Here is a 69,062-nt window from a genome sequence, read left to right as displayed (position 1 = left end):
GAGCTAGGACGGGGACAGGAAGAGGCCGTTGCAGAGAATCCCCGTGGATGCCCACTGCCCCTCCGGTCTGCCCTTGTGAACACTGAGATGGGGAGGGAGCCAGTTTATTCGCTCCCTGCTTTAGTTTTTTATAGGAAAGGTGACCAGGGAGTCCGTGAATGATCCAGACACGGACTCCAACGTGAAGGGGAAGGTTTGGGGCGTTGGTTGGGGGAAGTGACACATGCATCACGGGAATGACAATTTACATTTAAGAGAAAAGGATTTCAAATAAGCGTCTGCGTCTCTCTCTATATTCACGGCTCTTCCAGGAACAATTTCCTCGTGTTTCAGGAAACAGTTTCTCTGTTAAGTCACAGAAATCACTGGCGAAGGTGGCGGGTGACAGCATCACTGCAGGAGGCTTGCGGAGGGAAAGTGCCACTTTACCCCACACCTGTCCTTCCCCTGGGCTCCGTCAGAACTCGGCAAAACCGAAACGATCTTCTGAACCTGGAAAACGGTTCTGGATTACAGCCAAAGCCTCATCATACTGTTGGTTCCTTTTTTTTTTTTTTTTTTTTAAGTTTATTTATTTTGAGAGAGAGTGAGAGTGCGTGGGAGGGGCAGAGAGAGAGGGAGAGAGCCTGACACGGGGCTTGAACTCACGGACCGTGAGATCATAACCCGAGCCGAAATCAAGAGTTGGACGACTCAGCCACCCAGGTGCCCTGTTGATTCCTAGTTTATTCTGTTTTTTTTTTTTTTAATGTTTTTTTAATGTTTATTTATTTTTGAGACAGAGAGAGACAGAGCATGAACAGGGGAGGGGCAGAGAGAGGGAGACACAGAATCTGAAACAGGCTCCAGGCTCTGAGCTGTCAGCACAGAGCCCGACGCAGGGCTCGAACTCACGGACCGCGAGATCATGACCTGAGCCGAAGTCGGCCGCTTTACCGACTGAGCCACCCAGGTGCCCCTCCTAGTTTCTTCTTAAAAGCAAAATCCGTCACAGGAAGACAATGGGAAAGGAAGAGTTGTCGACAGAACTAGGTCCAAAATGCTTTTTTTTTTTTGGTTTCCTTTTTTTTTTTTTTTTAAAGAAAAAGTTTTCTTTATGAAAATCAGCAAGAGGCAGTCGTCCCCTTAGAGACTAGAAGCCCCGGGCTGCCCTACAGAAAGCTGCTTGTCAGGGGCGCGGTCTCCTTACAGAAGCGGCCAGCCTAAGAGGAATCCGGGGTTAAGGACGATACAGGAGGTCCTGGGCACATGGCTCGTAAAGACCTTCACATCAGCTTCTAGAATGGAGCAGACATTTAGGAAGCTGCTTCCTGCAAAAAAGAAAACGGTTCCCTGCTGAGTTAGCGTGTGGGGCACGGTGGATGATGGGAGACTAAAACCTCGGAAGGGGGCCCAGAGTCCCGGGCTTAGACGGCAGGGCTGGCTGTCCGCCGCCCGGTGTGACTTCCACGGCACTGGCGAGACCTGGGTGTCCCCAGGCAGGCCGCGGTCAGGAGAGGCCCGCAGAGGCAGTAGGGGCGCAGGAGAATCTCGGGGTGCCTGGGGCTGCCTCAAGTTCTCATTCCGCTTGTCTGATGCCGCTGCCGTGCTGTCTGCTTTTGCAAAGCCCACCCACGGGTTGCCCCTGGCTATTTCCACTTCAGCTTCCTCCACTGCCCGCCCCGTCTCTGCAGCAGGTGGATGTGTTACTGTAAGTGATGGAGACCGCGTGGGCAGGGGACAGGCTTGTCCCAGGGGCCAGGTCAGGGGGTGACGGGATTCGGAACCGGACGGTGGTGGCGATGAGGTCGAGTCTTAGGACTGTGGGAGGGGCTCCTGCTTCCGATCGAGCAAGAGAGGCTTCATTCGTCTTCCGCTTCGCTCAGGCCCCAGTGGGTTTCTTTCTCTCCCATCAGCCCTGCTCGTGTCCATCCGCCTACAACCCCCCCGTCACCGATGCGTCGCAGCCTGGACAGGTGCTGCGGCCCCCTCGGCGGCTCCTGGGCTGGAGCCCTCTCTTCTCAGGCACTTTCTGAACCTTGGTCTTTGAATCGGGTTCGCCAGGCACTGTTTTGTCATTTAATAAAGAGTAGGATTTGGTCCTGGGCTGAGGGTGCGAACAGCTCTCGCTGTGTGCCCGACAGGAAGAAACGTTTTATACAGACGTCCTGTCCTGGCACAATGAGCGTGCGGTCTTTTGGTGGGTGCGAAACTGTGATGAAACCCTGGGCATCTTGGGTCGAAGCCAAAGTCTTGCTGTTTTTAATGAAATAAAGCAGCTATTTTTCTTTTGCGTGTTTGGTGAACTGACTGGCGGCGATGGGGGTTGGAGGGGTGGGCACAGACTGGCCTGTGCCGTGGGGCGGCTCCAGAACCTTCTACGCGGCTGGGACCTGGAAACAACATCTGGGCCCTTCTCTGTGGGCAAATATAGTCAAGTGGCGGGGGGGGGGGGGACACCGTTGGCACAGCCAGCTTCTGAGTGTGCGTGCTAGGGTCTCGGGTGTATGGGGGGTGGGGGAATGGGGACTGTAGAATAGAGATTTCTGGCCCTGCCCCATAGGAGACCAACAGGCCCAGGTTCCAAGGACTCACGCCTGGAGCTAAACTCTGATTAGTGAGAAGCTCCCGCACCGGGTCACTGACCCTGTCCCCTTTCCTGCACACCGCCACACTGCTGCATCCTGGGAACTCCGCTCCCCGAAGCGCTGCCTGTGCCTTGGTTCTAGTCTCTGGGTTTTGTGAAGTTAAAAGCACATGACCCCTCGAGAGAATGGGAAGAGAAGCCACGGACTGGGAGGAAACATTTGCAAAAGACACGTCGGGGTGTCTCCGCGAGGCGCACGGTAGCGAAACTCGTCAGCGTGGTCGTTTCACAGCATCGCAAACCAAACTGCCGTGCCGTATGCCCTAAACATACCGCCACGTAGGTCGGTTATTTATCACCAAGACTGAAAAAAGCAGACACGTCGGATAAAGAACTCATCCAATATACACAATGAGCTCTTTTTTTTTTTAATTTTTTTTTTTTAACGTTTATTTATTTTTGAGACAGAGAGAGACAGAGCATGAACGGAGGAGGGGCAGAGAGAGAGAGAGACACGGAATCTGAAACAGGCTCCAGGCTCAGAGCTGTCAGCACAGAGCCCGACGCGGGGCTCGAACTCACGGACCGCGAGATCATGACCTGAGCCGAAGTCGGCCGCTTAACCGACTGAGCCACCCAGGCGCCCCTTTTTTTTAATGTTTAAGTTTATTTATTTTGAGAGGAGAGAGAGAGGGAGAAAGTGCACATGCAAGCGGGGGGAGGGGCAGAGGGAGGAGAAAGAGAATCCCAAGCAGGTTCCGCACTGTCCGCGCAAAGCCGGATGTGGGGCTCAAACCCACGAACTGCGAGATCATGACCTGAGCTGAAATCGAGAGTCAGACGCTTAACCGACTGAGCCACCCAGGCGCCCCTACAATGAACTCTTAACACATAACACTAAGAATTAAGAAATGGGCCAAAGGGGCACCCGGGCGGCTCTGTCCGTTGAACATCCAACTCTTGATTTGGGCCCAGGTCATGATCCCAGGGGCCCCACATCGGGCTCTGTGCTGAGTGTGGGACCTGCTGGGGATTCTCTGTCTCCCTCTGCCCCTCCCCTGCCTCTCTTTCCAAAATAAAATTTAAAAAGAAAAAAAGAAATGGGCCAAAGGCTTTGACAGACACCTCCCCAAAGAAGATGTACACATGGCAAGTTAAGCATGGGCAAAGAGACGCCGCATCGTGTATCCTCAGGGAAATGCAAATTGAAACGATGAGATACCACCGCGCACCCGTCAGAATAGCCAGACTCCTGCCAACGCCAAATGCCGGCGAGGGTGTGGAGCCACAGAAACTCTCACTCATTGCGGGTGGAACGCATCATGGGAGAGCCAGTTTGGAACGCAGTCGGGCAGTTTCTTATAAGACGGAACACACTTTTCCCATCTGGTCCAGCGATGGCGCTCGATATTCACCCGCAAGTTGAAAACCTTCACATCCACACAAAAACCGTCCCATGGATGTTGGTAGCACTTTCGCGCGGACTTGCCCAAACTCGGAAGCGACCGAGATGCTCATCGGTAGGCCACCGAGACCATGGGATATCATTCACCACTGAGAAATGAGCTGTCGAGCCATGAAAAGCCACGGATGATATGCATTGAAGTGAAAAGCCAGTCCGAAAGGCTACGTACAGTACGATTCCGACTCTCAGACATTCTGAAAAGGGCAAAACCGTGGAGGGGTTTGCCAGGGGTTGAGGGAGAGGGAGGGATGAATGGGCAGAGCACAGGATTTTTAGGCCGGTGAGACCACCCCGCATGGCACCATGATGAGGGATACTTGTTCATACACGTTTGTGCAAACTCACACGATGTCCAACACCAAGAGGGGACCCTAACGTTCACCTTCAGACTTTGGATGGTGATGGGCCCAAGTGGGTTCATCCAAGGTCACAGACACAGCACTGTGAGGGAGAGGGTCGGTGGGGAGGCTGTGTGTGTGGAAGAAGGGGGATATGGAAGCCTCTGCACCTTCCCCCTCACTTTTACTGTGAACCTAAAACCATCCTAAGAATCAGTCTTAGTAACATTAACGAACTGAAAATACATCGACTGGCCCCTAGGAATGGTTTGCATCTTTTCTTTACATTAAATTTGCTATTAAGATGTCACACATAGGGGCGCCGGGGTGGCTCAGTCGGTTGAGCGTCCGACTTCAGCTCAGGCTCTGATCTTGCAGTTCATGAGTTCGAGCCCCGCGTCGGGCTCTGTGCTGATGCCTCGGAGCCTGGAGCCTGCTTCCGATTCTGTGTGTCCCTCTCTTTCTGCCCCTCCCCCCACTCTCTCTCTCTCTCTCAAAAATAAGTAAACATTAAAAAAAAATTTTTTAAAAGATAGGGCACACACAAATTTATTTTTATTTATTTTTTAAATGTTTTTATTTATTTTTGAAGGAGAGAGAGAGACAGAGCATGAGCAGGGGAGGGGCAGAGAGAGAGGGAGACACAGAATCCGAGGCAGGCTCCAGGCTCTAGGCTGTCAGCACAGAGCCCGACGCGGGGCCCGAACCCACGAACTGTGAGATTATGACCTGAGCTGAAGTCGGACGCTTAACTGGCTGAGTCACCCAGGCTCCTTACAACACACACAAATTGAAATAGTATTGAAAAATCAGCGCCTTAGTCTCACCTCTAGGCGACGACCACTGTGACGGCAGCTGCGGGTTTTGTTTTTGTTTTTAGCTATTCTCTCCTTTGCATTTGCCGCCGTGTCTCTAAACTGGATGCTGTGTGCTTACCTGTGACAAAACGGAAGAAGCCTGTCCCGCTTATGCTGAGAAATATTCCTGCCACCCTACCTTCCTCCTAGGGCTCCACGTGTCTGTCCCCACCCGTCCTGTCTCCCTTCATCACCCTTCCCTGACTTTCCCACCGACCCCCTCCCCCTCGTCCTGCTTAGGGAGGTCCTGAGCGCCACCCAAAGCACAGTCTGGCCAGGCGACCCCCGGGCTGAACAGCAAAAACCGTAGGGAACGGCCCAACCCCCCGGTGTGCCCTCTGGCCTCCCCTCGCCTGGTCCCTGCCCCTGTCCGAGCTCTCACCACCCTCCTCACCCAGCAAGCAGCACGCCGGTCCATGCTGGTGACGTGCGGGTTTCTTCCCAACACCGACAAGCAATTCTCTGCGTCACCAGCTGCGTGTCCGACGGTTCAATTCAGTTTGACCCCCGTTGGCCTGGAGACAGCGTCAGGTCCTGCAGAAGGAGGGCTCAGTCCCGCAGGACCGCCCCCCACCCCTCAGATGCCAATCTCAAGTCACCTGTGCGTCTGACCGCCCTGCTGTGATCAGGTTCCAACGACCCCATCCTCAGGTCTGATGAATCTGCTAGAGGGGTTCACGGAACTCGGAAACATTTTGCTTGCTCGATTACCGGTTGATTACGAAAAGATATAACTCAGGAACAGCCAGGTGGAAATGACTCCTGGGACAAGGCGTGGGGGAAGGGCACCACTCTCCCCGAGCCTCTGCCTGTTCACCAACTCAGGAGCCCTCCAGACCCCTGTCCTTCTGGGCTTTCATGGAGGCTTAATGACAGGGACATGGCTGATTAAATTATTGGCCATGCGTGATTTAATTCACTCTCTAGCCCCTCTCCGCTCCCAGGAAGTCAACGGCGGGACTGAATCTCATCCCAGTCTCATCCCTAGCTTACCTAGGGGCTTTTCCAAAAGTCATCACAAGGACATCAATATGCCTTTTCCGCTCTCAGTACTTAGGAAGTTCTAAGGACTTTAGGATCTGTACGCCAGGGCTGAGACGAAGACCGAATATATATTCCTTATTCAATCACAACCTCTCAGTGCTGTTCCATGCTGTCCTATGCTGTTCCCTCTCCCTGGAAAATCCTTTGTCCGTCCGGCCTTTCACTTCTGCCCGGAGGGCACTTGTGTCTGCGTCAGGCCTTCCAAGCAGACCTCTGGCAAGCAATGTCTGCAGATACTCCTCTTCTGGCCTGTTCCCCCAGAGCCTGCCCTGTTCCTGGCACAGGGTGGGCCTCTATCAGGGCCAGCCCAGCACGCGCCTGGAGCTTAAGCCTTTCACATCTGGAAAGTGAGAAGCTTTGGGGGAAAGGCGGACTGCTTTTTGAATGAAGCCCGTGGGTCCAAAACAAACAACAAAACCGTCAGAATCGCTTCCTGGAGAAGAGTCTAGAATCCAGGCCCCATGAAGAAAGGCTTTGCCTACTGTTACTAGATCGGACGTTCTTAGTAGCTAATAACTAGCGTTCACTGAGCTCTTGCTTAGGTTTGGGGCCAAATGAGGTAGCCCTTCTCAACATAAAGCCCTGGCCAGCTGCACAGGTTGCAGACCAGGATAAAGAAGAGTACTTTTGTGACAGGGCCTTACCGTATCTCAGGGTGAGAGCGGCAACATTGGGACATTAGGTGGTGCTGTTGAAGTGTGGCTTAGGTGGGTCTCTCAATGTACTTCGATTGGGCAGGGATCAAGAAACTGATGAAATTTGACGTGAGGTCTGCGAGCAAACGGCTAAGGAATCTTGAGACGTCTTTGGTGCAAAAAAGGTTTTCATTAAAGCACGGGACAGGACCCGTGGGCAGGATAGAGCTGCCCCAGGACCCTGAGGAGAGACTGGTTATATACTCTGGAGTTGGGGGAGATAAGGTCAAGAGGAAGTTTCCTAAAGGGATTTTCACATGCTAAAGACTCACAGGTTACTGGAGGCCTAGTTATTGTCAAGCTAAGGTTGTTTTTCCCTCTTAGCAAAGCATTAACATTAAGACAGTAGGGGGTTCCCTGAAGAAATGTTAAATTCTGTATTGGCCTCGAGTATTTGTCAATGGGCTGCAGGTTATAAGGAAACTTAATTTTCCCCGCATTTCCTTCTCGCCTTTGATGTCCACCTCACTACGGAGGGGAAGGTGATGTTGGGGCTGTGGTTTCCGGACATTAGACTGTTGGTAAGAGTGCCTTTTTCTTGTAATTTACGAAGATTTGCAAACTGGTGGAGACTCAGGTCCTGTGATCTCTGTCAGTTCAACCACTTGTGTTCGGTCCTTTGTCCTTGGGCAGCTGAGGAATGTCACGCATGTCCCACCTGGGGCAGGGGAGGGGGTGGAGGGAGCTGCTCCCTCTTCAATCTCCGGGCCCACCATGGGGCTCCAACTCATGCCCCTGAGACCAAGAGTCGCATGCTCTACCAACGGAGCCAGCCAGGCATCAGGCTCTCGATGATCACAGCTTTGGATTAGCCGGCATCTGAGATGAAAATTCAGAGATAGGGTGTTGTTGTTGTTTTAAGTTTATTTATTTATTTTGAGAGCGAGAGAGTGTGAGCAGGGGAGGGGCAGAGAGAGAGGATCCCAAGCAGGCTCTGCGTTGTCAGCACAGAGCCTGATGGGGGTGAGGGGGGGTGCGGGGGGCTCGATCCCATGACCCCAGGATCAAGGCCTGAGCAAGATCAAGAGTCAACCGATGGGGGTGCCCTGGGGGGAAGGAATGGTGGGCGGCCCCTATTCAGCGAGCATTTGAGGAACTCCTCAAGACTATCAGGCCGGAGATCGGAGTTCGGAACAGACCCTCCCTTCCTCGAATCCCTTCCATAGCTTTCCTTCTTGTTCCTGGTGGACGGGACACTGCACTGGGGACGACCAAATACCAGCGAGCAGACCTCCCTGCAGCCTGTCACCAGCCCCAGAGGAAAAGCAAAAGGCAAGGACACAAGGGTGGGGAGTCACGGCGGGTGCCCAGTGCTGTCTGAAGTTGGCCGAGTGGCCTCACGAGGTAAGAGCCCCGGGGACGCGCGTGCAAGGCCAGAGGGTGACTCTGCCCTGGCCGGATGCGGGAAGCCTCCGGGCTGGTTATCGGAAGAGCACTGCTTCTCTGATGTTCTGGAGGGCAGAACCACCTGGGACTCTGGGGTGGGGCCTGAGAGCCCGCAGGTGTGGCTGTCCCCTGCCCATAAACTAGCAAAGCCTGGAGGAGACGGGTTCCGGGGGCTTCAAGAGCGGGGGCTGGGGGTCGCGCGGTTGGACTGCGAGGGGACCTCGAGTGGCCGGGCACCCCCTGTAGGGCTGCTGGCTTCCATAACGTGTGCCTCAGGATCCCAGGTGGGAGCTGCAAGATGCATTATCTGGCCCTGGGGGGTCACATGGCACTAGATCCCACGGAGGTGCTGTAAGTGTCCAAACGGAGGGGACTGGACGGGGTGGGGGTGGGGGGTGTTGATTTATAGCCTTTGCCGATGCCTGCGATGCTCCCACCAAGGCTGATCTCAAACTCTGGAGGGGGAAATAAACTGGGGGGTGGGTGGGCAGGGAAAGTGGTGATATCACAGCGCACTTCCTGATTCCACAGAGCTCTTCCCTTCCTACTGCCTTGGAGTTTACGATTCTACAAGTTGTTGATAACGATGCTGACACAAAATAATTGCCTTGCCCTACTGCCCCCAAACAAATGCTGGCAGGGGGGAGGTTCCCTGACTTCCTTCCCTCCCTAGAAGCCACTTTAGATCCATTTGCAAATTCCTTTCAACATCCTGGTCTATAAATGTGTCTGCTTTTCTGGATCCTCTTAAGAACCAGTTATAACCTCTGCCTGGGTCCCTGAATAACGAGTTCAAATATTGAACACGTGCTTATTTTTTTGTCTGTACAGGAGTCATAGGTTTTTACTTTTTCTTGAGAAAATTATCCTTTAACCTTATTAACATGAGGTCACTAGACGGTAGCTGTTAGATCATTAGAGGATATTTCAGTATTCCCTTTTATTAAAGTGAAATTCACATAACAAAATTAACCTTTTATTTATTTATCTTTTTAATATTTATTTTTGAGAGGGCCTGTGCATAAGCCGGGGAGGGGCAGAGAGAGGGACAGAGAGTCCCAAGTAGGCTCAGATATAAATTAACATTAAAAAAATTTTTTTTTTAAATGTTTATTTATTTTTGACAGAGAGAGACACAGAACACGAGCTGGGGAGGGGCAGAGAGAGAGGGAGACACAGAATCCGAAGCAGGCTCCGGGCTCCGAGCTGTCAGCACAGAGCCCGACGCGGGGCTCGAACTCAAAGACCGCGAGATCGTGACCTGAGCCGAAATCAAGAGTCAGATGTGTAACCTACGGAGCCACACAGGTGCCCCCCAGATGGACCTTTTTAAAGTGCACGATTCAGTGGCACTTAGTGCATTCACAGTGTTGTATCACCACGACTCCAGCTAGGTCTGAAACATTTTAATCCCCACCCCCAAAGGAGATCCCACCCCCATTAAGCCGTCCTTCTCCATTTCCCTCTCCCCCCAGCCCCTGGCAACCACCCACCTGCTTTCTGTCTCTAGGGACTTACCTAGTCGGGGCTTCTCCCATAAGCAGAATTGTTTAACGTGTACCTTTCTGTGCCTGGCTTCTCTCACGTCGCGCGATGGCTTGGAGGCTTGCGAAGGGTGTACTTTGGGAAATTCGGGGGGCGCCGAGTTGGCTCGGGCGGTTAAGTGTCCGATTCTCGGTTTCAGCTCAGGTCACGATCTCACGGTGTCGTGAGTTCGAGCCCCAGTCGGACTCTGTGCTTGACGGTATGGAGCCCGCATGGGAGTCTCTGTCTCCCTCTCTGCCCCTCGCCCACATGCGCTGTCTCTCTCTCTCTCTCTCAAAATAAATAAAGTATTTTTTTAAATGGGATATTTTATTTTTTTATGACCGTTAAAAACAAGCTAAAACAAAAAACAAAAACCAGAAAATAAAACCCAAAAGACAAAACACACAAAAACACCCCCAAAATCAAGAGTTGTCTACCTACGGTAACGTACACGCAAGAGAAGCCACTTGGGTCCGCGAGGAGTCTCGGGACCTGGCTTTCACGCTTTCTGCCCGTGATTCTTGGGGGACACACCCGCTTGTGCACGTGCGCTCTGATAAGCAAGGTCAAATTCTGTCCTTGGAAAGAACGCATAGGAACCTTGTAAAGTCTCAAGCTTATTCACCAGGCGTGTCAGAGTGTGATGGGCAGCCTCCCCGCCCCGGGGACACCTGATAGCATCTTGAGCCAGGTTCCACATCAGAACTCAGAATTGGCTTAAGGAGCGAGAAAGGTAACGTGGATCCGGGTAAGTTTTCTCCCTCCACCTCCCACCCACGGTGCAGCGTTGACGGGTGGCGGTGGTTGGCCCCCCTGGGCCCGGGGCTCGAAGTCTTGTGTGAACAGACTGGACCACCCTCCCCCCTCCCGTCACTGCACCGAGAATGCCCTGTGCGAAGCCAAGGAACACGTGGATAGCTGGATCCATGCTAGTTACCTGTTAGTTACTCCTTATCTAAAGCTGGCCTGGACCCGACCCGGTCCCTTCCCGCCCCTCCAGGAAGCAAGGCCCGTACGCGCTACGCCTTGTAGACCTTGTAGACGGCCTCTCTCGTACCCCCGGAGGCACAAGCAGACGTTTCTGCTGCGATGCTTACACCTGTTCCCAAAGAACCCCACATTCTATGTGGTACAGAAAAATAACAGGGCCGGGGTGCCTGGGTGGCTGAGTCGGTTGAGCGTCCGGCTTCGGCTCAGGTCGTGATCTCACCGTCCGTGAGTTCGAGCCCCGCGTCGGGCCCTGGGCTGCCGGCTCGGAGCCCGGAGCCTGCTTCGGATTCTGTGTCTCCCGCTCTCTCTGCCCCTCCCCTGCTCATGCTCTGTCTCTCTCTGTCTCAAAAATAAATAAAAACACTAAAAAAAATTGTGTGCTAACATTTACATTTTATGTGAGTAAGAATAATTTGGGAACTGAGATCTGAGGCCCGAATCCTTGACGAGTACTTTCTGCATCGCGAGAGGTCAGAGGAGACCTAATGATAATATATACACATTGTTTCTTGAGAAAGAGGCAAATTGGCTTTGGGTCCTTCTCTCCCTCAATGATAAAATCCTAATAAATTTCCCTGTGATGAACCAACCTTTAGGGACGATGGGGGAGAGAGTCAGAGGCCCCACCAGTACCCACTATGGCCCTGCAACTGTCCCCGTTCCCTTAAAATGTGAGTCCTTAGCTCTCCTTCGAGGTAGTTTCAAAACACGTATTTTCTGGGAAATATCTATACACAGTGGATTAATCAGTGTTGCTCATTACTGTCATTTTAAACCCATGGCGAAAATAAGCCTCAAGTGGCAGGTTCCTCTCCTGGTCCCAGACCGGGGCTGGGCAGGGGGAGTGAGGCTTCCCACCGCCACCCAGAGTTCAGAAAACCACAAAGACCACTTGCAGGGCGGGCAGTTCAGGCCACACACCCCAAGTCAGCCTGAGGCGGGGGGTCTGCCTCTGACCCCTGGGCCAGTCCCCTGTCTGAGTGCCCGGATCCTGGGAGCCCAGGGCCCCTCTATGGCGGGGTGGGGGGCGGAACGAGACGGCCACCAGAGGTCGCAGGCTGCTGGGCCCAGGGTGGGGAAGGACCACTCAGAGACACAGCACCTGCCTGGAGCCTTCGAGCCCAAGGGGGGTCTGGGTGGAGGGCGGCCTGACCACTCGCCCCTCCGTGGGCCGTGCTGGGGCGTTGGTGACACTCAGCTGTGCCCACAAGACCCGGGGACCCGCAGGAACCAGGCTCGACCTGGGCAGGTCAAGGAGCCGCGCAGGGACCTCCGTGCCACCGCTGCTCAGCGCGCAGGAGGGCAAGGGGCGTCTGGGCCTCACCGGGAGCCAGGATTGCGAACTGCGGCTGTTTCTTCCTTTGCACAACTTGAGTCCTTCCTCCTCTTTCCCCCCACCTAAAGTGCATTTTCTCCGGAGAATTTTCCAAAACTCTTTGAAACGACTGGAAGCCTCTGGTCTTGGCAAACCTTCTTTGGAAACCGCGGCTATGATCCGGAAAGGACAGGACGTGAAATTGTGGGGAAAAAATGGCCAATCCTCCCTCGTGAGGGGGGCTTAGGGACCCCCCCCAACCCACACACACGGAGGCCCCTCCAGTCACCCCCTCCCCCCCCCCCCCCAGTCTCCTGCAGGCAGGAGCCCTGGTCACAATTCCCAAGTTTGCTACTGATGCAGGAACAGTGCCCAACACACAGAGGCCTCCGGGTTGCCTTGATTTCTGCACCAGGGGAAGGAATGGCCGAATTCACTGCATTTGTCCCACAGCAGATAAAACGGGGAATATATCTTGCAAACATGAAAGCCTGCGGGCCACGTGGGACTCAGCTCCGGATCTTGGCCCCTTGTCCTGGTGCGCTCCACGGAAGCTGCACCCGGGCTGAGCACGGGGTCTGGCCGCGGCCTCGGTCACGCATCGAGGGCCCACAGCAGCAGCTGTGACTCACTTTCCGGACTATCTACTGCCTTTAGAGCGGTAATGATTACACACCCTTCGCATCATACACACTCGGTTCCTTACAAAGGAACCGAAACTCTCCGAGCCAGCGTGGCCTGGGTATTCGAGCGGGAGCTGACTCTCTCGGAGAGATTTGCGGCAGGCTTCCTTTCAGGGACCGCTTCTGAGAAACCTCCTGTGACCCGATCTCTTGCCCTCGCGGGACCGGGAGTGGCGTGGGGCCGGTGGCTTTCCGTGTGCTTGTGGCAGAAATAACCCTGCCGGCCTCGCATCACGAGCCTCCTGGTGGAGACTTGCGCAGTGAGGAAGTACCACCGTCGGGAAGGCTGTGCCTGCCGTCGGGGGTGGGGGGCACCCTCTTGCTGAGCTAAACCCCAGACGTTGAATTTAGAAAGAAGGGGAAAGAAGACGCACGTCGGGACTCCTGAAAGGGTTAGTCTGTGTCGGGCTGGCTGTAAAAAAAAAACAGGCTATTGGCTGTGACTTGGCGGCCAAAGTACAGCCAGAAAGTTTCTGTCTCCATTCAGAGCACTTGTTAGTCTGGCGGAAAGGAAGGAAACGGCAAGCCGCACTTTCAGGGCCATGGAGCAGGTTCCGGCCAAGAAGGAAGGGGTAAGCGGGCCTCCCGGGGAAGGAGCTTAGAACAGTCTGCTCAGCGTTGCTGGACGGGTAGGGGGGGTGGACCGTTGGAGGGAACCTGCCCCTCAGAGTTCACTTGCACAGGGACTAGCGGCCAGCTTTAGAGACATTTCAGTTTAGAGATTGTTTGGGGATCGTTCTACTGGAACAGCCTTGAAAAGCCCCGTCACCAAATGGAAGGGACGCAAAGAGTTAATTTGTCCCAACTGCCTTACCCTTAAAAGTTGGAGGTGAAGGGATTCTGAAACCAGCAGCAAAAGCCCTCGTACATGGTTTGTGGCTTTTTTTTTTTTAACGTTTATTTATTTTTGAGACAGCGCGCGAGCAGGGGAGGGGCAGAGAGAGAGGGAAACACTGAATCCGAAGCAGGCTCCAGGCTCTGAGCTGTCAGCACAGAGCCCCACGCGAGGCTCGAACCCGTGAACTGCGAGATCGTGACTTGAGCTGGTCAGAGGCTTGACCGACTGAACCACCCAGGCGCCCCTGTTTTTGGATTTCTCTTGATTTGGGCTGCAGAAGGTTTTCACTGGGCTTTTCAGCAAGTCGCACGGCTGGGCCAGCGTGGGAAGAAGGTGGGCTCGGAAAAGACCGTGCAAGACCCGAATCGAATTCAAATCTGCAGTGGAGATTCCCTTGTTTCAGAGACAGATTTTTCTGGACCTCGTCCCCCCCACCCCCACCCCCGCACCACCCCACTCCCTCGATTGACGAAAATGCATAACGACAGAAAGATAATAGGAATGTATTATGAATGCTTTGAAAGGATTTGTGTCTTATTCATCACAGCAGCATTTGCTTGTATTTATGGAGGCAGAGGCACATATTTGTGCAAGTTATTATTTAATCCGTCCTGGACGGAAGACCGTGTCCACAGGCAGGTCAGGAGCGCGCCCTGAAGCTTGTGGGTTCTGAACGTGTTTGGGAGATGGTTTCATTCCCGTCCCATCCTATTCTAGCTGTGGGAACTTGGGCAAGTTATTTCACTGTTCCGTGCCTCAGTGTTCTCATCTGCGAAATGGGGATATTAACCATACCACCTCATGGGGCTGCGGGAACAGTGAGATGGGGTAATGCATGTAAATTATCCGGCCCATGGATCTTAAAGTGAAGTCCAGGGGGGATTCAGGAGCCCGGGGAAGCCTGCAGAAAGCCGGCGCTGTGCGGGCTGGGCTGGGGGGTGGGGGGCGGGGTACAGCTTTCCGTACCCTCCCCCCCCCATTGGCTGCGTGACCATGACCTCAGCGGCCTTTGGGTTCCTCATATGTAAAGAGAAAAAAACCAGAATCTGACCAATGTGCATCAAGGACTTTCTGCGCAGAAAAAGTACTCTTGGCCTGGAGGGGGGACAAATAGATTAGGAAAAAAAATACGCCAAGTGTTTTAGAAACGAAAAACGCGTCCTTTTTTTTTTTTTTTAAGTTTATTTATTTAATTTATTTTAATAGTTTAAAAATATTTTTAATGTTATTTTTGATAGAGAGGGGCGCCTGGGTGGCTCAGTCGGTTAAGCGGCCGACTTCAGCTCAGGTCACGATCTCGCGGTCCGCGAGTTTGAGCCCCGCGTCGGGCTCTGGGCTGATGGCTCAGAGCCTGGAGCCTGTTTCCCATTCTGTGTCTCCCTCTCTCTCTGCCCCTCCCCCGTTCATGCTCTGCCTCTCTCTGTCCCAAAAATAAATAAACGTTGAAAAAAAAATTTTTTTTATTTTAACTTTTTTTTAATGTTTATCTTTGAGAGAGAAAGAGAGAGAGAGAGCGCATGCGTGTGCGCTAGTGGGGGAGGGGCAGAGAGAGAGGGAGACACAGAATCCACAGCAGGCTCCGGGCTCTGAGCCATCAGCACAGAGCCCTATGCAGGGCTCGACCTCAAGAACTATGAGATCATGACCTGAGCCGAAGTCGGACGCTTTACCAACTGAGTCACCCAGGCGCCCCAATTTTTTTATTTTAGAGAGCGAGAGCAGAGGAGAGGGGCAGAGGGAGAGAGAATCTTAAGCAGACTGCACGTCAGCACAGAGCCCGACGCGGGGCTCGATCCCACAACCGTGGGATCGTGGCCCGAGCCTAAATCGAGAGTCGGGCACTCAACCCACTGAGCCACCCGGGTGCCCCTATTATGTATTTTTTTAAACGTCTGCCTTCCGCATTGGACCCTGGTGTTGGAGGGCAGCTGATCTGCTCACCAGACTGGCGTGGCACCCGGACTACGGTCAGCTGTCAACCACTTTGTTTAATGAACGAAGGCATGCGGACCGGCAAGGTCGGTGAGAACCTCCCGGAATGGCTTTGCTGTTTCCGCAGAGGGGAGCCCCTGACCCGTACGGGTCTGTAGAATGTGGCCGCGTCTTGAACTCGAGGAGGAAGATGGACCTTAGATGTTAAACGGTAGGCTCTGTGCTTAGAGATTCTGTCTGCGACCCGCGTTCCTCCTGGTCACGTTCACTGGGACCCCACGGAGGCAGTCGGGCCGCGGACTGTCCACGGTGCCTGCCAGCATCCCCCATTCTGGGGCACCAGCCAGCCCCCCAGCAGCGCTTGGCCAAGGACTCCAGACCGTAGGACCCATCGAGGTGGGAAGTGGCCGAGAGTTGCACTTGGCAGAATGAGGGAAGCCTGTTGTGTTTCTAGTTAATCGTTTACCTGGAAGAGAATTAAAGAGGAAAACTGTTTATCAATTTTCCCCTTCCTTCTCTCCTCCTCCCTCCCTCCCTTCCTCCCTCCCTCCCTTCCTTCCTCCCTCCCTCCCTTCCTCCCTCCTTCCCCCCCTCCCTTTCTTTCCTTCTCTTCTTCCTTCCTTCCTCCCTTCCTCCCTCCCTCCCTTCCTTCCTCCCTCCCTCCCTTCCTCCCTTCCCCCCTCCCTCCCTCCCTCCCTCCCTTTCTTTCCTTCTCTTCTTCCTCCCTCCCTCCCTTTCTCCCTCCCTCCTTTCCTTCCTTCCTCCCTTCCTCCCTCCCTGCCACAAAATCAAACAATAGAACAGTCATAGGGGAGTGGTCTTTGTTTTGTTCTCCACTGTATCCCCAGCACTTAGAACCCTGTCTGGAGCTCCACATGTTGAAGTGAGTGCGTCTCCGGTGGGGGGGTGTGCGCGTGGATGTGCCTACTTGTGCACCCCCTGCCTTTAGAAGTCACAGGACGGCGCGGCAGAAGCCCTGGAACCCGCTTTCTCTCCTGGGTGCCATCGCCCCCACTTTTGTCACCTGCGCCCTATGCCGGCTCCGGGGGATGGTGGGGACTAAGGGAGACTGGAAACCAGAGCCCAAGGCTCATACCTGGCTTACCAGAAACTTTCTGCTGAATTAACCGTCTTTTAAAATGTTTATAAGAGAGCGCGAGTGAGCAGGGGAGGGGGCAGAGAGAGAGGGAGAGAGAGAGAATCCCACACAGGCTCCGCGCTGTCAGACCTCAATCCCACAGTCCCTGAGACCCCGGCCTGAGCCAAAATCGAGTCAGGTGCTTAACGGACTGAGCCACCCAGGCGCTCCTGAATTAGCCATTCGTCAATCCATTTGGTGGGGGGAGGAGGAGGGTGAGGTTTCATTTATTGGGGGCTCCTGCTGTGCAGAGGGCTAACCAGCTCGGGCTCCCCAGAGCACCACAACAGGGCAGGAAGGACCACCGGCTCTCTGCCTGCCCTGGTCCTCACTTACCCCTCTGCAGAGCTCGTACCCTCTTTGGGTTAGGTGGGGGTGGGGACACCCAGAGGAAGACCTGAGGCCCTGCCCTGCCGGTGGGGGGGAGGGCACGTGTCCCCTGGACTGGGCCTCCTTGGGAATACGTGCGTGAAGGTGCTTCAGCGGCCGCCTCCGAGAGCCCCATCCAGGCCCCAGTCAGGGGATTCACCTCCACGGCTAATCGCTCTCGTAATTACACCTTGCGACGGCTCTGAGGGAGCGTTATGACCCTCCTTTGGAAGATGAGGAAACTGAAGACTGTAGCAATGAAGCTAGAAAGTGGCAGTGGACACATGCGAGATGAAACCTGTAGATTCCAAGAGAAAAGATTTTTCACTTCGATTTTTCTCCGGCTTTCCGTGACTTTGCTAATGACCGTCCTCTGGTCGTCGAAAAGATTGCCTTCTGTGCGTACTCAGTTTCCTCGTGGGTGAAAGGGGGATGTTAGCACAGAATGCATGTGTGTGAGAGGCCCCAGAAATCTGTATTTAAATGTTTTCCCCGGGCGCCTGGGTGGCTCAGTCGGTTAAGCATCAACTATCGATTTCAGCTCAGGTCATGGTCTCACCCTTTTGTGACCTCGAACCCCACGTCAGGCTCTGTGCTGACAGCGTAGAGCCTGCTTGGGATTCTCTCTCTCTCTCCCTCTGTCTCTCTCAAAATAAATAAATAAACTTAAAAAAGTATAGATTTTCTCACCCTGCCTTTCATCTGTTATAGCAAAAGTCCAAAGGCTAAAGGAAGTTAATCAGAGGCCCTAAATAAACGATGAAAACTTTCCCATTCTGGGGCACCCGGGTGGCTCAGTTGGGTTAGCGTCCGAATTCGGCTCAGGTCATGATCTCTCGGTTCATGAGTTCAAGCCCCGTGTCGGACTCTGTGCTGACAGCCTGGAGCCTCTTTCAGATTCTAGGTCTCCCTCTCTCCGCCCCTCCCCCACTCATCCCTTTGTCTCTCTCTCTCTCTCTCTCTCTCTTTCAAAAATAAATAAACATTAAAAAAATTTTTTTTCCCATTCTCTCCTCCCCGATTTTTAGGGGACTTTGTGTTCAAGGCAGTACTGAGTACATATGCTACGGTCAGCAAATACAGCCACACGTCAGGAATGTTACGGAAACAATTCGGACATTACAGTGTTGGAGGAAATGACCCTTCCGGGTCTTTCTGACCTAGCGATTCTCATCCCCCCACCCCCTTCCGGCCAATCAGTGGGACATGTATAGTGCCTGGAGAACTCTGGGTTGTCGCAGGCAGGGGAGGGATGGCCCTCCAGTGCATATAGGACAGCCCCCCAGGGCAAAGAATTAACTGGCCCTAAGTGTTGGGGTTGAGGGAATCTTTTTTTTTTTAAGGTTATTTATTTATTTTGAGAGAGAGAGAGAGAAAGCACTGGCATGGGAGGGGCAGAGAGAGCGAGAATCCCAAGCAGGCCCCGCACCGTCAGCGCAGAGCCTGACGCGGGGCCCGAACTCACATGAGCCTGAGCCGAAGTCAGACCCTTAACCAACTGAACCTCCCAGGAACCCGGAGGGAAGCTTTTCTGCCAGGTTAGATGGTAGAGGGTAGGCATAGGGCACACTCGAAACACTAAGGATCTTCGGATTCTCTCCCGTGCTTCCAGAAGACTTCAGGGTAAAGTAGGGGTTCTCATGAACCGCAGCGGCTTTCTGCGACCTAAGTCAGGATCTCTCCTCCCGCAGAGGCTGACGCTTGTGCTTGGCCTGGCAACGCTGATCGCTGCCTTTGGGTCATCCTTCCAGTATGGGTACAACGTGGCCGCCATTAACTCCCCTGCCCAGGTAGGTCGTTGGGGTGCGTGAGACACGCCCCCCACCCCCCGTAAACGGGAGGGGGTTTTGGAGCAGCCACCAAGGTGGCAGTGAGTGCACACTGGTGCACACAGTGGGTCTTCAGGTAACAGGAACGCACGGCCCAGGGCCTTGGGGATGAACCCGGCCCCGGCCCCGGCCTCGGCTTCTCATGGAGCGCCAGGCCTGGTTGGGTGCCCCGGGGTTGGCCTCGGGGGTGCGGCTGGGGGCTCTGGTCTTCTGCGTCCTCGTGCTCCCCAGACGAGTCTGGAGGGTCAGGGGTCATGCAAAGGAACGGAGGACTGGAGTTCACAACATCCTGGGCCGCGTGCACATCGGAGGCCCGGACAGCCCTCCCCGCGGGCGCCCCTGCTGATGGCTTGGTCCCTACTCCCTTTCTTCCCCCGACTGGTGTTGGCGTCTTGGGCCCCGGTCATCCAGCGGGCGGCCTGACCGCGTAGGCGCTTCCGTCTGCAAAGCCGGGTCCAGGTACACGGGCGCTCTGCTCTGCTTTGTGCTGCAGTTCATGAAAACGTTTTACAACAAGACCTACTATGAGCGGAACAACGGCTACATGGACGAGTTTGCCTTGACGTTGCTGTGGTCTGTTTCCGTGTCCATGTTTCCCTTCGGAGGCTTCGTCGGGTCCCTCATGGTCGGCCCCCTGGTGAATAACTTTGGCAGGTAAGGAAAGGTGCGTTTCCAACTCCTGTAGCTCCCAGACCCCATCGGTTTAAAACGCAGGCCTCAAGCTGAAATCGTCTGTTTGTAAAATTAGGTACTAACCGCTGTGATGATTGCTGGTGTCTCATATGGTCTTAAGAAGACCAGATGTTGACCTGGGGACGCAGCAGGGTCTCGGGGCGACAAGTGGGAGCGATGGGTGTCAGAATCCCGGGGCAGACCCAGAAAGACCAGAAAGTGCTTGGGAGGTCAGAACTCCCTCTCTCTGTTCTCTTGCCCTACGGGTCTTTTCCTTACCAGAAACCAAAACCAAGTTCTGCCCTCTTCGTTTGTTTTTTGGTTTTGCCTTTATTTTATTTTTTTAAAGATTTTTTAAAGTTTATTTACTTTGAAAGAGAGGGTGTACGTGAGTGGGAGCGGAGGAGGGGCAGAGAGAGAGAGAGGGAGAAAGAGAATCCCAAGCAGGCTCCGTGCTGTCAGCACGGACGCGGGGCTCGAACTCACAGATCGAGAGATCGTGACCTGAGCCAAAACCAAGAGTCAGACGCTTACCAACTGAGTCACCCAGGCATCCCCGCCCCCTTTTTTATTTGCCTTTAAAAGAGTCAAACACCAGATAATATGGCCAACGTGTCAATCCTGATGTAGATCATAAGTGTTCTTAAGCCCTGCCTCCCAAACTAACACAAACTCACTACTCTGTTCTTTCACCTCGGGATCAAGTAACAGGCAAAATTGGGTCCAAATTAAATGCCTGTAAAACCTTGAAATGGCTGAGATTAATGTGAGGCACTTGACTGTGAAATCCTGTAGACCCAGGACACCTCTCACCGTGAGTGTTCTGGATGTCAAGGGCTGAGTTTGTATCTTTGCCCCCAGTTCCAGAAACATTAGAGATTCTCGTTCCATAGTTGATTCCAAAAAACGTCCTTAAGACATCACACCCCCTTGTGTAAATTCCATGGGCATGAGAGAGAGGCCTTGTTATGAACAGTATTAAAGAGCTCCTCCCCACCAGCCCTTTCCCTGGGCAGATGAGCACACAGACGCCGGCCGGGTAAGATCTCTTCTCGCCACAGATCTTGCTAGGTTGAGAATCAAGGCCAGAACCCAGTGCCTTCTCCAGTAGTTTTCAAAAAGAGTCTGAAACTAGCAACATACAACCTCTGGTTTGGGAATCTAAGATCCTAAGGCCCTCCTGGAAGGTTGGTGTTGAACTCAACAGTTCTCCCTAGGGGCCCCGGGGACCAGGACATCAAATGAGGTCACAGATCTGCAGGACAAGTCTCCTCCGAGTGAAGGACTTACCGTTTTGGTCCACGGAGGCAACGGACAGTCACTTGTCCAGCTTTCTGCTTTGGAATGTGATAAGTTTTTGGGGCGCTTGGGGGGCTCAGTCAGTTGAGCATCTGACTTGGGCTCAGGTCATGACCTCTTGGTTCGTGAGTTCGAGCCCCACGTCAGGCTCTGTGCTGACAGCTCGGAGCCTGGAGCCTGCTTCGGATTCTGTGTCTCCCTCTCTCTCTGCCCCTCCCCTGCTCACACTCTCTCTCTCTAAAAAATAAACATTTAAAAAAAAAAAAGAATGTGATGAATGTGGTTTTCTGAAGAATCTGTTCCTGAAATAACAGTAGCAACTAATAGTTGGCTGATGGGTTGACTTTAGGGTTATTAATTCCCCTAATCCTTACAAAAGCCCCATCATCTCCTTTTTCAAAATGAGAAAACAAGGCACAGAGAGATGCTGTAACTTACCCAAGATTATACAGCTGGGAGGAAATTTCACCCCCCTGCATGTCCCGAGGAACTGTGATTTCAGGCAAGTATCTTAATCTGTTGCCTTATTTTTAATCATATCCATAGTATCTTTTTCACACGAGATGTTTAAACGTTCGAGTGGGCAGATTTCACTCTCGGTTACGGTTCTTGGCTTTTGCGCCTGAAGACGGCCTTCCCTACCTGGAGTCCCACGGAGAGCCTTCTATAGTTCTAAAAATAATGTTATCATTCTGTGTTTCCCAGGGAGATCTGGCGTTTTATCTGGTGTGGCCTTTTAACATTGAAAGATTCGCATATATGCTGTTGAATTCGATCTGCTACTATTTCGTTTAGGACTTCTCCCTCCATGTGGTCTAAGTGGGGTTGGCCTATGAGATCCTTCTAATGTCATTCCCTGATCTGGGCCGCAGGATTACACTAAAATCACGCGAGCGTATGGTTTCCGGAACCCGTCAGCGTATCGTAGCAGGCGGCCCTCTTCCTCTGCTCCCCACCGCTGACGTGCTCTGCACTGTGGTCATTGCCGTTGGCTCCCACAGAGAATGTTCCCGCTGCAGGCTGTGCACTTGACCTCCATCGGTCTCCATCACAGTGTCAAACAGCAGCAAAGGCCGCTGCTGTAGCCGGGCAGACCCTTGGCGAACATCTGCGAAGACAACAGCTGAACCCTTAACCCAAACTAACTGAGATTTCGTCCTCGGCAGGAAAGGGACCTTGCTCTTCAACAACATCTTTTCCATAGTGCCCGCCGTCTTAATGGGGTGCAGCAAGGTCGCCGGGTCTTTCGAGATGATCATTTTGTCCAGACTTTTGGTGGGAATATGTGCAGGTAAATGGTGCTACTTGCGACGCCTCTGTCATTCAGGATAATCAAGGAGGAGGGGGAGGCGGGGGCAGACGCCGGGGTCTGGATCGTTCTGGAACCGCTGAAGCACATAGACACGAGCTATTCCTGTGTCCCGATGCTTCTCAGATGCAGTCAAGGGACCGAGCTTCGCTGTGATGCTTCCTGCAAAGAGAGCTGTTCTGTGAAAGACAGAAATCCAGAGTCCTGTTTGCAAGGGCACTTCCTTTCCTTTCCTTTCCTTTCCTTTCCTTTCCTTTCCTTTCTTTTCCTTTCCTTTCCTTACCTCCGTGTTTTCCAAGCTATAGGTGGGGCCAGTGAGTGGGTGGTGCCTCTGATTAGTGAGCAGCTTTTCCTTTTCTTTTTCTCTTTTTAAGTTTATTTATTTATTTGGGGGAGGGGGAGGGGCTCCTGCCCGAAGCGGGGCTCGAACTCACGAACCGTGAGATCATGACCTGAGCCGAAACCATGAGTCAGATGCTTGACGGACGGAGCCACCCAGGTGCCCCAGCATTTTCTTTTTCTAGGCAGAGTGTAGACTGTGTCGTGTGCAGTAGGGGTAAGGGCGGTCTTCTGAAACTTGTTTCGGTGACTTATCCGTATACGTGGGTGAGAACCAGGTTGCGACGATAAACGTGTCTCCCCATTTTTACCGTGGGTCGTGGTCAAAAACGCATGAGAAACAATCTAATGTAGGAATCCCTCCGCCCAAGAAGAGTTAATGATAGCAACCTGTCACCTTCTAGAGGGAACGTGAAGTTTGCAGAAGGATTTTTAGGGGTTCTTTTCACCTATTCCTCCAGGGTCCACCTGCTGAAGAGGGTAACACTCACTCGCCTGAGGTCTCTGGTCTTGTAACCTCCGGAGCTGCTTTGCAAACCCTCCAGAGCTATGGCCCCCCAGGCCGCACTCTGGTGGTCGTAGAAAACTCCCCCGTGATTCCTTCCGACCGAAAAGATGTGGTTAAAGCCACGCCCGTGGCCTTCCCCCGACGTGACATTCTTTTGTAGACTGTGTTTCCCAGGGCTGGAGGGGGCAAGCGGGACACCCGCCCTCGGGGCCGTGCACCTTCAGGGTGGGCGCCCCCAAAGGGCTGCATCCTGGGCGCCTCGTCAAGCAACCCTGCACCCGGCCCTGGCATTGGCAACCAACTCTCGTTTTCTGCTTCCAAACACAGGGATGGGGTGAGCGGATGATTTGGCCTCATGTCCGCAAACCCCTCAGCTGGCCCTCCTGGGCGGTGGGGGAGAGGGCGAGGAGCCCGGTGTCGGGGGAAATGGCAAGGAATTGCGAGGCTGGGGGACAAAAGAGGAAATCAGCCTCCCTGAAGAGAGAAGAGGTCATGTCCCGGAGGGAATGATGGGCCCCATGGCAAGCGTCGCCCTACTGCTTTCCCTGAGAGCGCCTGGACGGGTCTCTGCCGCCTTGGTCTGGCCCTGCTCCCGCCTCCCGCCTCCCCCTGCAGCGGGGCTCCGCTAATAAAGAATAGACGATTCCGGGGCGCCCGGCTGGCTCAGTTGTTCAGCGTCTAACTCTTCGGCTCACGATCGTGGTCATGATCTCACGGTTCGTGAGTTTGAGCCCTAGCGTCAGGGTCTGCACTGTCAGCAGAGGCTGCCTGGGATTCCCTCTCTCTCACGCTCTCAAAATAAATACATTTAAAAAAAGGGAAGAAAGAAAAAACAAACGATTCCTAGAAGTCACCGGCAGTGGACAGGTGCAGGCAGGCGCTTTTCTCTTGACCATCCAGCACTCCAGAGCTGGTTCCCACAGGGAGATATTAGGCTCCAATAGTTAACAAATCACCAAAACCCCAACCTTTACTCTTAAACAAGCATTACTTCTAAGTCCGTGGTTCTCAAACTTTTTGGCCTCAGGATCTTCTTTTCTTTTCTTTTCTTTTCTTTTCTTTTCTTTTCTTTTGTTTTCTTTTTTCTTTTCTTTTCCTTCTCTTCTTTCTTTCTTTCTTCTTTCTTTCTTTCTTTCTTTCTTTCTCTTTCCCTCCCCCTCCCTCTCTTTCTCTTAGGTGTTTTTATTATAGCACAGGGACAGGGCCCATGGGCAGAAAGAGTTGCTGCCTCAGGACCTTTTTACACTCTTAAAATTATTGAGGGCCCCGAAGAGCTTTTGCTCGTGTGGGTTGTATTGGCCAATATCTACCATTTACAAATTGCAGCCAAGAAATGTTCGTTTAATTCATCTAAACGGCAACAGTAAGCCCGTCACACGTCTCTGTGAAAATAGGCGTACATTCTGAAACAAAGAGTTTCAGCGAGAAGGGTGGCATTGCTTCACGGGTTTGCAAATGTCTTTAATGTCCCGCCTCACAGAAGACGGCTGGCTTCTCAGACCTGCTTCTGTGTCCTGCTGGCCGTGACCTCACACGGCGGGGAGACTCTGGAACACTCCACCGTGTGGGCACTATACAGGGCAGTATCTCAGGATTGTTGGAAGATGGTTTTGACCTCACAGGCCCCCTGAAAAGGTGTCGGGAGTTTCCTAGGTCCTCAGATCCCCCTTGGAGAAGCGACGGAGTCATAATCCATTCGCAGTGAATTCTTGCGCACGGTTCCCGAGAAATTCTGGGCGGTGTGTGAGTCGGCAGCTGCTGCTCAGACACCCTAAAAAATGAGGGAGCAGCTGGTCCCCCAAAGGGGGTGTGGCGAGAAGGGGGGCGCAGGAACAGACGTGAGCAGGACTTGAGACACAGTTCACTGGCTTTTAGTCAACTTGTGTGGCCAGAAGACCAACTGCTTTCGTGGAAGGAATTTCAAATGTAAAAGCTGCTTTCTCTGACTCCAGCGGCTGGGGTTGCCCGGTGGAGTTTGTCTGTTTATCTATTTATGAGAGAGGGCCTGAGGGACCAGCGAGGGGCAGAGAGAGAGAGGGAGAAAGAGAGAATCCCACGCAGGCTCCGAGCTGTCAGCACAGAGCCCCCTGTGGGGCTCGAACCCACGAGCCGTGAGACCGTGACCTGAGCCGAAGTCAGATGTTTAACCGACTGAGCCACGCAGGCGCCCCACCAGTGGAGCCACTTTTAAGACAGGTTAGAGATTGCTTCCCACCGGCAGGAAGGGGACCCCGTCTCTCACAAACCTTCTGAGGTTTGCCTTTTCAAGTTTGTCCCTGGTCAAGTGAAAAAGAACTTGCCGCTGAGAAGCGTCCCCCGCCCCCTGACCCCTGAGTGCTGACCATGGAGCCTGCCCCTCAAGGGCCCCTGCTTCTTCCCAGCCCTGTGGGCACTAGGCCTGCGGGGTCTCCCCCCACCCCTCCCACCAGACTTCTAAGGGCTGATATTGCTGTGACAACTGGAAAGAATTGGTGAACAGCGAGCCTCTTTTAAAACACTAAGCAGAGGGGCTCCTGGGTGGCTCAGTCGGTTGAGCGTCCGACTTCAGCCCAGGTCACGATCTCGCGGTCTGTGAGTTCGAGCCCCGCGTCAGGCTCTGGGCTGACGGCTCAGAGCCTGGAGCCTGCTTCAGATTCTGTGCCTCCTTGTCTCTCTCTCTGTCCCTCCCCTGCTCATGCTCAGAAACAAACATTAAAAAAAAAAAAATGAATGTGTTTGAAGACAGAGCCTGTCCCGGTGAGACTAATGTTTCCTGATGGTGTTTTCACTTCAATCCTGCCAGGTCTGTCTTCCAATGTTGTCCCCATGTACCTGGGAGAGCTGGCCCCTAAAAACCTGAGGGGGGGCCTCGGGGTGGTGCCTCAGCTCTTCATCACCATCGGCATCCTCGTGGCTCAGATCTTCGGCCTTCGGAGCCTCCTCGCGAGCGAAGAAGGTAAGCTCAAGACGCCTCTGGACCACAGCCCTCTTTCTGCCTGGACGTTTCTGTGGGCTGCTCTTTCCTCTCCAGTCGTGTCCAGGCAAGTGTCCTTGCCTCACTGCCCTGGCCCCATGGTATTGGTGTGGTATTTGCACAGAACAGGCCCCGAACAAGGTGGCGGGGCCCATGTGGCTAGTATTTTCCAGTCCCTCCTAGGACACAGAGGAGGGGGCTTTAGCGTGAGCAGGAAGTGTCATTGTCTGACTTTCTCTTGGCTTGCGTGGTGGCCAAGCGAGGGGCCCGGGGCATGGTAATGACCACCGCCAGTGTGCTTGAGGCCTCACTCGAGCCTCCCAGCAATGCTGCTGCCTGGTTGGGAGGGTGGGGGTCCTTTGCCGGTCCTACTCTGTAGACCAGGAAAGAGGGAACCCCCTAGGGGTAAAATGGTGAGTCTCAGGGCCGGTACCCCTTCCAGATGCTGACTCTGGAGCCTCCCCACTTTCCTCGGGAGCCTGGGCCCAGCACACCATAAGTGCACGGTGACTGGTAACTGTCACTGCTTCTGCATGACCTCCCCCTTCTGGTCTCGCAATCCCCATTAATGGTAACACCAGCCAAAACATACAAAGTGCTTACGGTGGGCCAGGCACCAAGTCTTTAGATTAAGTCCATTTAATCCTCCAAATAGTCCTGTAAGGCAGGTATTATCATTATACCCATTTTCCAGATGCAGAGCCTGAGGCATAGAGAGGTTGGATACCAGGTCCAAGGTCTCATTAGGACACAAATCCAGGTGGCTTGGGCCGGGCTCCACATGAAACGACCACTGTCTTCCTTCCAATCACCCTCGTAAGGAGCGGGGACCAGGGCAGGGGCTAAGTTCCTGTCTCCCAGTGATGTCACCTATATACCCGCAGGACCCAGGGCAGCCTCAGAGCCCCGGTGTCGGTGAAGTGCTCTCTGGCGTGCCCAGCGAGGGGGGCCTCAGAGCGGGCCCGACGGAGGGAGTAGGACCAGCCTTCCAGATGTGGGCAGACGGGGCACACCTGTGGAATCTCCCTGCCACGTTCGGGGAACCGCAAATGTGTGGATTGCATTTGTCCCTCCATCCTTTATGGAGACCATTCTGTCGTCGGTGTCCTTCCTCTGGACACAGTGTGGAGGGCGGGGCTTGGCCTTAGTCTCCAGCTCAACTCCTGGCACGTGCATGTCTACACAGGAGGCTGTTCTTTGTTTATTCCTCTCCCACATCAGGAGTGAGACCCCCTAGGGGTGACGGGGCCATCGCCTTAAGTCGGAGTCCACGCCTGTATTACACTGGGTTAAGAGTCCGCAGGGGAAGGGGGAGGCCTGCTGCGGCCCTCACCCCTGGCCTTCCCACCCCCACAGGGGGCCGCCGTGCTGACATTTACCATCATCGCATCCTTGCACCTCCCCCGCCCCCCATGTTTTTTTTTTTTTTTTTTTTTTTTTTTTTTTTACCACCTTTTGCAAAGATAGAGTTAATTTTCCGCTCCTGGACTTCATCTAGTTGGACCCCATTGCGTAGATCGCTGCGTCGGACACTGAGTTTCGGGGATGGGCTCCCGCCGTGGTTTGTACAGACTTCTATCGTATGGCTACGCCGTGGCTTCTGTGGCCCCTCTGTGCTGTGGACGTGGCCTTGCTTGCGGCTTCCGTGTCTGTGACCAGTGCTGCTCCGACCCTGCCGGACCAGGCGTCCTGGTGGCCCCGCATATTCAGGGCGCTGTGTCAGAGCACGGGACGGTGTGGGGTGTCGTCAGCTCTGTGTCGAGTCAGGGGACAGGGTGGCCGGCCGGGCTCCGGGGCGGGAGGGGCTGGGGAGGGGCGAAGGCAGCTCTCACCTGGGCACTGGCCTCCTTGCAGGCTGGCCGATCCTCCTCGGGGTGACCGGGGTCCCCGCGGCTCTCCAGCTCCTACTATTACCCTTTTTCCCCGAGAGCCCCCGGTACCTGCTGATTCAGAAGAAGGACGAGGTAGCTGCCCAAACCGGTAAGGCTCCACCGTGCAGGGGGCGGAGGCTGCGGCCTCTCTGCTCCGGGAAGTTGGGGTCCCCTGAGCCCGCCCCCTGCTCCCCTCCCTTAGCGCTGAAAAGGCTGTGTGGCTGGGACGACGTGGGCCCCGAGATGGAGGAGATCCGGCAGGAGGACGAGGCCGAGAGGGCCGTGGGCTTCGTCTCCGTGCTGAAGCTGTTCCGCACGAGGTCCCTGCGGTGGCAGGTCATCTCCGTCATCGTCCTCATGGGCGGCCAGCAGCTGTCGGGGGTGAACGCGGTACGGGGGCCGGGGTGCGGGGCTGGGAGGGGCGCTGTCGTCATCACAGGGGGCCCCGAGCACCCCGCCAGCCTCTGGGGGTGCCTTCCAGATCTACTACTACGCGGACCAGATCTACCTGAGCGCGGGGGTGAAGGAGAATGACGTCCAGTACGTGACAGTGGGCACCGGGGCCGTCAACGTGCTGATGACCGTCTGTGCCGTGAGTCCCCGACAGCCACCAAGGACGAGGGCATCTTGAGTGTGTGTGTGTTGGGGGGGGGGGGTCCTAGCTGAGGAAAGAGCCAGATCTGAGGTGGTGACGTGCCTCTTGGTCTCATCTCCGGGCCACTTGTCAGATGACAGCCTGTCTCTTGGAGGCGGGGGGGGGGGGCAGCCTGTGCCCGCCCCCAAGATGGAGACCCCCTGCCCTCCACTCTGGAAGCTTCCGCCGTGTGAGGTGGCTCTTCCCCAATCTGTCCCATGTGTGGTTACTACCTGTGCCCTGCTGGGGGGCAGACACACGGGCAGGTGGGCACACAGCTGCCCCTTCGGAAGGGGGGTTTGGGAGACGGGCGGAGGACTTCCTGCGCAGGCGGCTCTAGCAGGGGTGCGGCCTCCTGTCTAGCGGGGCTGCTGAGCCTCCCTGTTTGCCCTCCGCCCCCTCCCCTGCAGGTGTTCGTGGTGGAGCTCTTGGGGCGAAGGTTCCTGCTCCTTCTGGGTTTCTCCGTCTGCTTCACGGCCTGTTGCGTGCTGACGGCGGCCCTGGCCTTGCAGGTGAGGAGGGGGGGGGTGTGGTGGCGGCTGGAGCGCCCTGTCTGTCCGCTGAGCCCTCACTTGCATGGTAAGGAAAGTGACCAACATGATCTTTTCGCAACTACGATGAATCAGACGCCTGGGGACCATCTGCCCCCTGGGGCCCCCTGGGAGCCTCCACGTCTAAGTAGCCCACTGCCGGGGCGCCTGGGTGGCTCAGTCGGTTGGGTGTCCGACTTCGGCTCGGGTCGTGATCTCGCGGTCTATGGGTTTGAGCCCTGCGTCAGGGTCTGTGCTGACAGCTCGGAGCCTGGAGCCTGCTTCAGAGTCTGTGTCTGTCTCTTTCTCTCTGCTCCTACCCCGCTAGTGCTCGGTCTCTCTCTCTCTCTCTCAAAAATGAATAAATGTTAAAAAAAAAAAAAAAAAAGATTTTAAGTAGCCCACTGCCCACTTCTGGCCGATTTCCCAGAGGCATCCGGGTGGCACGGCCTGCTGGGGAGCCAGGTGCCCTCCTTGCCCGGCCCGGCCACAGCCCCTGGGGACCAAGATGCCCCACCCAGGTCATCTCTGCCCTGCCAGGTGTGATCCAATGTCCTCTCCCCACAGGACACAATATCCTGGATGCCTTACGTCAGCATCGCCTGCATCATCGCCTACGTCGTGGGACACGCCCTTGGGCCCAGTATGTTCCCTAGAGCTGGCTCTCCCTGGTTTTGTCTCCTCCTTTCCTGAACCAGAAACTTCTCGCTTGGGTCCCCTGGAGAGGCTCCTTGGAGGCCTCATGCAGCCCCAGAATGGCCTCTCCCCCTGCCTTCCTGTCGCGCAGGGGTTTGCTCAGAGGGTTATTAGAGTGACCGCGCTAAAGCGGCCTTCGCCGTGTGCGTTGAAACAGGCTACCCCGTGCGATTGGCGTAGAGAGCCTTGCGGTGGTCCCGGGCCCCTTTTAGGGACATCACAGGATGTCACCTGCGGTGCCATATTCTTGCTGTTGGCCTTCTCGCGCTGCTTCTCTGCCAGCCCAGGAGTCCCGGAGACACCCCGCTCCTCGGGCCGGATGCCTCGGGCGCCCCGCGCACGGCAGGGCCTCCGGGACCCTTGGCGGGCTTGCCTGCTTCCAGAGGAGACAGCTCCTCCTCCTTCCCCCTCTGCCCCCCAAGGCCCCGTCCCCGCGGTGCTCATCACGGAGACCTTCCTGCAGTCCTCCCGGCCGGCCGCCTTCATGGTGGGGGGCAGCGTGCACTGGCTCTCCAACTTCACGGTGGGCTTGATCTTCCCGTTCGTCCAAGTGAGTGCCAGCCGCCCCGCCTCCCCCCTGCCCCCTGCACAAAATCCTCACGCGGTTAAGGGAGAAGCTTCTGGAGAAGGTGAGCCCCACTTGCCCTTCCCACAGGTGGGCCTCGGAGCCTACAGCTTCGTCATTTTCGGCGTGATCTGTCTTCTCACGACCATCTACACCTTCCTGGTGGTCCCCGAGACCAAGGCCAAGACCTTCATAGAGATCAATCAGATTTTCACCAAGATGAATAAGGTGTCAGAGGTGCACCCGGAAAAAGAGGAACTGGAGGAATTTCCACCCTCTACTCGGGGGCAGTAACTCGAGGGAAGGAGCCCGCTGAGCGGGTCTGCGCCGGCTTCCCTCCCGGGCTGTTGTCCCGGCCAATAGCCGTGAACGTGCGGGACCAGGCGCCGTCCATCCGGGGTGGAATGCACCGGGGCTGTGCCGTCTGTCTCCAGATGACCGCCGCCAACCCCGAGTCACGGGGAGCAGGCGCCCCTCGCCGCGCTGGGCTAGCCGTCAGGTCCTGATAACGTCAGCTCTCACGACAAAAATCATTAGCGTGGTGGCGGGATGGAAAGAATCACATCTGGCCAGAGAAACACCTCTTCTGAAATCCATGGGTCTTCTGGGGACCGGAGGCCTGCGTTCAGGGGAATTCTTCCTCTTGCCCGATCCGTCTCCAGAAACACCAGTCCTGGAAAGTGTGATGTCTGAGAAGCTACGAAGCAGGTCCCTATGGAGACTTCAATGGAGTCGGAGCTTGTTAATTCCGGATTATATTGCTGAAGGGCAGTGAATGGCATTGCCTCTGAATGCTCAATAAAACACATACGATCCCTTTTACCAAGACATGCTTCTTTCCTGTGAGCAGGTGGAAGAAGGCAGCGGGAGGGGTGTGTGTGGGAGGGCGAGGGGGTCCCTGGTCCTTTGAGCAGTCCGATCTTGCTGGAGCGTCAGCCCCTTGAGAGCATGGGTTTGGCCACTTTTGCTTATCCCGGAATCCCGCTGCCTAGACCCGGCCTGGCGTACAGGAGGCCCCCAGACAGTATTTGCTGGAAGGGGAGAAGCAGGAGCTGAGATGGTGAGGCCACCTGTAGGATGTGAGATCTGCTCCCTGCTCCGGGGAGTTAGGGAGGCAGACCCGGGGCCGGCTGGGGGCGGTTGGGACGGGAGCAGCTTTTGTGGGGGTGGAATGGGGATCCCTCAGGTGATGAGCTAAATAAATAACTTAGAGGAGAAGTAAACAGTTCGCGGCTGTGGTCGGACCACGCTGTGTCCCCGTGCGGGGACCCGTAGCGTGGCAGGAGGCGCAGGAAACAGGGAATTTCTCGGCACTGAGGAGCGGTGCAGCCGGATGTGTGAATCAAGGAACCTCCAGCCTGGGGGAGGCTGGACCTCACATCCTGGGTCCTGCCGCTTAGTAACGGTGCACCGTGGGTACTTACTCAGCTTTTGTGTACCTCAGCTTCCTCTTCCATTAAATGGAGCTAAGAACAAATGTCTCACGTGGCTATGGGATTGAAATAACAGGCGTGTGGTGCTTCGATCAGCGGGCTGGCTTGTATTATCTCCGCGGTTGTTTTTAAGTGCTTGGGAATGAGCGTCGATCTTGAGGACAAATAAACTCACGGGTAAAATGCAGCGAGAGGCCGCTCTTCATACACAACTGCGGTTAAACAATTAAGTAAATGGATGGCACACGGGGGGAGGTTACAGCTAAGCCGAGATAGGAGTCTAGGATGATCCACGTGGTCATAAATGAGCGTTGGAGAAACCGGTATGAGGTCACGTTCAGTTTGCCATAAACACGGACGGCTACAAATAGGAACGCTTACAGACACGTGTATTTACACGGGTTACAAAATACAGGAGCAGGGGCACCTGGGCGGCTCAGTCGGCTAAGCGCCCGACTTTGGCTGAGGTCATGATCTCGCAGTCTGTGAGTTCGAGCTCCGCGTCGGGCTCTGTGCTGACAGCTAACATCTTCTGTCCTGAAGATAACACAGGCGTGGGGTGATCACCGAGTCTGAGGGAGTTGTGTGGCAGTAATAAGGACCCGGTGAGCCTCCGGTAGGGGGGGCCAGTTGGTAAGAAACAAGGGGGTCCCTGCAGAGCCAGCAGCGGTCAGGCCGAGATGCCAGGGAGAGTTCAGAGGGAGAGCTGTTGGATTTAGGGACCCTTGGCCCCCACAGTAAGGCACCTGGCCCCCTGCCGGCTTCCTGATGGGCCAGGAGTGAAGGGTGTGGGGAGGTGTGGGGAGAAGACGTGTTGAGGTGTTTTATGGAAAACCTAGAAGTGTCTAGAAGGATGTCGGCCATATGGCTCTGGAACTCAGGAGAGAGAGACCACATTCACATCGCTTTTATTACAGTATATCGACAGAATTGTCGTTTATTATTGTGTTAATCAAATTAAACTTTATCATAGGTATGTATGCATGGGAGAAAACAGTGTATTCAGGGTTCAGAGCTGTCCGCGATGTCCCTTGGGGTCTTGGAGTGGATCCCCTGGGGATAACAGGATGACTGTATTTCTTGCTGTCTCCCTTCACAATTTCTGGTTGAGTGTGTGTGTTTTATCACATGACGTGTACGTATACATAACTTATAAAAAATAAATATACATACACCGGAGGTTTGTGTTCAAAACTTAGTGACTGATGGGGACGCCTGGGTGGCTCAGTCGGCTAAGCATCGGACTCCTGATTGATCTCACAGTTCGTGAGTTCGAGCCCCAGGTCGAGCTCTGCGCTGACAGTGCGGAGCCTGCTTGGGATTCTGGGACAGAGGGCTTGTGGGACAGAGTCTGAAATCCCACTCTGGAATGGGAGTGGGGCGGGGTTTTGCCATCTGAAAGTCTGTCCCCTTAAGGGCTGGCTCCTCGGTCCCCAGAGGAAGAGTGAGGAGATAAGGACCTGTGATCGTCACACCCTCATGTGCGCGGGGTTCGTCGTGGAATCATGGGAGACTCGGGTCTTCGTCGTGGAATCATGGGAGACTCGGGTCTGTCACCCGCATCGGGCACAGCACAGCGACGCGCACATGGCCTCTTCTGTCTGCAAGGAATTTAGAGTCAGCCAGGAGGATGGAAACCACATTGCCCCGTGGTAAAAAGGGACAGAAGGGGGGACTGCTGCATCTGGTTCTGAGTCTGCTGTGAGCCCTGTCTTAATCAGCTGAGCAGCCCCAGTGGCCCTTGCTGGCACTTAATAAATGTTGAATGAATGAATGAATGAATGTTGAATAAATGTTGAAGAATCGTCTTCGGGGAAAAGGTAAACCATGGGCCGAGCCTTCAGGAACGGGTGAGGCTCGTACAGGAATAGAGGATAAGGCGCTTGGAAGGGTAGCAGGGAAGAGAGCGGCGTGCCCGTCGTGAATCGAAGACATTCACTCAGCAAGTATTTGTTGAGCACCTACTGTGTGCCAGGCATTGGGTATAACGGATCTAATGGTCAAAAACATAAGTAAACAAATACTTAAAGTTATCGCAGGGAGTATTCAAGGTAAAGTGTTGAGAGAGCGGCAGGTGAGGGGTGAGGGGTCCCCGAGGAGACGTCCCCAGGAGGTGACATTTGTCCCGTGGTCTGGAGGAAGGATGTTTCAAGCGCAAGGAATGGCATGGAAGGAGGCTGGTTTTGCCATCGACTTGACTTGACTTTGCCGCCTACTGAGTCGACTTGTGATTGGGGTCGACTCAGAGGAAGGGAAGGCACACGGAGTTTAACCCTTGTGATTAGACCGTGAGCACTGGGGCCAACCGGAAGAAGCATGCCCAAAGTACAATGTTCAACCAGCTGATACAGCAGCCCTATCTGGCGGACTGGCACTCAGGAGTCGAAAGGTAACTGCGGTCAGCAGAATAACGCCCCCGCAAACGTGTCCCCGTCCTAATCCCCAGGATCTGTGAATGCGGTATTTTTACCTGGCAAAGGGAATTAAAACAGCAGAAGGAATTAAGGCCGCTGATCAGCCAACCCTGAGATGGGAGATTTTCTGAACGGTCCAAGAGGGATCCGTGTGATCACAGGGAAGAAGCAGAACCATGAAGACGGCAGCTTGAGACTCAGTCCAACGTCGTTGGCTTTGAAGATGGTGAAAGTGGCCATGAGCGGGGAGTTCCAGCGGCTTCTAGGAGCTGGAAAGGCAAAGAAACGGATATCCTCCTGGAGCCTCCGGAAGGGAACGCAGTCCGTGGCACCTTGACGTTAGCCCAGGGAGACCCACCTCAGACTTCTGACCTTCCAGACCTGGAAGGTAACACATCTGTGTTATTTTAAGCCGCTAGGTTTGTGGTGATTGGTTAGAGCAGCCGCAGGAAGCTGATGGGGACGGGCTGGGAGAATTCTGAGAAGAAGTTAGTAGAAACTTGGATGTGTGTATTTCATTGCTCCCTGGGTGGCCTAGCTGTGCCCCCAACGGGAAAAGGCAGGTGAGTGCCACCCAAGGGAGAAACCAGAGTGTGATTCAAGGTCGCTGAGGACAGACCACTGGCACAGCGGGCTCAGGTGGTACAAGAGAGGGTGGGGACAGCCTACAAGAGCCAGCCCTTGTCCTGTGTCCTTCTTCCCCTGGCCAGCGGACCCACCCGCAACCCTGGAGCACCGTGTGGCTGCGCGCACCCCCTTTCTGCCGTGGAAGGACCGCCTCCTCCCCCGGGGGGTCTAAAATACAGACAGGTGGGGGCATCCGCTTTACGCAGAACAGGGGAGCACGATGGGAGCTGGAACAGGGAAAGTCATCCCCTCACCGCGGAATAAGCCTGGCCCAGGCTACCGGGCTCTCCATGACTCCGTACAGAGTGTCCCAGGCCGCAGCCCAGCCAGCAGGGGTCACAGACACGTGCCTCTCCCAACAGATACCGACTCCGGGCCTTGGAAGGGACGCGGGGCGCCGCAGAGCAAACACAGCCCTTTACAGACCGTTCACAGCCACCTGAGCTGTCGCGAGCAGACCGTCAGGGTCTTGTCCCTGTGGTGCGCCCTCAGCACTGGTTCACCTGTGCACGCCGGTGCCTTCTGCTTGGGTCGCTTCACACACACACACCGTATACAACGTGTTTCCACGTCCCTCTGGAATTTTCTTTTCTTTTAAACAATGCTTATTTATCTTAAAAAAATTTTTTTTAATGTTTATTTTTGAGAGAGAGAGACAGAATGCAAGCGGGGACGGGGCAGAGAGAGAGGGAGACACAGAACCCGAAGCAGGCTCCAGGCTCCGAGCTGTCATCGCAGAGCCTGGCGCGGGGCTCGAACCCGTGAACCGCGAGATCGTGACCTGAGCCGAAGTCGGACACTCTACCGACTGAGCCACCCAGGCGCCCCCTTCTATGTACGTTTCATAATTCTCCTTTATATTTAGGATTTTTCTTGTTTCTTGAGATAGGCCTGGATTGCAATGCATTTTCCTCTTAGGACTGCCTTCGCTGCATCCCAAAGGGTTTGGGTTGTTGTGTTTTCATTTCCATTTGTTTCCATGCGTTTTTAAATTTCTTCTCTAATTGCGTGGTTGACCCATTCATTCTTTAGTGGGATGTTCTTTCACTTCCATGCTGTTGGAGGTTTTCCAGACTTTTTCCTGTGGCTGATTTCAAGTTTCATAGTATTGTGATCTGAAAGTGTGCATGCTATGATCTCAATTCTTTTATATTTATTGAGGGCTGTTTTGTGGCCCGGTATGTGATCTATCTTGGAGAATGTTCTGTGTGCACTCGAGAAGAAAGTATATCCTGCTGCTTTGGGATATAGAGTTCTAAATATATCTGTCAAGTCCATCTGGTCCAATGCATTGTTCAGGGCCATTGTTTCTTTCCTGATTCTCTGTCTACATGATCTGTCCATTGCTGTAAGCGGAGTAAAGTCCCCTTGCCATTACCACATTCTTATCAATAAGATTGCTTATGTTTGTGATTAATTGTTTTATATATCTGGGTGCTTTCAAATTCGGTGCATAGACATTTGTAATTGTTAGCTCTTCCTGATGGATAGACCCTGTAATTATTATATAAAGCCCTTCTTCATCTCTTATTACAGCCTTTAATTTAAAGTCTAGTGTGTTCTTAATTCTCCTTTCAAATGGAGCCCAGCCTTCCAATCAGGTGATTTGTCATAATTTATGTAATCATCCCCCCCCTTTTTTTTTTATCTAATAGAGTAATTCTGAAATAAGCACCTTTGTTCAGTGTTTAATGGCTTATTTATTACTAAAGGTAATTAGAAATAAATAGACTGGAGGCACCTGGGTGGCTCAGTCAGTTAAGCGTCCGACTTTTGATTTTGGCTCAGGTCGTGATCTCACGGTTTGTGAAATTGAGTCCCTGCTGTCAGGTCAGAGCCTGTTTGGGATTCTCTCTCTCCCTCTCTTTCTTCCTCTCCCTGGCTTGCTCTTTCTCTCTCCCTCTCTCTCTCTCTCAAAACAAATAAAATAAACATTTTTAAAAAAAGAAATAAATAGGCTATATTAAAAAAAATTCTTTTTGAGGGGCGCTTGGGTGGCTCAGTTGGTTAAGCATCCAAGTTCGGCTCAGGTCATGATCTCACTGTTGATGAGTTCAAGCCCTGCATCAGGCTCTGTGCTCACAGCTCAGAGCCTGGAGCCTGCTTCAGATTTTGTGTCTCTCTGTCTCTCTGCCCCTCCCCTGCTCACACTCTGTCTCTCTCTCTCTCCCAAAAATAAATAAACATTAAAAAAAAGGAGAAAAAAAATTAATTGACTCTTTCCTCCAAATGGATAATTAGTCCAGATGTATAAGCAGGAGTGCAGAGAAACAACCCAGGAGAAACATAACACATCCAGACAATCAGGCCCGACTTGGTTTCCAAGACTCCCCATTTCTGGGGACAATGGTGGACAGTGGTTTTTCTCCTCCTTGGTGCACCTGGGGAGCTCCCGGCTTGGGGCTTGGTGGAGGTGAGGGAAAGCAAAGGAAAAGGAGAAGGGATCCTTGTCAGGGGGGGGGGGGCAGAACCTGAGGGCAGAGTGTCCCCAAGGCCCAGGAAGAAATATGAGTCAGGAGGAAAGGACAACCCCTGCCGATGAGTCAAGATGGGGACCGAGAACCGACAATGGCTTTGACCTCTCGGAGGGCACGAATGACCTTGACAAGAGCAGCAGAGGTGAGAGCTGGAGACAAAAGCTTGGCTGGAGTGGGTTCAAGGGAGAAATGGGTGGGACGGAGGAGAGACAGCTAGGACAGAGAGCTATTTGAAGGAGCTTTTGGCACAAGGGGACAAAATACGAAGCTTAGTGAAGGGAGATGACGGAATTGTGTTAGGTTTTTATAGGGCAGGAGTCATGTTTAGACACTGAGAGGGAGTATGCAGTAAAAAAAAAAAAAAAAAAAAGGAAGGACCAGCGATGCAGGACAGACGGGGGGGGGGGGGGTGGGGAGCAGTTGCAAAGAGAAAGTCCCGGAAAGAGCAAAGACAGGACCTAATGTCTGTTACCATTCATTTGGGTATATGAGTTCTCTGCTTTCACAACGTCGTTCGTTTGTAGTTATATTTTATTCACAATCGCTTTATAGGAGGCACTGACTGCACAATTTGCACATAGGGTATGTTAATATACTGACAACAGCCTTTCTCAGTTGTGCAATGCACCACCACTCTATCACATGGTATGCTCACACATTCTCTTCTAGATATTATTTCTGTGACCAATGAGGAAAGTAAGGCTCCTAGAGGCAGTATCGCTCGCCTGAGGCCCCACGGTTAGTAACAATAATTCTGACGTTGTCTCCATTTCTTGCAAAGTGATTGTTTAAAGTTCATTTATTTCTTGAGAGAGAGAGAGAGAGAGAGAGAGCAAGAGAGGGAGGGTCAGAGAGAGAGGGAGAAGAGAGAATCCCAGGCAGGCTCTGTGCTGTCGGCGCAGAGCCCAATGCTGGGCTCGAACTCACAAACCGTGAGCTCATGACCTGAGCCGAAGTCAGATGCTTACCCGACAGAGCCACCCGGGCGCCCTGTGTCTGCAAAGTGGATTTTTTTAACAGTGACTTTTTAGCAACTTTTCCCCGGGGTCTGGTTCCTCACCTCACCCCAAGGTGGTTTTATTCTCGGCAGAGAATCCGTTGTCTCCCAGGGGGTATCGGCAGAAGTGACCGGGGGCAGCTGAGAACATTACCTCATCCTCTCTCTTGAGTTGCCCAGTGCTCTTGGCTGCAGATGGGGCCACGTTTTCCAGGTCTTGACATTTTATACCGAAACCTACTTCGAGTGACACGACGTTCACGGACACGAAGGCCGTGCTGCTCCTGTGCCCTTGCACGGTGTCCACGTTTCCCCTGGGCGGCTTGTTGGGGTCGCCGGTGGCCGGCCTGCGGGTCAACAGATACGGCTGGTCAAGAGGAGACGTGTTGCCCTCACCTAAACCACACCGTCTCTTGGCGAGCGTGCGTGTGGTGGGGAGCTGGTGTGATCTTGGAAATCAAGAGGCCTGATGTCTCGTCCCCCCCACCCCGGGCACAGACGTCATGCCCTAAAAGCCAGTCCCTGAATTACCTCGGGATGTCTCTCCGTGTCAGTTGCTCGGAAGGGCATCGCCTCCGTCGTCCACCCCGTGGCCGCGTCCAGCCTTTGAGAGCAAAGTGCTTGGCGGTACTTAGCGTCTGCCTCAGCATCACTTCTAGCAGGTGCTCAACAGGTGCCGGTCGCCGGGGTGTGATTCACGGCCAGGTGACCGTGGCCCCAAGCTGTGACAGCTGCAGCCTCTCCCTGGGCGGCCTCGCCAGCGTTGTTGTTCTGAGGTTTGGGGTTCAGGCTGAGTCACGGCACGGGCCCCGGTCTCGTGTCTCGTGCGGGAATGAAGAACGGGGCTTTGTACTTTGCTTGGTTTACACAGCAACCTCTATGCCAAAGCCCGGGTGCCGCAAGGATGTGAGTCTGCAGACGAGGAAGGACGCCTAGGTCAAGGTTCCCAGGAAGGAAGGGCCGTGAGCCAAGATCTTAGGGGAGGCACCGTGGAATCCCCTTTGGCCAGATCCTACTGTCTGAGGTTCACAATTACACTTGGACTTGATGTCCCAGGGTTGGCCGTTTGCAGGAAAGAGTGGAAAGCCCTCTAAGGAAAGCTAACATTTAAAAAAAAAAAAAACCTAGCTATTCAGTTTGCATACGTAAAAGAAAACACTGCCAATTAAAAATTAATTCTTTTTTTAAAACTTTTTTAATATGTATTTATTTTTGAGAGAGACAGACAGAGGGTGAGCAGGGAAGGGCCAGAGAGAGAGGGAGACACAGAATCCGAAGCAGGCTCCCGGCTCTGAGCTGTCGGCACAGAGCCTGACACGGGGCTCCAACTCATGAACTCTGAGATCATGACCCGAGCCAAAGTTGGACGTTCAATCAGTGGAGCCACCCAGGTGCCCCAAAATTAATTCTTTATTGACGCAGGACCATAAGACCTCTTGCTCTAAGTACCTGATTAACAACCTGCCATATGTTGTGTGCTTGAATGAAGAAAACATTCAGCATATTGTAATTATGCTGAATTATGCACTATGTGATTATCCGTCATCCAGGCTTCTTTGCGATTTGGACTGTGCTGTTCTGAACTTCACCGAGGGTGACTGGGCTGTTCCAGAAGCCCAGGCTTGGCGGCCACTGCCTCGCCTGAACCTCCACAGTCGCAGATCTTGGGACCTCGGTGACGGTCTCATCGCTGCCCTGAGCTTCCCTGAGGCTAGCACGGCTCTTGGGCATCTGGAAGGGCTGGAGGAGAGGCCTCGGGGCTGGCTGACTGCACGGCCAGCGAGGTTTGGGCTCTGAAGAGCAGTCCCCCAGTTATGGGGCCAGGGTCCCCCAGGCAGGCCCCCACTGCCTGCTTGGTGGCCAGTCTCTAGAAAACCAGCCTGCATGTCAGTTAATTGCCTGGCGAGTCCCGTGTGAACGGGGCGGGGGGGGGGGATGTTTTCACGAGCCCACTCAGGAGAGGTTTGCTTTAGCCTCGCCCGCCTGTTCCCAAGATCATGGATTTCAACACTGAAAGGGACTTTATCTCTTGGTCTGTCCCTCGTAGGAATTCCTTGTTCATCCGTCCTACTATTGTCAAGACTCTGGTTGAATGCCTTCATTGACAGGCAGTTCATCACCTCCAAAGACAGCACATTCCAGCGTGGGCTCTGGGGCCAGACAGCATAGCTTTGAATCCTGCTAAGTTACTTGCCCGTCTCATCTTCCAAACCGAGAAATGGGATCATAGTATTTGTATCTACCTCTCAGGATTGAGAAGATTAAATGCACCATGTGTGGGGGGCAGACACCTTTCCGTGTGCCCTGGCTGGTCCCGTCCTAGACACCTGCTGGGCACCTCCGGGAGGGCGGGTCAGACATCACGCCCACTTTGCCGTTCAGGTGTGGTGGTTTTTATGTCTAAGAGATCCTGCCATCTCAGCCACCCTCTGTCCCCAGAGGCCGTCCCTAAGCCATGTCCTTGAGGGAAGGGAACCCCACTGATGAATAACGTCTTCACCATCGTTCCCGTTATCCTGACGGGAGCCTCAGAGTGAAAGATTTTCAGGTTCTGAACCTGCACAGACTGGTGGGCAGGGAAGGGTCTGGTGCTTTGCTCTCCGAGAGGGACGGGTGAACTTCTGACAGGAGCCCTCCGAAGTCCGCTCGAACGGGGAATATAGTAGAAGGATCACTGGCCTGAGAAACAGGAGACCTAGGTTCTAGATCTTGCTTTGCTGTTTCGTATCCAAGGCACCTGGAACAGGTCACTTAACGTCCCCGTGGCTCTGTTCCTTGTTCTTCGATGTGCATCGTATGGGCACCGAGACTGTATTATGGGAGGGGATACCACGGGGGCAGGACGCAGGGGGAACTGAGCATACAGCACCCTCGTTCTTGCGTGCGGGCAGCGGGACACTGCCTCAGAGCCCCCTCCATGAACGTGGGGACTTCTGTTCTTGACAGGGCTAAGGGTCCCATCCGGTATTGTTTCTTTCCCAGGCCAAGGCTCTGCCCGTCTATGTCGGCTTCTAAGAAAGATGTGCCTCAGGGGCTCTGGGCTGGCTCAGTCGGTAGATTGTGCGATCCACGATCTCAGGGCTGTGGATTCAAGCCACACGTTGGGTGCAGAGATGACTTAAAAATAAAATCTTGAAGGGGCGTCTGGGAGGCTCAGTCGGTTAAGCGTCCGACTCCGGCTCAGGTCACGATCTCGCGGTTTGTGGGTTCGAGCCCCGCATCGAGCTCCACGTTGACAGTGCGGAGTCTGCTTGGGTTCTCCTTCTCTCCCTCTCCCCGCCTTTCCCCTGCTCCTGGTCTCTCTCTCTCTTTCTCAAAAGCAAGCAAGCAAGCGATTCAAAAAGCAGGCCGTGGAGGCAGGAGGGACCTCAGCCCATGCAATCCCCACCTTCCTGTGAGAGAAAGAACAGCAGCTCCGGGACATGCGCTGTGCTCTTTGTTGCCGATACGCCTGTAACTTACCACAAGACCTTTATGGGTCCTGTGTACCTCAGTTTACCAATGTGAGAAATGGGAAGGGTAGATCGCCGAGGTTCCCTGGGGCACAGACCCGGCCATCCCCACAGGGGCCACTAGGGGGCAGCACCTCCTTTGCCAACACAACCCGCCTACTCAGCCCTCCCAACCATCTTCAGCAAAACCTTGGCTCTCCTTAGATTTTCACAAAATGGCACCAACACAGAGGCCTTTTGGAAAATTCCGGCTCTGGTGAGAGGCACACCCACTGAGGACACCGTGGAACAGCTAACAGGCTGTTCCTAAGGGATATTTTATTACCAAGGCTCGTGAGCCCCGTGAATTTCCAGGACTTCATGCTTCTGCTCCCAGGCAGGCCTGGTCTTGCCCTGGAGGGGGCGGCCGCCCACGGCTCTCTCTCTCTCTCCTCTCTCTCTCTCTCTCGGACAACGTGCAGCTGGCTTTGTGGCTGTGTTTGAGGAGCAAATTCTCTGTCACTGGGTTAGAATGTGCCCTTGGAGCCTCTGCGGCTCCCAGGAGAAAACTTAGGGAGAGCAAAATTAACCCCAGCAATTCAGTTGCGTTCACAACGACAATCCGAGGGAAATAACCTTAACCTGAAATTAGTATCATCTGAAGCCTTTTCAGTTTTTTCTCGGGTGTTTCTGTTTGTGTTAGTTTTTAAACTAAATTCAGCCAGGTTCCTATTCTGTGTTGTTTGTAGTAGCGAACAGTTGGAATCATCGATTCACAGTGAGCAAGAACACAATTAATAATATTTACAGTTTTCAGAAAAGTTGTAAAAAGGTCAGTTGATAGGGCACCTAGGTGGCTCAGTCAGTTGAGCGTCCGACTTCGGCTCACGTCCTGATCTCACGGTTTGTGAGTTCGAGCCCCATGTCGGGGTCCGTGCTGACAGCTCAAAGCCTGGAGCCTGCTTCGGATTCTGTGTCTCCCTCTCTCTCTGCCCCTCCCCGGCTTGTGCTCTCTCTCTCTCTCTCAAAAACAAACATTAAACCTTTTTTTAAATAATAAAATCTTGAAAATAAAATAAAAAATAAAAATAACTTGGAAAAATTCTTCTCTGTGTATGCCACCAACTCAATGTGCAATTATTCAATCACGTTACTGTCTTTTTACGTCTTAACAAAGTTTTAGGGATTTAAACACATCTTTAACATTCAATTTTGTTTTCTAATTAATGTAAAACCCAAGGTTCCAAAGCCAACACTACTAAACAGGATGCACTCAGAAAAGCCCAACTTCCAGCCCTGTCCCCCACTCCTCTCCTGCCTCCCCTTTTCGGTAACCATTGTCATTCACTTTTGGTTCCTTTTCCCCGTGTCTTCGAGCACAGACAGACAGGTGTAATCCTGTTTGTTTACGTGTTCATTTACAGGAAACGTAAGCCTCTCTTCCCACAGGAAGCTAAACCCCTGGGCTGTATGGCTCACTGTCTCATCTCCAGCTCATCGCAGACCCTCATTTCTGGGGGACAGGACGAATCCGATCACATCCGTCATGCCGTTTCCTGGCTGGACAGGCTGCCACAGCCACCCATCGCTCACAGGAGAAAATCCAGAACGCTGTAGTGGCACAGAGGCCCCAGCGCACCTGACCTCCCGGCGACACCGCTACCCTGCAGCTCCCCTTGAACCTGCTCCTCCGTCCACACCGAACTGTCCCATTAGCGTGAGCTCTCCCGCTGGGCCCTCCAGGTGAGGCCCTTCAACCCGGTGTGTACCAGCCCCTCTGGGGAGGGGGTCGTAACCCGTTGTCCCAGGAGAGCGTGACCGGTCAGTTAAATGTCCTGCTCATTGGACTCGAGCTCCCGGTGTGGAAACACCCCTCCCGCCCCGTCTCTGTGTCCCAGCTCTCAGCCCCGCGCCTGGCACATGGCAGGTGCTTCACAAGCTTGTAGAAGTGAAAGGGAAGCCTTCGGTAGCTAAAGCAACTTGGATGCAGGAGACCTGGGTTTAGATCCCGGCTCTACCGTCTTCTATCTGGTTGCTCTTGGGCGAGTCCCCTGGCCGTCCTGCATCTCGGCTTCTGTTTCAGTAAACTGGGGGAATTGCGGCTTCACTGAGGGCGGCCCTGAGCGGTAAATGAAGTCAGGAAGTGGTGAGGCCGTGCTGAATGACAGCGTGCAAGGGCAAAGGTAGTAAGGAGAGGGGAGGAAGGAGTGGAGAAGAACGCGGGGGGCTGGGTGGAGGGGGCGTTGAAGAGTGAGCCGGGAGAAAGGGGTCTCACTGAAGAACACGCATGGATTCACTCAAACCACGGCTTACAGGACAGGCAATTATCCCACACGATAGTAACTGGAACTGGAAACCGCGTCTAGTGTGGCAAGACCCGGCCACCACCGGACTTGAAAGGACCACATCTGCGGGGAGGCGTTCTCTCCTCCCCTCCCCTCTCCTCCCCCACTCTTTTGTTGCTGCTGCTGATTTTGAGAGAGAAAGAGAGTACCATCAGGAGAGGGGCAGAGAGAGAGAGAGAGACAGAGAGAATCCCAAGCAGGCTCCGCACTGTCATCGCAGAGCCCAAGGCAAGGCTCGATCTCACGAATCGTGAGATCGTGACCTGAGCTAAAGTCAAGAGCCGGATGCTTAACCGACTGAGCCCCCCTGGCGCCCCCTCCCCGCCCGCTCTTTCTTTTGCTCACACATCACAGTCAGTGCTCCAGACCTCCCCACTAGCAGTCCCCAAGGTAAGACTCTCTTTCCTTTTTCCTAATCCTGGTCCTGGAACCCCTCCTACCTTGATCTCTGTCCCTTCGCCCGTGTCCCTGCGGGGAGGGCACGGGAGGGGTACTCGACGTGGTACAAAGGGATAGAAAAAGAACTTTTCAAATGACAAATTCTCAAAGTTATTTTATTACACCCAAGTCCCACACGGAAGTTCGGGCTGCTTCGTAATTTACGCAAACCTGCAGGCTTTGGTGGGAAGGTGGTTAGCGCCCCGATCCCTTCGCATTTCTATTCCAGTCAGTTCCCCTCGGTGTCGTCTGACTCACGTCACCTCGCCTCCGCTCGGGGACGATGGTTTCCCCCATCTTACTCAGAAACCCGACAGGTGCCTCGGGGAGGGTGCGATCCGGACACGGAATTTCTCGGAGCCAGGCAGGGTCGTGGGCTCAGCGGAGGTCCGCCTCGTCCTGCACGCCGCATGCTTCGAGCTCCCTACTCTTGGTGGCGTTCCTTCGCTTTCTTCTTTTCAGGAAGACTCTTCAAGTTTTCGAACTTATTGTCAAACTTGGTTAGGTAAAGCTGGAACTCAGAACCTAGAAGATACCCCATAAAAAGAAGAGTTAACACAAAAGAGGTCAAACCTTTGGCGGTCCTCGTGAAAACGGCACGTGGGACAGCCAGATGCCATTCCCCACACGGGCACTTAGGGAAGGATGTCTCGTTCCTTAGAATGCCCTCCATGTTCCCACCCCATTGGCTTCTGACATCTTCACTGTGTCTGAGTTTAGGCTTGTGAGCTGCCAGAATCTGAGGGGTGATCTGTCGAAGGGGATTCTAACTCATGGACCTTGGTTTCCCATGTGATGCCCAGGAGCCCTTACCCTAGGGGACAGAGGTGTTTTCTCGTAAATGAATTTCGAGACATCTCTATTTGGCCATTATCTTGTTTTTGTAACTGACCTTCTTTGTCAGGCTATTATTCATTGGTGGGTTGATCATATTAACCCATCGGGGTGAGATCAGATACAACTACGAGGTGTCAGGTGGGTGACACAACCGGGCTGACTGGAGACCACTGCTGGGCGTGACAGCGGTTCTCTTCTCTGAACAGCAAAGGGAGGCTGTTGTTCAAGTCTCTTGGCCGGGGGCAGGGGAAGAAGCCTTCTTACTATCTACTGGGAGCTGAAGTAATAATCCTAAATAGCCAGTCTCAGAAGGGGGGGCACAGCGGACACATAGGCAAACGGCAACGTGGAGCATCTCGGTCAGAGAGGCGAGGATGTAAAATGTCTGAGCTCCCTCCTGAGGGTACATTGGAAGGACACTCCCCGCTCGTGGAAAGAACATGTGAGACGTAGCATGTGGGCAACGATACAATCTGCACGTGCCCGTTGCAAGAGTCACGTACCATTTTATTAGGGAAAATGGGAACACGGCAAAATTAGAACAAGGAGTTAGATGAGTGGGTCTATGCCCCCCTTGGCTAGGCTGCTGGTATTCGGACCTACTAAGGAGGATGCCACCCTTTGGAAAAAGGAATTGGTGCCGTTAATATCATATATAGTATAATATGGGGGAAAATATCATTATAACTGGTGTCGTTCTTCCTCTGTCAGTATTGTTGGAGGGGCAAACCAGTGCAAGAGAAAACAATCAATGAACCAGGAAGGAAAGATGGAGACAAAATCAAAAAGGGGCCTTTGTTGGTGGGAGGGGAGAGCGTGTAAGGAGATTTACAAGTTTCGAAAGATACATATAAGGTTGGGGTAATAGTGGGGCGCCTGGGTGGCCCAGTCAGCTAAGCGTCCGACTCTGGATTTCGGCTCAGGTCATGATCTCATGGTTCGTGGGTTCGGGCCCTGAGTCCGGCTCTGCGCTGAAGGTGTGGAGCCTGCTTGGGATTCTCTCTCTCCCCCTCTCTGCCCTTTCCCTGCTCATGCTCTGTGTCTCTCTCTCTTCTTCTAAATAAATAAATAAACTTAAAAATAAAGTTGGGGTAATACTGAGTAGGCAATGTTGATTGGAGACCAATTCTATTAGAAGGATATAAAGGTTTCAGTATTCATTAGGAGACATAGATTACAAAGGCCATGAATTCAGGGAATGGGAATAGTTCAGCACCATTTTACAGAGAAACAGACAAAATAGCGACGGGAAAACTGTGGAATATTTGCATTCTTGCAACCACAGAAACGAGGTGAGCCAAGAAGCCTGACCCGGTGGGTTAGAGGGTCCCAGGTTGGCTGGACTGATCATGCCTTCTTCCGGCACCCTGGTGTCTGGGGTGTGATCCCCGAAAAAATGTAGTAAACAATCCGTGCCCGAGTTAACCCCACCTCGGGGGAATGTGTGGGAGTTGGGGATGGGCTTGGGAACAGGCCAAGATAAAGGTATGAGGGAAATAATTTGAGTTGTGTTTAATAAGGTTACCTTGAGCCTACGCTCTTATGGGAGTGACTGGATGTTGCTAAGCGTCTTACTTTTCCTACTGTGTCTGGCCATGCCCTTCGTAGACTGGCCCATCGGAGCCTCCTGCCCTTTAGATGACGCTCCGTCTGCTACTATTGCCAGATGAGATGGGTCCACCCAGAGAAGGAAGACAACTGGACTGAAACAATTGCAGACGATAAACAAAAGTTGATCTTACGCTCGTTGGGGAGATTCATGAAGTTGGTTTCCACCACTCTGTTGTTCAGGGGCTGGGTCATGCGGTAGATATTGTGGAGGGTCTTGTTCTGGTGATCCAATATGGAATTCTCTAGCTTCCAACCCTGTAGGCCACATGAAGTGGATTATGGAGGGGAAGAGCTACCGGGTAGTTTAAAGGAGTATAATTAGCAACGGAACCAGAGCTTGGATTTATTTATATAACCCTCGTAAAGTGGGTGTGAGAAGATCTCAAATCCTGCCACGTGGCAGGGAGAGCATTCATCCTTCCATCCATCCATCCATCCATCCATTCTTCCAACAATCTCTTTTCATCGTTTTCGAGGACTATTTGGTCACCAGTCGAAAGGAGGGAAAGCAGTAAACAGATTTTTGTGGGTGGGTATCCTTGAAGAGGGTATCCCACCTTTTCCTGGATTGGGGAAATGAAAAGTCTAAGAAAAAGAAATATCTGTTGCCGAGGAGAGACATCACCCCGGAAGGAAACGCCAGCTCTGCCTCTGCAAAGCTTTAATTAACCCAACAAATATTTACGACGCACCCGCGCTATGCTGGGGAACAGAAGGTGGTGGATACAGCTCTTCTCCCCAAACGGCTGCAGGTGTGTGAGCATGGAGACGAGCTAACGGTGAAGCTGTCCTTGCACAAAGCCATTTATGAAGTTGGACCGTTAGCCCCATGGAAACGGGGGTTTGTCTATCAAGGGCCTAGAACAGTACCCGGCAGGAGCAACGCTCAGTAAATATTTGCTTTCTCCATGCGGCTCTTCTCCTCTGCCTGGGGTCCGGTCCCCGTCCTTTTGCCACCTCAACCGGGACTCCTTGGTCTCTCTGGCCCCTCAACTTGTCCATCTCCGCCACAGCCCTAGTGAGATCGCCCACGGCGGGACAGGTGAGGACAGTAGCCCTGTGCATGGAGAGCACCGTAGGAGCCCAGGTGTTGGCGTTAGGTGAGATTTAGGGGAGCGCGCTTGTCAGCCAGGCAGTCAAAAGGGGAGACTTTGCTGGGGTGATGCCATGCATTACCTGTGCCCTGGAGAACATGATGGGACTTGCCAGCACAAACCAGTAGACGTTCTCAGTACAGGGAGGAGTGGTGAGTGACCCTTTGTAGCTGTAGTAGTGATGCACGTTCTCGGGGAGCATGTCCCGAATGTCAAGGTCACTCAGAACTGTGCTCTGTCCTAATGGAGGGGACAAAAGACAATGGAATGTTAGGGGGCCCTGGTGCCCCTGGGGTCGACGGCTCCGGCTCCGACCTGTCCGTGTCTGAATCCCCCGATTCAGCGGAACACAGAAACTGATCGTTGGAGACATTCCCCCAGTTTCGCTTCCTGGAAGGGAAGAGCAAAGACTCTGGGGAGAGACCCACTCAGATGCCTCCTCCCGGATGAGTGCACCAGTGGGTGTTGACTCCTCAAAAGCTGCTCCTTCATCTGTGAAAAGGGAATGTTCAGTCGGATTGCTGTGAGGGTCAAGGGGGCCATCGAACTCTCACGTAGGCAAGTCCCGATGAGTGTGAACTGCCGTCACCACTGCTGAGCAGAGGACACGCTTTATGATAAAGGAAAGAAATTAATCACGACTGCTAGGGGTTTCTGAGTAAGAACTCTCAAGATTTCTTGGTTTGGGCTTGCTTAGAAATGGGTGGATAGAGGGGCGCCCGGGTGGCTCAGTCGGCCGAGCGTCTGACTTCGGCTCAGGTCATGATCTCACGGTTCGTGGGTTCAAGCCCCATGTTGGGCGCCGGTGCTGAGCTCATCCTGCCACACAATCTGAGAACCAAGCTCAGCCACAGTTGGGGTGTGGCTTCAGTGGGGAGAGGGGCTTCAGCAGGGTGTCCGAAGACTCCCCAGCATCCATACCCCTCACAGCATCTAGAGAATCCCTCTTCCGTTCGTGTCAATGACACTGAACCCCTGAGCTTAACATTGTCTTCACTTTCCATTTTGCGTTTTTTTAAATTTTTTTTTTAACATTTATTTATTTTTGAGACAGAGAGAGACAGAGCATGAACGGGGGAGGGGCAGAGAGAGAGGGAGACACAGAATCGGAAACAGGCTCCAGGCTCTGAGCCATCAGCCCAGAGCCTGACGCGGGGCTCGAACTCACGGACCGCGAGATCGTGACCTGAGCTGAAGTCAGACGCTCAACCGACTGAGCCACCCAGGCGCCTCACCATTTTGCATTTTTTTAATGGCAAAGAGGTTAGTTTTTATATATACACAAATAGGCTCATTAAACCAAGACCTCAGAGTCTAGCAGTGCACAACCCCATGAATAAGCAAAAGAATTCTAAATTTTAGTCTTATTGGAAAGACTTCGAGATACAACCTTCTAAAGGGCTCTAGCACGTAGATTTGGTTTCATAACCGTAATATATTCAAGTTAGTCAAGAATTCCAGAACCATGGTGCAGCTGCTACGGAGAACAATACTTTAAAAATTAAACATACGGGCGCCTGGGTGGCTCAGTCAGTTAAGCATCCTACTCTTGGTTTCAGCTCAGGTCACGATCTCATGGTTTGTGAGCTCGAGCCCCACATTGGGCTCTGCACTGACAGTGCAGAACCTGCTTGGGATTCTCTCTTTCCCTCTCTCTCTGCCCCTCCCCACCCCTCTCTCTCAAAAACAATAAACACTAAAAAAAAAAAGAAGAAGAAGAAGGTGAGTGTCTGACTGTCACATTAGTACGTGTTCATATTTGCAGCCACGAATAAAAACGGCAGCAGTCGGATGTCCGTGTGTCTGGCCAGCCGCATCCAGCCACTTGGCTACATACGGGCTCTGAGTAGGCGGGACTTGTCTGGAGCTTTGCCAGGTGAGCCCGTGGAGGGGTGGAGGGGCCAGGATGCGGGGCCTGTCAGCATCCTGGCCGTGGTGGAATCTCGGCCGGGCAAAGAGGGATCAAAGGCACGAGGGGTGACAGGAGGGCAAACGGGAGCCCCGTGGGTTGGGGGTCAGGAGGTCAGGACTGAAGTCAGGGAACTGGAGTCTGGGAGACGTGGTCAAAGTCAGAAGCACAGAACCAAGGCGCCAGAGCTGACGTGGTCGCAGCTCGGGTCACGGGTTTTAGGGGTAGGTGGCCCTTCGGACAAGGATTCTGCCTTCTGGAGGCGGAGGAGAGGGAGACCAGTGCTGCGTGTCTGTGTGTCCAGGCCTGACAAGGAGGGACTTCACTCTCGAGGTGTCTCTCAGCCTGAAGCGAAGGAAGACCTGTCTCTAGTGCCCAGGGTCGTCACTACCAGCCGGGGCCAGAGGTGAGAGCCACTGAGAAGACATCCCTGGCGAGTGGCACCCTGGCCATCCAGAGCCTCCGAGGGCGGGAATCAACAGGCAGACCGTACGAACAGAGGCTTCTCGGAGGTGTTCACGGCCTGAGCCGACGGCGGGAATTGCTGGGACGAGGGACCTTGCCCAGGGAGGGGGCGCTCCCCTGGTAAGACCCGCGCACCACCCTCTCTGCCGGCATCACCCTGTCCCCACCTCGTGCCCTCGCGGCCACTGTTGACTTTCCTCACCTGGATACCTGATGTTGTTCAACTGAGAAATGAAGGTGCCGTAGTACGTGTTTTCACCGTAATCCTCGACCTGTGGGAGAAGCACAGAGCGGTCGATCTAAGGGAGAAGGGACCTCCATCTGGTACGGTCTCCACCCACCCAGCCGTTCGGTGGCCCTGCGGGTTGGACAAGCCTCAAGGGCAAGGAGGAGGCAGCTCATCCATGTCCCCACTTGTGTTGGGACAGATAATCTGGCTGCTGTTTGCCACCAACTGCCTGGGCTCGCTAGTCTCTTCCAGGGACACAGGCTGAAGCATTTTGGCAACTTCCAGAGAAAGAGCTTCTCGGCGGTGACGGGTGAGGCCCTCAGGGAATGGGGGTAACGATGCCCCCAGTGACTCTGTTTGGGCAGGGTCAACCTCAGGAGGGTTCACGGCGGTGAACAGGGCTTGCTTGGTCTCATGTGCTGCCTTCTTCATCCTCAAGACTTGTGACTGAGCCGAGGACAGTCGTCTGTCCACGGGAAAGCTGCTCCGATTCTGCCCACCGCCAGGTCGCTATTTTTTTGTATGGGTGTTGACTTTTTAGAAGTCAGAAGAGTTGCTGGGGCACCTGGGTGGCTCAGTCAGTTAAGCATCCGGCTCTTGATCTCGGCTCAGGTCGTGATCTCACGGTTTGTGAGATCGAGCCCCGAGTCGGGCTCTGCGCTGAGAGCTCGGAGCCTGCTCGGGATTCTTTCTCTCTCCCTCTCTCTCTGCCCGTGCCTCCAAATAATAAATAAATCAACTTTAAAAATCTATAAAAAGAAGTCAGAAACATTGCTTCTGGTGAAAAAGGTGAATTTTCAATGGTTCTCTTCAGTCAGTGGTGTTGATCGATTCTTCTTCCCCTGTAATGTAGTCTTTTTCTCTCAAAATATCTTACTACCTGCACTCACTCTTCTTGTGATGATGTGAGATGACAAAATCCTACATGACGAGGTGAAAGAGGTGAAGGACATAGGCAGGGTGACATAGCAGGAGGCTACTGTTGACCCTATGATGAAACATCAGAAGGAGTAACATCCACTTCTGGGCTGCACTTGACCGTGAGTAACTAAAACCTCAGAAAGTGAAGTCAAGGATGGGGTAACTACTGTACAATATACAGCCTAACTTATCACAGCCTGTGTCAGGTTAATACTAAATTCCAGTAAAATATAGCAACTTTGCTCCAAGATAGCTCTATTTCTTTCCCACCATTTCTCCCATTTTTGTCATTGACATTACATCCATATATATCATAAACCCAACAATACGTAGTATAATGATTGCCTTAAACAATCATTTTTTTAATTTTTAATTTTTTTTATGTTTATTTTGAGAGAGACAGAGACAGCATGAGTTGCAGGGGGAGGGTAGAGAGAGAGAGAGGGGGGAGAGAGGGAGAGAATCCCAAGCAGGCTCTGTACTGTCAGCACAGAGCCTGATGCAGGGCTTGAACCCACGAACCGTGAGATCAGGACCTGAGCTGAAATCAAGAGTCAGATGTTTAACCGACTGAGCCACCCAAGTGCTCCTAAAAGAAATTTTTTAAAGACAAGACAAAAATACATGTATATAGTCTTTTATATTTACCTACACATTTACCATTTCCAGCATTCTTCATTTCTTTTTGTGGATTTGAGTTACTGTCTGATGTCATTTTCTTTCAGCCAGAAGGATTTTCCGTAATACTCCTTCAGAATTATCTCAGTTTTTCTTTACCTGGGAATGTCTTTGTATCACCTCACTATTGAAGGATGTTTAGCTGGGTATACAATTCCTGGTTGACAGTCATTCCATGGCCTTCCAATGACTTGTTTCCTTTTTTTAAAAAAATGTTTAAGCTTGTTTATTTATTTTGAGAGAGACAGAGACAGCATGAGTAGGGGAGGGGCAGAGAGAAAGAGAGAATCCCTCCTCTGCACTGTCCACAGAGCCCAATACAGGGCTGGAACTCACGAAACCGTGAGAACATGACCTGAGCTGAAACCAAGAGTCAGACCCTTTACCAACTGAGCCACCCAGACACCTCCTTTTTTTTTTTAAAGTAGGCTTCATGCCCAGCATAGAACCCAGTTCAGGGCTTGAACTCATGAACCTGAGGTCAAGAGTCGCATGCTGTATGAACTCAGCCAGCCAGGCGTCACTTCTGCTCAGTTCTTAAATTTTATATTTAGCCTGGATTCCTTGGGGTCTCTAGGGACCACCTAGCATCGGCATAGCTTTGTGGTCAGTCCACGATTGTAGCAGAGGTTGTGCTCAAACCCCTCGGGCCCAGAAGATTTGCACCCTCTGCTGATGGATCTGTGTACGATTTGAGAAGCACATTCAAAGTTCAGCCAGTCATCGGGTCAGCCTCAGCCTTTACTTTCTCTCAGGCCATCTTGGGAAGCTTACACAGCCTTCTGTGGCTCTCTCATTTCCAGGATCTCCCATTAAATTTCTGATTAGTCTGTCACTTACCACTCACCCCAACTAGGACTACACCCTCAGACTGTCAGAGCTGCAAATTTCCCTCTTGTTTTCTGTCTTTTCTATCAAGCTTGCTGCTTTTACTGATAATGCCCTGGGGCATGGGTTTTCAACTCTACTCCAAGTCAAGTGAGTCCCTCACCCCCAGGCAGTGAAGCTGCTGGTTCTCCTGTCCAGCCTGCCCCAATAAAACTACCTTTCTGACCGGGACACCTGGTTGGCTCAGTCGGTAAGCATCCGACTTCAGCTCAGGTCATGATCTCATGGTTCGTGGGTTCGAGCCCCGCATCGGGCTCTGTGCTGACAGCTCGGAGCCTGGAACCTGCTTCAGATTCTGTGTCTCCCTCTGTCTCTGCTCCTCCCCAACTCACACTCTGTCTCTCTCTCAAAAATAAGTAAACATTAAAAAAAATTATTAAAAAAACCAAACCTACCTTTCTGACCAAGCTGGAGGGTGGGGATAGGAATGGCCCCACTGTTCTTACTCAAAATTCTAGCCATTTTTCACAGAAAAAAAAATGCCTCAATTTGTTGTTTTCCTTTGGTCCACTTCCAGAGCAGGGATATGGTTGTTTTTGACAATTTCATCCAACTTAATACTTGTTTGGGTGGAAATTGAATTCACTGACCACTTCTTGCCACCTAGCCACAAGTCCTGACCTCCAGACTTTCTGAGAAAAGCAGAGGTATTGCCTTTATCTGGCAGGTTGCTGGTTTCCTCTTGCCATCAGACCAGTTTATGTCTAGTCAACTGTGCTGCGATCCTAGGTCTTTGAAGTCATTTGTCTGACTTATCCAAGGTCCCCAAGATTGGTGACACAAAAGGAACACTGACTGTAAGCAAGGGCTGGAAAAGGGTAGATGTTCATTGAGTCAGTGCTTCCAAGAGTGATGAGCTTAGAAATAGATGAGGAGGGGCTGGAAGGAAGACCCTTTGTCTACATTTAATACTTTGGACACCAATCAATGACTTCACACGTGTAGTTTCAGCCTACCTTGATGAGGGCTGCCAGCACAGCTAAGCCATCCGGTGCGCTCTGGGCTATATCGTAGCTCTTGTATTTAGAATTGTAGTGAACGATATGAACCTGTGAGAGAAAAAGGCTAAGTCAAGGGCAGTCCGTGTAGACTCAGGTTTTCAGGGAGGAGCGAAAAGAAAGATGCTCCACCCGAGGCCTCAACCTGTCCCACATGAACAACTCTGACTTTCCCCCATCGGGGTATGAGATCTACCGAGACCAGAGAGTTCTCCAAGAATGGAAAGAGCATGAGTGGGATCTGGGGAGATCAATTCAAGGGCAACTCAAGGGCATTTCCCTGACCCCAAGCTGGTAGCGTCCAAAGGGCTTGTGTGGGTTCTCTTGAGAGAGGGCATGAATCACCTTGCCCTGGAGGACACTGTAAACCTGTCATCATCCTCAGGACAAATCTACACAAGAAAGAGAGCCCTGAAAATCTAGAAATTCGGCTGAAACACGGGCACCTGGGCGCTCAGTGGGTTGAAAGTCCGATTCTTGATTTCAGCTCAGATCATGATCCCAAGGTCATGGGATTGAGCCTTGTGTCCAGCTCCATGATGAGTATGGAGCCTACTTGGGATTCTCCCTCCCTCTCTCTCTCTCTCTCTCTTCCTCTGCCCCTCTCCCCAGCTTATGCAATCGATCAATGAATCAATAAAATTTAAAGATCACATCCCACAAAAAAAATTAAAAAAAAAAAAAGAAAGAAAAAAATTGGGCTGAAACCAAAGAAGGCTGGCCCCATCCTGTGGGCTGTAAACCTCTACCCTGCTGTAGGTTCCATGAGCCGGGGACGCTGCCTGAACCGCCAACACAGAGCAGGATCAGTGAATAGTTACAAATGAATGAAAAATAAAGTCAACCTTATAGTGACTTGACTGTCAACAGGACACAGTCTTTTTGGCTAAGGAAAGCGACGGTGGGGTTGGAGGAAAAGAGGGCCCGGCCGGGGTCCTCACAGTACCTCGGCCACATATCTGATCCCATCGATGGTGTGCTCGGAGCCGCTGATCTCTGAGGACTCACCGCCCCAGTGAAAGTGCATCTGCTTGGCTATGTACTCGGTGCCATCGGCGGCCGTCATGCGCATGGTGGGGGGCAGGCTGATCTGCACTGGGGGAGAAAGTGAAGGCTGCAAGTGGTGGAGAGGGGGATGCGCCGGTCAGGCAGCTCCCCTGGCCACCTGCCTACTCACGGGGCAAGCCAGTACTCTGCTGGCTTAGAACGCCGCGAGCGGGGTCACCCACGGGGAGGAGGCGGCTGGCACACAGGGCAGGATGGGAGATCGGGAAGGCACACACCTTCCTACCCAGAGCCAGAGGTCAGGGGCAGGGCCAGCTGGTCAACCCGGGGAAGGGGGGAGGCCCTGAATAAACGTGGCCAGTGGGCACAGAAACCAGAATTCCACTCTCCACTTCTAGACCATCTTGGAATTTCCCCACAGTGTAGGAATAGGAAGGGGGGGGGCTCTCGAGACTAGTTTCATGCCTTTTACTACCCAGAATGCTGTTGTGAGGCTGGGCTGGGGTGTTTAAAATCCTCATCCTGGGGGCGCCTGGGTGGCCTAGTCAGTTGAGCATCTGACTCTTGGTTTCGGCTCAGGTCATGGTCTCACAGTTCACGAGTTCAAGTCCCACATGGGTCTCTGCGCTGACTGATGGCACGGAGCCTGCTTGGGATTCTCTTTCCCTCTCGCTCTGCCCCTCTCCCGCTCACGTTCTCTCTGTCTCTCTCAAAATAAATAAACTTTAAAAAGAAAAGAAAATCTGGGGCACCTGGGTGGCTCAGTGGGTTGGGCCTCCGACTTTGGCTCAGGTCATGGTCTCAAGGTTTGTGAGTTCGAGCCCCGCGTCGGGCTCTGTGCTGACAGCTGGAAGCCTGGAGCCTGCTTCGAATTCTGTCTCCCTCTCTCTGCCCCTTCCCCACTCCTGCTCTGTCTCTTTCTCAAAAATATTTTTTTTTTTTAAAAAAGAGGAAAGATTAGGTGTTTGATGTCTGTCAAATGTCCCCTTCTTTCCCTCCAAATTGCCGAAAGCAGCAGGGAGCTGTCATCAAGTTCACATGCTGTAAAGCTGGAATCTGGCCCCAAAGATTTTCACATGCCCTTTGGCAGAGCAGGTACTTTGTATTTAGTGCTTAAAATGTGGCCCGCCTCCAAATCAATGCTCGCGTGAAAAGAAAAAAAACGGAAGAGCCTTTAAAAGAAGATGTACAGGAGCGCCTGGGTGGCTCAGATGGTTAAGTGTCTGACTTCGGCTCAGGTCGTTATCTCATGGTTCGTGAGTTCGAGCTCCATGCTGACGGAGTGGAGCCTGCTTACGATTCTCCCTCTCTCTCCCTCTCTCTCTGCCCCTCCCCCACTCGTGCTCAAGCTCTCTCTCTCTCTCTCTCAAAATAAAGAAACTCTTAAAAAATATTTTCAAAATAAATAAAGAAGACGTACAAAGTCATCTGCCGAGAGATTGGAAAGCAGACGACCAGGCCAGAGCTTTCCAATTGGCCAGTTAGCCCCATGTGAGCAATACCAAAGCTCACATACGTGGGGAAACACGTATGTTTCCCCAAAACACAATTCCCTGCAGAGTGTTTTGCTCCTCAGGTTTTATCAACAGGATCACACAGGCTAGATCAGAAAATGGCAGCAACTCAGAGCATGTCCCTGCACCTTTGAAAAGGTGAGACCAAATACCTGTGTCCCCAAAAATCAACTCGCTGAACTTTCCAGATTCTGAAAATCGATGTAACTTTTAGCAAAAGTTGTTCTTCTTTACTGGAAACTAATTCAACCAGCTTCTTATCCGGCCAGGAAAACCATGTGATCTGAGCATTTTCTGTGCTCAAGAAAGGACAGCCAAGGGTCAAGGCCACGAAGGTCAAAGAAACACTGAGGAACTGACCCCAGTTGGAGGAGACTAAGGACATATGACGGCCACGTACAATGTGAGATCCTGGATTAGGTCTTGGGCCAGAAAGAGGACATCGATGAGAATGGGATGAAATTCACATGGGTCCATCTAAGTAGTTAATCGTGTCGTTTCAAGGTAGTAAGGTTCTAGGATGTTAATATCAAGGGAAGTGGGGGGACACTTGTGTGGCCCAGCCGGTTAAGTATCTGACTCTTGATCTAGGCTCAGGGCATGATCTCATGGTTTGTGGGTTCGAGCCCCAACTCGGGCTCCGAGCTGACAGTGTGGAGCCTGCTTGGGATTCTCTCTCTCCCTCTCTGCCCCTCCCCTGCTCACATGCATTCCCTCTCTCTCACTAAATAAACAAATATTTTTTTAAATATTAGGAGAAGTGGGAGAAGGGGATATGGGAACTCTGTACTATTTCTGCAATTTTTCTAGTCTCACACTATTTCAAAATGAAAGGGGTTTTTGTTTTTGTTTTCCAAAGATGAAACCAGCCTTGCTCCCCGCAGCCTTAGGAAGTCAGAACCTACTGAGAACCGTGCGTCACTCGTGGGCGCCGACTTGGGGATTTGTCCTTTCGCACGGAAGTCTTTTCCCCTCAGGAGCATCTGATCTACGTCAGGCTCTGTGCCACGTACTGAGCTAGAAGGAAGAATGAGAGATCATCCTCCCCTGAAGGAGCCTACCAAACAGAGTGACTGGTGGTACCTATGAAGAGGACAGTGTTGCTTTTCCCACTGAAGACTAGAGGCCCAGTGGCTCAGGCCTGTAAGCTTTTCTTGAGCCTAGGAATATATATTTGGGGGGCTAAAAAATAGAGATAAAGATAAGTAGATATATATATTAATCAGTGAGTACTGGTCCACCAACTGTAGCTAATTCACAACTAAAGAAAGTGAGAATGAGCTTTAGAAACTTTTGTAGCAATTTAAGGTTGTTTCCATAGCCAAGTGTGTTTTCTTTAAAAAAAATTTTTTTTAACGTTTATTTATTTTTGAGACAGAGAGAGACAGAGCATGAATGGGGGAGGGGCAGAGAGAGAGGGAGACACAGAATCTGAAACAGGCTCCAGGCTCTGAGCAGTCAGCACAGAGCCCGACGCGGGGCTCGAACTCACATACCGCGAGATCGTGACCTGAGCCGAAGTCGGACGCTCAACCAACTGAGCCACCCAGGCGCCCCGCCACGTGTGTTTTCAATTTCTTTTTACTGACATATAATTTTATGACTGTTGACTCTAATAATAAAAGATGAGGTACATAAGAATGTAAATATAGGGGCGCCTGGCTGGCTCAGTTGGAAGAGTGTGCGACTCTTGATCTCAGGGTCATGAGCTCGAGTCCCATGTTGGGTGTAGAGAGTACTTGAATAAATAAATGAACTTTTAAAAAATGTAAATATAGAGTAGAATTTGAAATTAAAAGCACAATACCAATTATGTTAGCACTCCCCAAAATTAAATTACATATAAATCTAGCAAAGCGTGTACAAGATCTCTATATGAAAACTACAAACATTCTGATGAAAGAAATCAAAGAATAAATAAAGGGAGAGATATTCGATGTTCCTGCGTAGAAACATTTGACGTTGTCAAGGTGTCAGCTCTTCTCAACGTGATCTATGGATTCAATGCAGTCAAATTTCCAGCAAGTTATTTTGTGGCTCTCAACAAACTGATTCTAAAGTTTGCATGGAAAGGCAGGAGACCCAGAATAGCCAACTCAATGTCGAAGAAGAACAATGCTGGAGGACCAATAATCAACACAAGGTAGTATTAGCAAAAGAACAGACAAATAGATCAATGGAATAGAATAGAGAGGCCCGCAATAGACCCACATAAATATACTCAACTGATCTCTAGCAAAGGAACAAAGACAATAGAGTGGAGTCTCTTCGTTAAATGGTGCCGGAAATACTGGACATCCACGTGCAAAGAAATGAATGTAGACACAGGCCTTCCACCCATCACCAAAGTTAACTCAAAATGGGCCACAGATCTACATGTAAAACGCAAAACTATAAAATTCCTAGAAGATAACACAGGAGAAAACCTAGATGACCACGGGGGTGGTGATGCCTTTTTCGAGGGGACACCAAAGACAGGATCCATGAGATAAATAATTGATAAGCTGGACTCCATTAAAATCCAAAACTTCTATTCTGTGAATGAGATCGAGCCCCGTGTTGCTGGGTATGGAACCTGCTTAAGATTCTCTCTCTAAAACAATAAAATAAAATAAAATAAAATAAAATAAAATAAAATAAAATAATTAAATTAAATTAAAAACAAAAAACCTGATAAAAAATGGGCCAGAGACCTTAATAGACATGTCACCAAACATATACAGATGGCAACTAAGTCCTGTGAAGAGAAACTCCACCTTGTACGTCATCAAGGAAACACAAATGAACAACAATGGGGTACCTCTGTATGCCTGTTAGAACCGCCACAAGCCAGAACACTGACACCACCAAATGCTGGTAGGATGTGGAGAAACAGGAACTCATTGCTCACTCACTCAATGCAACATGGTGCAGCCACTTGGGAAGACTGCTTGGCAGTTTCTTGCAAAGCTAAACCCATTCTTACCATACAGTCCAGTACTCATGCTCCTTGGTATTTCCCCAATGGAGTTAAAACTTATGTTCACACATCTGCACATAGATGTTTATAGCAGCTTTACTCATAATAATTGCTGAAACTTGAAAGACGCCAAGATGTCCATCCAAACAATGGGACATTACTCAATGGTAAAAAAACAAAAACAATGAGCTATCGATCCAGTCATGAAAAGACACGGAGGAACCGCATTGCTAAGTGAAAGAAGCCAATCTGAAAAGGCTACACGCTGTAGGATTCCCACCGTATGACATTCTAGAAAAATCGAAACTGTGGAGACAGTAAAAGGATCAGGGGTTGTCAAGGGCGGCAGGGGGGGAGAGAGGAGCAGGCAAAGCACAGAGGGTAATTAGGGCCATGAAAACACTGCATCGGGGCGCTTGGGTGGCGCAGTCGGTTAAGCGTCCGACTTCAGCCCGGTCACGATCTCGCGGTCCGGGAGCTCGAGCCCCGCGTCAGGCTCTGGGCTGATGGCTCGGAGCCTGGAGCCTGTTTCCGATTCTGTATCTCCCTCTCTCTCTGCCCCTCCCCCGTTCATGCTCTGTCTCTCTCTGTCCCAAAAATAAATAAAAACGTTGAAAAAAAAATTAAAAAAAAAAAACAAAAAACAAAAAACACTGCATCATAGTATCATAAGGAATACATGTCATCCTACATTTGTTCAACCCCATAGAATGTATAACACCAAGAGTGACCCCTAAGGTAGGCTATGGACTGCTGGTGATTGTGATGTGTCAAGGTCAGTTTATCCTTGGGGAAAAAAAATGCACCATTCTGGTAAGTGATATTGGTAACGGGGGAGACAATTATGTAGGGGCAGGGGATACATGAGAAATCCCTGTACTTTCCACTTAATTTTGCTATGAAATTAAAACTGCCCTAAAATAAAGGAAGTCTATAAAAAAATATGTATATATAAATATATTTTTATTTATGTCATTATTATTTACCATTATTATATCATCATCATTATTATAATTATTTATTATTATTATCATCATTATATTTTATTATTATTTATAGCAATTATTATTTGTATTATTTGTAGTATAAATATAATCTAGATACAATAATTTATTTACAAATATAATTCTATATAAATATAGAAGATAAACCTCAGATCAAGACATTTATATTTATATTATAATATAAATAATTTATATTTTATAAATTATATAAACATTATTTATATTATATATAACATGTTATACGTAACACATATATTATGCATACAATATATATTTATTTATATTAAGATATTATATTTTATATCTTAGGTCTAAGATATAAAAAGAACCCTACAAAATCAAAACTAATAAATTTTCTTATAATGCTTATTTATTTTTGAGAGAGAGAAAGAGACAGAGCATGAGCAGGGGGTGGGGGGAGCAGAGAGAGAGGGAGACACAGAATTTGAAGCAGGCTCTAGGCTCTAGGCTCTAGCCTCTGAGCTGTCAGCACAGAGCCCGATACGGGGCTCGAACCCACGAACCGTGAGATCACGACCTGAGCCACAGCCGGATGCTTTAACCGACTGAGGCGCCCCAAATTAATAACTGTTTAAGTATATCATACCACCTTTACTGTTAAACTTATTCATCAAATGTTATTAAATTTGAAAATTTGTCGATTAGGGTTTTTTTTTTTTCCTTCCGTAGAATTCTTGAAGCTTGGAGCTTGCTGAAAATGTATAGGCAATTGTAAAGAGTTCTGAAAATCTTTCAAAATACGTTAAAAAAATCTAAGTGATGTGAGCCGTGAGTGCGTTGCCATACCTTTGATATGATGTCGGGTAGCCTCCAGCTTCCAGAAAGCCCGGCGCGGTCCATCGGAGGAAGGCCCAGGGCCCTCTCCAAACCGGGAGGAGGAAGTCACCAGTCACCGCAAGGTGCTGGGAAGCTGGGGTCTTCTAACACCTCCCCTCTCCCGGATCCCCAGCACAGAGCCCTGCACAACAGGCATGTAACAGGAACAGCCCAGGCGCCAGCGGGGGCGCTCGATCCCGCGATACCCCCGGCTGGCTATCCTGGTGGGTCAACCGAGCTTCTCCCCTGCCTTCAGCTGCCACCTGTGTCCCCTCTTCATCGAGGGCAAAGAGAGCAGCCGAAGCTCCTGGTGGCCAACCTGCTGGAAGCTTCAGAGCCAACTCTGGAAGCGGGAGCTTGACATTAATGATAAAATGAGGCTTTCGTGAATTCTCTGTGGAGTTCAGTGATCCAGGCCACGTGTACCCGAGGCCTTTCACGGACCCGCGTTCTCCTGTGTTCACCAGCCTCGTCAAGGGCAGCTGGTTTTATCTTCTCAATTGTGCAAACAGGAGATATAAGTCCTGTGACCCACGCACCTAAGCGGGTGGGCAGTAAATTAGCCCAGCCCGGGGGTGGGGGTGGGGGGAAGGGGGAGGGGAGGTGTCCGAGGAGGATGTGGGGAGGGGCCAGGCTTCCAGGGTCTGGGTCTGGCTCAGCCACCAGAGACTGCATAACCTTAAGTCCTTCGGCCTCCCAAGGCCTCTGGCCTCCACCCCAAACGATGCCCCCTGTGGGGGGTGGGAGGCTCAGAGGAGATGGGCCCCCTTGGAAAATCAAAACAGGGTGTTCAGTAAACAGAGAGCAATGGGTTTTACAGCTGTCCAGTCCAGGCTTCTGAAGTGGGGGTCCCCAAGACTCAGGCCAGACTTTTCCTATCTCTGACCTCCACCCCCTTCCTGGAAGGGAACAGAATACAAAACCTTCTTCTTTTTATTAAACAAAATCTTTTTTAACGTTTATTCACTTTTGAGAGACAGAAAGAGACAGAGTGTGAGCAGGGGTGGGACAGAAAGAGAGGGAGACACAGAATCCGAAGCAGGCTCGAGGCTCCGAGCTGTCAGCACAGGGCCCGACGTGGGGCTCGAACCCATGAACTGTGAGATCACGAGCTGAGCCAAAGTCAGACGCTTAACCGACTGAGCCACCCTGGTGCCCCAAGCTTCTTCCTTTTTAAACCTCCGAGAAATACTGGCCCAATTGTCAGACATTTTGGGCCCATCAGACTCAATACAGGAAATATGGAAAATCAGACCAGCGTACAGATCAACAGAACACGCAGGCGGGTCAGTGGCCTCAGCAGCACTGTCTCCATCGGCTGGAGTTCTCGCTGGCTGGGCCAGAGTGAGCCTGGGGAGAGGCTAATGCAGAAGGAAGGAGCCAGACAGGAACTGAGGCAAAAGACAGGCCCTGCTGTGCAGCTTGGGGAGAGCCCCCCCCCGCCCCCCCCTGGCCCCGCCGTGGCCCCAGCTCCTAGCCTGTGCTACATGTCCGCGGGGGCCACCCTATCATCTAGCACCTGCTCCCTCTGCCCAGCGCCCGTGGACCGCAGCCAGCCACCTGCCCCTTACCTGTGTGGCCGTTGTTGGTCATGGGGAACTGGCCCCCCTGGGACTTGTAGCCTGTCAGTTTCAGAGCCTTCAGGGAGGGGTTGTACTGAACGTTTCTCCTCTGCAGGTCGATGGGTGACTGTCTCCTCCCCCCGCAGCTGGGGTACTCCTTCGACCACCGTGTTTGGTCCAGTGCTCCCTCTGTGACAGGAGAGAGCCAAAGGGGTCACAGCTCTTTGGGGGGCTCAGTTCACAGCAGGGCCCGCCCATCAAGAGGCCAGGATCAAGGCCAGAGGTCTGCGTTCTAGAAAGCAGAGCCTGGCCTCCAGAAGGAGGGAAGAGGGGCATCGTCAAAGTCGTCTCTGGGGAGCCTGCTGTCTGCGGGGCTTTGAACTCCTCCCCTGTTTCAGTCATTGGCCCCGAGAAGAGAGTCAGGGCTTAGAAAAACAATGAAAGTCTTTATTATATACCTTTAGCTCCCCCCTGAAATGGGAATACACTGATAAATGCTCTGGAAGTCTCCCTGGGCTTGGCATTGCTGTGTTACTTTAGGGGTCCTTTCTCCATTTGCTCCCAATGGCACAGTTTTCCTTCCCCTCCCCCAACAATAGTGCAGTCCCCTCCCCCCACTGCAGGACCACCCACCTGTTTACCCGCTCCAACCCCTGTCACTGGGTCCCAGGATGGTAAAGACCTCTACGGATTCAGGGCAGGAAGGGAAAGAAAGCATCAAGGTTCAAAGATGACCAAAGTGATGAGGTGAAAAAAAAAAAAATCAAAGTAAGGAAATGTATCTTTTTTGAGGTGGGTAATAATTCTAGGGGAGAGAAGGAAGAAAGCTAGTCGTTGCCAGGGGAGGGGGGGGGTCCCCGTGGGTCCTGCTCATACCTGCCCACTTGCAGTTGGGAATCCAAGCTCTCCCCACCTTACCCGGTGGCTGCAGGGGGCGGGGGCGTGGCTTGTTTTAAGGAAGCCGTTTGCATCAGGGGCCGCTCCCAGCCTCTTGGTTTTGCAATATACAGGAAAGTCAAGTTTTTATTTCTCTGCTCTTTATTTAATACTATAAACCAATATTTAAGCAATTCTTTCCTAGAGGCAGGATGCCAAGATCACGGCCAGAGGTCCCCCGCACAGCCCCCCTCCCCCACCACATGAATCAAAAGGCTTTGGGGCCCTTGTCCCTAGCAGTGTTGTGGCTTTCTGAGTATTCCCAAAAGGCATTTGAAGTAGCCACCCCAAGCGCTCCTGGGCCCCTGATGGCTTTCCAGAAGGCCCCCAGTCTCAGAGGCTGGGCTGAGACTGGGAAGGACAAGACCTGCCTGTTGGAATTCTCCCCCTTGCTTGTCCTTCTGAACCACCCCGAGTACCAAGGAGCCCGGGGACTTCTCTGCCCCAGAGCGGGGCGGTTGGTCAGAGGGGGTCGCTCTGCCCTCTGAAGCTGGACTTTCTGAGCCTCCCATGACGTCCCTAATTCTGTTCCCTTTGACTTAACAGACATACATCCACCCCGAATGTATGCTTCCCCCTGTGCCTGAAGCTGGGGGCACCGTGTGCAGAGTGGGTCCGCCAGCGACCCCGAAGGCCGTCCAGAGCCCCATCCCTCGGTGCAGTGCAGAAAAGGGGGGGCACGGGCAGGAGCTCTCCTCAGTGCCCCGTGGGAGGAACGTTTCGTGTCCAGATGTGCAGATTCGGGTCTCAGCAGGCCCACGGCAACTGGGAGGCGGCACCCTGGGGGCTGTGCAAAGTGGAGATGTTCTGGGTGAACCTCCTACCATGAGCTCCCCACGAAGAAAGCTCTCGCAAACCCGCACACCCTCTGTGAGGCCGCAGGGAGCCCTCACAACTTCATTTTCCACATGCAGAGATGGAGAGAGCAAAGGGCTTTGCAGTCAGAGGGCTCTCCAACCAGCGCCGTGGCCGGAAAAGGTTCTAAGGCAAAGCACCTGCAGACGATGTGGGGGTCCGGGAAGGGAGAGCGAATCCCTCTTGTCCTAATCGGGGGTTCTGGGTTCAGGGTGCTCTCCGTAGCCTTGAAGGGCAACCCCAGCAGGGGTGAGGGTAGCGAGGGAGCGCACAGCCCCCGAGGCGCGGGCTTACCCGAGTAGGTCCACTGGGAGCCATGCTGGGCCCGGGCCCCCAGGAAGAGCAAAGCTAGCAGGGGTAGGAAGGCCGCCATGGAGCCGCAGGTCTGGAATCAGGCTGATGCAGGGGACGCTCTTCTTTTAAACACTCAGAAACTGTCAATAACAATTTACCGAGTCTGGTTGATTGACCTACCTCCGCTGCACCCACTAAAACAATAACGCCTTCCCACAATGGCCCTTGTGACTTGGTTGACTGGGCCAGGTGGTGTGGCCTGACCTTGCCCGATCCCCGCTGGCGTCATCACCACGAGCGGTTAGCCCACGGCTTTGGTTGTTCAATGCCCTAACTTATGACAACTCACTTGAAGGGCCACACAGTGCGCCCTTTGTGGATGAGCCACCACAGGAGAGGGAAAAGGCCCCAGGCAGAGGGAAGCAGGATGGGGAGGATTTCCCGGGACAATGGCACTTCCTGTGCCCTTGCTCCTGGCACGCGGGGCTCTGGGAACGGGTGAGGGCCATCCCCAGGGCCGGGAAAGCCCGGCCGGATTCCGCTTGGTATTTCCTGCCCTTCCTCGGCGGTCCACACAGGCCGCCGCCGCTGCAGACCTTGGAGGCCCCGCCAGCCCCTCCACGTTTGGACGTGGACCTGAGAGTCCTACCCGGAGGCCCCTTGTGCCCTCCTGCTCGCGCTCGGATCACCCGTAGGCCACGTCCCCGTGTGTGCCTTCGGGCCTTCGCGCTAGCCCGGGCGTCCGTGTGTCTCCGTGGGGAGCATTTGTCCTGACGGCTGCAGTGTGCTCGGTCACACCCACGCGTGTTGGATCGGCCCAGCGCCTGACCCCTCCAAGTGTCCACTTGGGCAAACCGTCCTTGAAACTGGCTGAGGGAGAAACTTCTGAGTTTACACCTGCTGACAGGCCAGCGTTTCCCACGCACGGGGCAGGCAGTGTCCCCGCTTGCTGGCCAGGTACAAGGGTCCGTCCTGTTCTGCAGAGGAGAGCCAACCCCCCCCCAGCCCCCCTCCCCAAGCGCATTCCGCGCCCTTGTCCCTGGGGGTCCGGGATGCCAGACGGCAGTGTGGCAGCGGGAATTGGGCCTGGTTAAGAGCAAGGGTTGTGAAGTCAGACCATCGGGGTTCGGATCTCTGCTCTGACACCCACGGGCCCCGCGTGTGACTTCAAGCGAGTTACCCACCCGCGCCATGCCTCAGTTTCCCCACCTTTAAGAGGATTTCACGCTAGTGCCTCCCGGCTGGGGATCCAACAGCACATTTGTGTGTAGTTCTCAGAACGGCGCCTGGTGCGTGGCAAACGGCCTCCTTGTCTACCAGACCCCTCCATATATGAAGAAAGTGACGTAGGATGGCCGGCCGGCCTGCCAGAGAGGGACCCGGAAGTAAAAGTGAAGGACTCAGCCCCCCGCCCCAACTTCGTGGAACTTTCTTGTATATTTTCAGAGGTTGGAAGCCCACGCTCCAGTCGCCACAAAGTGAGTCGCGTCCGGCCCCGTCGAGAGGGCCACCTCGTAGGTCCCGTGAGACCCCACCTGGGCCAAAGACCGCAAGGATAGCCACTGAAGATCACAAACCGAGGCTCTGAGTGTTTTTCTCGGGAAACTGAAGCAGGGCTCTGGGAAAGAGGGAGCACAGAGGGAGTCGGAGAGGTCACGGCAGCCGGGGGTGCGAAGCCAGGGCGGGGGAGGCAGGGGGGAGGGGGTGCTGAGTGAGGGGTAGGGGCGACCTGCGGAGGGGGGAAGGGAGGAAGGGGCCCGGGGCCGTGTGAGGAGACAGGGACCGCTCAGAGAAAGGAGCGGGTGTCCACAGCCGGTGCTGGGAAACTGGGGAGTGTCTGTTATTACCCGCAGCTCCATTTCCCACGGGTTCCCCTGTCGCTTAGCGCTTAGGAACGCCCAGGGAGCCCAGGCGCTTTTGTTGCCCCACAGAGTCCTCGTGGTAAGTGCACAGTCACCTCTGCCAGTCTGCAACTGCAGCAACCTCACAGTGGAGCGCACACCACACTCACCCATCAGACCTACATCCCTGCCCTGGTTTCTCCGAATCTTTGGCTCGGGCAAGAGCCGGGCGGGCCGGGAATCTGTGCAGGTGGCTAACGTGGACAACAGGTGGTCAGAGTGAGTGTATTAACACGGTGATCGCACCAGCCAGGACCCGCCTGCTAACGAGGGCGCGTTGCTGCGGAAAGAGGGTCCCTCCCTCTCCTGTGCAGCCCGCTGCAATGGCAAAGTCGACAGACAGACAGGGTCCCTTCTGTTGCCTACTCTCTAACTCACTGTCTTCTTCAACCATGAAATTTTCCATTGACTTTGAACATGCGTTTCCGCCTTCTGGTATTTGCAAAGCCTGTTGCTTGTTTTGGGTTTGGGTTTGGTTTGGTGTCATTTTAATTTGCGTTTTTCGTGTGTCGCATTCGACCCTGAACTTGCTTCTGCCTTCATCCAACTGCGTCTCCGGCTCATCAAGGCTGTATCTTATTCTAAACTCCTGTTTTTCTAGGCCTTTGGTTTGAGGGGCTGGTCTGAGATGAGTTGACAGGTGTGCCATTTTCATCGCACCATCACGTCAAAAATGAGAAAGGAGCTTTGTTCTTTCTCGGTGCCACCACAGCTCCGTGACGGAGACCCACGGAGGCAAAGAAGAGGCAAGGACGTGTGGTCAGCCCAGGTGAGCAAGGAAGTGCTCTCAGCCCAGGTAAACAGGGAAGCACCACCAACCCAGGTGAGCAGGGAGGGGTGGTCAGCCCAGGTGAGCAGGGAGGGGTGATCAGCCCAGGTGAGCTGGAAGAGGTGGTCAGCCCAGGTGAGCAGGGAGGGGTGGTCAGCCCAGGTGAGCAGGGAGGGGTGGTCAGCCCAGGTGAGCAGGAAGAGGTGGTCAGCCCAGGTGAGCAGGAAGAGGTGGTCAGCCCAGGTGAGCAGGAAGAGGTGGTCAGCCCAGGTGAGCAGGGAGGGGTGATCAGCCCAGGTGAGCAGGGAGGGGTGATCAGCCCAGGTGAGCAGGAAGAGGTGGTCAGCCCAGGTGAGAAGGGAGGGGTGATCAGCCCAGGTGAGCAGGGAGGGGTGGTCAGCCCAGGTGAGCAGGAAGAGGTGGTCAGCCCAGGTGAGCCAATGCTCAGTTCTGCCTAAGGGTGGCATGGAAGAATGGATCAGGCCACACAAGAATATGCACGCTCTGCCTGTGGTAGCACAGACGGGCCATCGTTTTATTTGATTCAGGAGTTCCAGCTCTGGAATCGCGCAGAACGAATCATTCTGGACAAGTGAACTTTCTGGATAGTTAAAGGCTCAATTTGGCCTAAGTACCAGCACGTTTAGTCCATTTTGGATTAAAACTTCCGAAACGTATCGCACTCACGCCTGCCGTCTCAGATCAAGCCAAACGCAATTAAGTTTTTCCTAATGACTGAGGCTCACTAATATGAAAATCAATTATCCTGCGTTGTAATATATTAAAGCCCACTGGGCCTCTAACTGTATGAGACTCTTCTCCCTACGTGACACAGCCCCTAACTGTTATATTTTTGGCCTTCTTAGATATTGAGGGGGGAAAGTTAGAGAGCGTAATTATGAAAGCAACGTACACCGATGTTCCTGAGTGACATTGTAGTTGTTAACGTCCACGAGGCCAGGGCACGGCCAATCTGGACAGGAGTGAGACTTGGGGCTATAATAGGCTCTGGAAGCCCCTTGCTCTGCCAGGAACGAACCCCGTAGTTGGTGGACAGTGTGGAGACTGGGAGGCTGGAGGTGGCAACGTGTATCTGTGTATTTTTTACAAGAAGCGTGGCTCACATAGCCTGCCAGCTGTCGCCTCTTGCGCTTGTCTGTTTACCTGCCCCCATCTCCTGGCTTCTCATTTACTGCTTGTGATCTGGCCAGAAATCAGACGACTGCACATCTTAGAATTAATTACATGCACAAGAAGAACCGGAAGACCCGAGAGCCGGGAGCCCA

The 69,062-nt window shown here is 52.7% G+C and overlaps 2 protein-coding genes across 2 annotated transcripts; one reads left to right on the top strand and one right to left on the bottom strand.

Annotated features, from left to right (window-relative positions):
- Positions 1–12,890: 12,890 nt before the first annotated feature.
- LOC115521832 (solute carrier family 2, facilitated glucose transporter member 5-like) lies at positions 12,891–31,174 on the top strand. Its single transcript, XM_030327294.1, has 12 exons — positions 12,891–13,438; positions 18,835–18,933; positions 19,466–19,626; positions 22,110–22,234; positions 25,882–26,034; positions 27,907–28,032; positions 28,126–28,313; positions 28,405–28,515; positions 28,968–29,069; positions 29,655–29,730; positions 30,206–30,333; positions 30,439–31,174. Exons 1-12 carry the CDS (start codon positions 13,409–13,411, stop codon positions 30,640–30,642), a joined length of 1,503 nt encoding a protein of 500 aa, XP_030183154.1. The 5' UTR covers positions 12,891–13,408; the 3' UTR covers positions 30,643–31,174.
- A 13,760-nt stretch (positions 31,175–44,934) lies between these two features.
- Positions 44,935–65,185, bottom strand: CA6 (carbonic anhydrase 6). Its single transcript, XM_030328230.1, has 8 exons — positions 65,107–65,185; positions 63,031–63,210; positions 55,087–55,235; positions 54,099–54,191; positions 50,629–50,698; positions 48,135–48,292; positions 47,090–47,213; positions 44,935–45,035 (listed from the first exon to the last, which is right to left on the bottom strand). Exons 1-8 carry the CDS (start codon positions 65,183–65,185, stop codon positions 44,935–44,937), a joined length of 954 nt encoding a protein of 317 aa, XP_030184090.1.
- Between the last annotated feature and the right edge of the window lie 3,877 nt (positions 65,186–69,062).

Source organism: Lynx canadensis, chromosome C1, assembly GCF_007474595.2.
Source record: "Lynx canadensis isolate LIC74 chromosome C1, mLynCan4.pri.v2, whole genome shotgun sequence".
Classification (NCBI taxonomy): Eukaryota; Metazoa; Chordata; class Mammalia; order Carnivora; family Felidae; genus Lynx; species Lynx canadensis.
This window is presented reverse-complemented; position numbering and strand designations above follow the sequence as displayed.

Bases quoted from the DNA above. Each gene is read 5' to 3' on its own strand.
- LOC115521832 (XM_030327294.1), top strand. From the start codon at position 13,409: ATGGAGCAGGTTCCGGCCAAGAAGGAAGGG. The intron at 22,235-25,881 runs GTAAATGGTGCT...CAATCCTGCCAG, and splicing joins TTTGGTGGGAATATGTGCAG to GTCTGTCTTCCAATGTTGTC. The intron at 28,314-28,404 runs GTACGGGGGCCG...GGTGCCTTCCAG, and splicing joins AGCTGTCGGGGGTGAACGCG to ATCTACTACTACGCGGACCA.
- CA6 (XM_030328230.1), bottom strand. From the start codon at position 65,185: ATGGCGGCCTTCCTACCCCTGCTAGCTTTGCTCTTCCTGGGGGCCCGG. The intron at 50,699-54,098 runs GTAGGCTGAAAC...CTTCTCCCACAG, and splicing joins TGCTGGCAGCCCTCATCAAG to GTCGAGGATTACGGTGAAAA. The intron at 45,036-47,089 runs GTAAGATCAACT...GGTATCTTCTAG, and splicing joins CATGAATCTCCCCAACGAGC to GTTCTGAGTTCCAGCTTTAC.